Here is a 59,909-nt window from a genome sequence, read left to right on the forward strand (position 1 = left end):
CCTTGAACTATAGAGTAGCAGAAGACAACACTGTCAACTAAGCACAATAAAGAGTCAGTTGGAGTAGAGCCCCACCATCATCCCATCGTATAGTCAAGACTACTAAAAAGACATAAGCTCTGGATGATCCACCACACAGTCTGCTCCAGCCCCAGTTTTCAGCCCTGGACTCCTGGACATTTAAGATTCAGCTTTATCTGGTTTGCATAGGCAGCAACCTGCCCAGTCAACCTTTCTGACCTGCTCCCTGTTCCCTCAATATCCCAACCCCTTTAAATTCTGCAATAAATATTAATCTTTCTATATAACTCTAGCTTCCTATCTGTTTGTGTTGTCAGCTAATCCTCTTAGCTATGGGTCATCGGATAGGAGAGTGGTTATTAAAATATGTAACCAATAAGCACTGCAAGGCAACCAAGTGTAGCACAATTGTAGAGCTCAGCATTTCAAAAAAAGGGGTAAATATAACCCCTGGAAGGTTCGTGGTATAAATGATCCTTATCATTTGTAATGATCATTGTTGTGTTTTTTCATTTAGGTGTAAGCCATGGATCAGAGACGGCAGTGATTTCTTTTAGTAGTTAGACATTTATTTAAAAATACCAAGGGCGTCCAATTTAAACCCACGGTGGTTCTACTGTTCTAGGATCCAAGTGTACAAGTTAGCAAAGTGGTAGAAGGCTTCCAGTTCTTAGGCACAACAGTCACGCTTCACTGGCCACAGACTTTCAGGACCTCTGTGCTGCCTGGAGGGGAAAAACGTTATTTTAATTCGAATTAACTTAAAAACAGAGTCCAAAGTTCTCTCTCCACCCTATCCACTTTTTTCAGCTCACCTGTCTAGCTGACTCCAGTAGAGATGCTGACTCAGCCTGGCCCATCTGTTGCACCATCCTGTAGAGAGCACCTTCTTTGTTTTGCAGCAGGGTAAAGGGGTGGTCGAATTCCTGGATGGTCCCACTCTCCAGAACCTTAAAAATAGACAAATGTCCTCTTCACCAATAACGGTAAACTTACAGTCCTTTAAAAGCTAGCATGTGAAAAATATATAAAGACTGACATGCTACACAGCAATAATAATGAACTCAAATTAGTTTGAAAATGGTGCTACATCTCAAAAACTACTTTGGAAAATATATCTATAAATTGGGACGATCCTGATTGTAATCTTTACCAATATCAGTTATTTCATGGGCCCAGAACTTTAAATCCATTCACTGTGACTGATTCGTCTGTTATCCAGACATGTAACAGTCCTCTGCAGTCCTTTTTTAAACTGACAACCTGCTAAGGATGAGCCAAACAGGAACCTGGCCAGTGCATGATCGCTTTCACGATCATTAGGCATGGGTACTGATTGACAAAATGCATTTCCCACCCCTATGAAAACTGATTAACACACTGTCAGACTGAAAATGGACAGCTAAAGTTAAAATTTAAAGATCCTCAAGGTGTTCCTGAGAGATAATATGATTATAAAACATGGTTGATTGAAATTAAATTAAACTGCACTGAGACAGAAGAGATGACTCACAAATATGCGGTCACTGTCTATAATGGTGTTGAGGCGATGCGCAATAGTGATCACTGTGCATTCTTTGAACTTGTCTCGTATGGTTTTCTGGATCAGCTCGTCTGTCCTGTAATCACAGCAACAACCAAAACACAGTAGAAACATATGGGAGAGGTGTGCTGAGAAAACTAGTGGATGTGTAATGACATTTCTGTGTATGCTTTATATGTGCTGGCAATGTGTTTGGAGGACCTCGGGTCCACGTTAGCTGTGGCTTCATCGATGATGAGGATGCGGTTCTTCCTCAGGATGGCTCTGGCTAGACACACCAGCTGCCTCTGACCCACACTGAAGTTGGAGCCCGACTCAGCCAAGACAGCCTCCAACTTTCCAGGGAGCTCCTCCACCACAGACTTCAGCTGTACCTGCAGTGAACATGGAGAGGAGAAATCTGTAGCTGGTCTGTGGGCAGTAACGACAAATCTGGGTGTGCTAATTAAATACTAGCCTCTTCCAGAGCTTTCCACAGGTCTTCATCAGTGTGCTGGTTGAAAGGGTCCAAGTTCTTCCTCACACTGTCAGTAAAGAGAACTGGGTCCTGGGGAGCAGAGGGGAGAGAAGTCAGGGAGAAAAATCAGTAGACTCTGCTACGTCATTAATTCTATGTACCGGATATGGATTTGGAAACGACACGCAGTATCGTATGACTTTGAAAATCTGTGTTTTGAGTTTAATTTACTGAAAATAAATGATATAGCAGTTTCAATTAATAGAAGAATAACAGAAATGGATAGCATTATTGTAACAGTGAGATTGTAACTACGTATTTCTTCAGGCAGTTGAAGTGTCATCTGATGTTGTACCTGAGGAATGATGGACATCTTCTGGCGCAGGTCATGGAGGCCGATCTCAGAGGTCACAACACCATCGATGTAGATCTTCCCCTGGGGCTCTGCCAGGCGGAAAATAGCCGAGACCAGAGAGCTTTTCCACGCTCCTGTTCTACCCACAATACCAACCTGACCCACAGGACACAGAACATCAACAGCTGATCATCACTCAGACCCCAACCAGCTGTTCTCCACAAACCGATGTGTCACCTTCTCTTTGGCATGAAACGTGGCACTAATCTCTTTGAGGACCGGCGGTCCGTCTGTGTCGTAGAAGAAGTTCACTCGATCAAAGGTTATCATTCCTTGGCTCAGCCAATCAGAGGGAGGATGCTGCTGAGTTTCCCAGGGCCCTTCATTTTTTAGCTCAGTGTACTCCACCACCCTCTCCACTGATGTCATCTGAAAAAATCACGAGCTACCTTCAGCAGGTCATAACAGCATGTCATGTGAATATCTGTTAACAGAAGAAAAAAGCCTTAAATTTAAATGTCACTCTGTTTTTACCATGTTCTCCACCTCGGCACTTTGTCTCACTGTCCACTGGAAGTTTCCCATCAGTGTCACAGCATAGGTAAGAACCAGGCCTACCTCTCCAGCCACCAGCCCTAATAAATTTAAGAAGGAAAAAAAACAGACCACGTGAGTTTGTTCTTCTAAACCTATTTAACAAAGTGTTGAATTGGCCAGTGTGCTGCCAGTTTAGCTTTTGTAGCTTTAGCTTGGACTCTGGTATTGCAGTCAGTAACACATTGCCATCTTTACATAATTTTTAGTCAAATCGTTTTGTAACTGCAAAAGTACAAGATCATTGTACAAAGAAAGTGACACTAGTAAGAGACATGAAAGCAAAAGACATATATTCACTGAGATGGTTCTACCTTCATAATATTGGGAGTGATCCTGAATGTTACTTGAGCTTTATAGCAAGACGAGTAAAGAAAAACCCTTTTACCCAGTGGATCATTTTTCTCTGTTTTATTTAAACCACAAAAGAGAAACTAAAACTGCATGCAGATAACAGATCTCAAATTACATGCATCATTTGCAAGGTCTCCAATCATCAGGAGTCTAAGGAGCTTGGAAAGAAAAGCGTCTGGACTTCTTTAAATTTCCTTGAAGATGTTTCACCTCTCATCCAAGAAGCTTCTTCAGTTCTAAGAGTAATTGGTGGAGAGTCCCAGATTTTAAGCCCTATCTGAGTGTTCCCCCAAGAGGGACATGGACCCCCTATTGATCTTCTACCTAATCACACGAGCCAAGGTGTGAAAACAGGTGTGGGTCACAATCAACCAAGGTTTTGTGTGAACCCACTGTTAAGCCTAGCCCGACCCTAATCAGGAGCTTTAATTAACTAATTAATTAAAAAAAAAAAAAAAAGCAAAGCCAGTAACGTAACACCGTAAATAAGACAGGACTGAGACCTTGGTAAAAATCATGCGATGCCACACAATTGCTCTGAATCAAGATAGGAACAGAATTAATCAGTATTTGAGATTATTGAAGGAGAGTTAAATGAATGGACTGTTGCAGATGATTTTTGCAGATGATGTGGTTCTGTTGGCTTCATCGGGTGGGGGCCTCCAGCTCGCACTGGAACGGTTCGCAGCTGAGTGTGAAGCAGTGGGAATGAGGATCAGCACCTCCAAATCTGAGGCCATGGTTCTCAGCCGGAAAAGGGTGGAGTGTCCACTCCGGGTCGGGGATGAGTTCCTGCCCCAAGTGGAGGAGTTCAAGTATCTCGGGGTCTTGTTCGCAAGTGATGGGAGAAGGGAGCCAGAGATCGACAGACGGATTGGGGCTGCAGCTGCAGTAATGCAGACGCTGCACCGGTCCGTCGTGGTGAAGAGGGAGCTGAGTGTAAAAGCGAAGCTCTCAATTTACCGGTCGATCTACGTCCCTACCCTCACCTATGGCCACGAGCTGTGGGTAGTGACCGAAAGAACGAGATCGCGGATACAAGCAGCAGAAATGAGCTTCCTCCGAAGGGTGGCTGGCCTCTCCCTCAGAGTAGAGCAGCTGCTGCTCCACATCGAAAGGAGCCAGCTGAGGTGGTTCGGGCATCTGACAAGGATGCCCCCTGGGCGCCTCCTGGGTGAGGTGTTCCAGGCATGTCCCACCGGGAGGAGGCCCCGGGGCAGACCCAGGACACGCTGGAGAGATTATATCTCTCGGCTGGCCTGGGAACGCCTTGGTATTCCCCCGGATAAGCTGGAGGAGGTGGCTGGGGAGAGGGAGGTCTGGGCCTCTTTGCTTAGGCTGCTGCCCCCGCGACCCGGCCCCGGACAAAGCGGATGAAGATGGATGGATGGATGGACGTTGTTAATTCTTTACCATCTCTGAGTAATATCAAGCCAAATGCTGTGAGGGTAATAAATATGGAGCAAATGCTGTCGAGGCGTAGTGCAAACCAGCGGGAGGTCATCAGGAACAAAAACCAGGCCTCTGAAACAAAAGAGCAGAAAAAAACCTGAGACTGAATTACTCAAATTTGAACTTGAGTCAACAATACTCCATCAGCATTTTACAGCTCAGGGGTGCAAAACTGCAAAGGCAGACTTATTTTTTGTATCTGGATTACTACAGGGCAAGTAATAGACTTGGTTTGTCGTTCAATTTCTTATTTGTCTTCTTTTTGCTTCGTTAAGCAGATACATCATACATTGAAACCCTGACTGCAGTGGCCTGGGTTCAAGTCTTCACCATTTTGCTGCATGTCTTTCAAAAATGCACCATAGTAAAGTTGTCTCACAGAATTTTTGGACTTAACACTGAAAATTAATCAGTCACTTTACAAATTCCAGTCAGCCTGGAAAGTGTAAATGTTTATTCTCAAAGAGTAAACCTGAGTGAAGGTCCTGATGGGCATCAAAGTCTTTCTTTAACTTCTCTTCTGATCTGGAAGCTCTGATTGTAGAAAGACCATTAAGGGAAGAGGACAGGTGTGAGAGAACTGGACTCCGAGCTGTAGAAAGGGCAAAATGAAAAGACAAGAACTACTTTTGCTGGCCCTTTCAGATTATTTTTTCCCCCAAAACAAATTATATAAATAATAAATCAACATACTTGTTGACTCAAGGCGTTTGATATCACGTGAGGTACGAAGGTACAAGCTCCTCAAATACAGAAAGATTAACAGGAGAGGCACAACAGGGATGAGGATGAGAGGAATAACTGAGGCTGCCACCGCGATAACGCCAACATTCTGTAAAAATAACTTAAAAAAAACATCATATAATGAAAAATAATGAAAACACTGAAAGATCTTGTTAAGTCAAAATAAAGAAAACATGGACCAAGGTAATGAGTGCTACACCTTCTAATCATTTAAGTAATAGTGGCAACTGTCAGTTCATGAAATTTCTTCCCTCCTAGATATTCCACATTCAGCTTTAAGTGGAGCCATTTAGCAACCACAGCATGAAGTTGCAGAGTTACAGAGTGGGGTCACTCTGCTGAGGCACATAGCGCGTTTAAAAAACTACCAGTGCTCAAAAAGCATACAAAAACTCTATGCTGGAAGTCCCAAAAACGTGATTATGTTCATCTGGACGTAGTGTTTTCAGTGGGAGAAACCTCCGGCAGAACCAGGCTCAGGGAGGGGCGGGGCCATCTCCCGTGACCGGTTGGGGTGGGAGAAGGAAAACAGGATAAAAGACATGCTGTGGAAGAGAGCCAGAGATACCTCCCCAACCTTATAAACAGCACATTTGTACAATGACTGAAACCAGCCCAATGAATGAACAATGGGCTGTGGGGTCAGTTCCTTGATTGTTAATATGCAAATTGCCATGACCATTGATCAACAATTACTGATCAAAGCCCATTGATCAAGGGCATGGGTAAAATTCACAGAGAGTTGGGGTATGGCTGCAATCACAGCATTGTAAGTTGGTGAAAGATGTACCCTTAGGCCCCCTCCTCGATTCAGAGATGGTCTTTCCCTTTTCACGTAAATGGCCTCCTTGACTCCACGCTCAAACCAGCGTTCCTCCCTATCCAGGATGTGTAATCCTCATAAACTTGGGGAAACCTGCAGTCAGTCCAGACTGAAGAAGTCACTTGGATGAGTGATGAAACGTTTCTCCCACAAAATGCTATGTCAAGATGAACAGAATCAATTTTTTGGGATTTCCTTACATGGATGATTGAGCATGTATGCTTGAAGGTTCATAGCATGGGTTTCTGTGGACAAGCAGCTCCTGTAAATGTAACATGGTGTAGGTGGCACAGTATTTTTGTCTACATATGTATATAATTTATGGTAGTCTTTACTTGATAGAAGTCCACAAAGGTGATAGGTAGCACGGAGTCCATTTGGCTGACATCTTTGGAAAACCTGTTGAGTATTCTTCCTACAATGCAGACACAGTTTTAATTAACAGGACTATGTTGTTAAAGGGCAGAATGTCAACTTGAAAATATTCTGTGTTATAAGTGGATGTGAGGCCTGCAGTTCAGACTTTAGGAGTTCCTGGCTAATGTGTGTGATTGCTTATTGAAAATGGTTTAAAAATGAAATTAAAAATGAAATTAAACCAAATCTGTGAGCAGAATGTGAGAAAATAACAGCTTTAAAGTTATGTCCTAGATGTTTATGCAATCTATACAGAGATCTCAACTAAAGTAAGCAGGCTAACATGTTAATACCAGCCTTAAAAGCTTTCAGTGTCTCCGGTGTTATTGGATAGTTAGCAAGATTTAATTCTGCGGTTTGTCTTTTAAACATTGGGGATTGATACCTACGAATTTTCCAGTGAAACACTGCCCCAATTGGTGACAGTTTTGATTTATTTTTGAATTAGAGTTGTAGAGGCTAAGCCTACGCTTGAAGCCACTGAGGTGGTCGTTAACGGGGGTGACGCGATGTCACTGGTATGCATGAATTAAGTTCACAGTCCAATAAATCCAGCAGTATGTATCTTGTCCTTTTTGGTCTTTATTCTGTATCGCCTTAGCATAACAGCGCAACGATCACAAACTGTTTGCCTTCTCAATGACACACCTGACGCCGATTACGTGCGTCTACCTTAAATACCTTTACATTACATAATCAAAACAGAAAAAGGTGACCTCTAGTGACCACATAAGGTATTAACCCAAGAATGGCTCCTACACCCCGGCCCCTAATTGAAATGGCTATCAGACATGGCAATTCTAATCACAAAGAAAATAAGGAGCCACTAATACAGTCTACTTTAGACCTATACATTCACATAAATAAACATAAGTAACACACTTTTAGATTACAGTCTCATGTAACAAGCAAAGTTTAGTTACAGGTCTTTCCAGAATATTAGTCTTTGTTTTTAAACGTGCAGATCGCACAAGTCCTTTTTTGTCACCAATGGCTTCCAGAACTCTTCCAAGTGGCCAGGAACCACGCGGTGCAGAAGAATCCATTATAATGACTATATCTCCAGGTTTTAGATTCTTCTTCTTTTGGTTCCATTTTTGTCTCTCCTGTAACAAAGGCAGGTATTCGCGTATCCATCGTTTCCAAAAAAAGATCTGAGATGTACTGAGCCTGTTTCCATCTTCTCTTCAGATACATATCCTGAGGGTCAAATAGTCCGGGTGGTAAAGATGGTTTTCCTTTCATCAGGAGGATGTGATTTGGTGTAAGTGGCTCTAGGTCTTTTGGATCATCAGAAAGCTTTGTGATGGGTCTGTCATTTAAAATTGCTTCAATTTCACATAGAACCGTATTTAATCCATCGTCGTCCAACTGTTGTTGCTGAAGAACGGATTTCAGAATTCTTCTGATCATACGAATTATCCGTTCCCAAGTTCCACCATGATGTGATGCTCCAGGCGGATTAAAACTCCTGGCTCCTACAAGAGTCTTACATTTTACACCTTTAAACAATGGACCATGGTTCAGGGGGTTGGGAAGCTCATCTTGTAACCGGAAGGTTGCCGGTTCGATCCGAAGCTCTGTTTGTCTTGGTCGTTGTGTCCTTGGGTAAGACACTTCACCTGGTGATGGCCAGAGGGGCTGATGGCGCGATATGGCAGCCTCGCTTCTGTCAGTCTGCCCCAGGGCAGCTGTGGCTACAACTGTAGCTTGCCTCCACCAGTGTGTGAATGTGAGAGTGAATGAATAGTAGAATTGTAAGCGCTCGGAGGCTCTAGAAAAGCGCTATATAAATGCAATCCATTATTAACAAACACTAGGCAGATAAATATGTGACTGTTTCCTCTTAAAAATAAAACTAAATCCTGTATAGGCCTCACCTATGGGGTTGACATCAAAGAAGCTAACAGGAGTGTGGAGCACAGCACTAAACATGCTGTTGTGAAGAGTCTGAGCTGATCTCACCAGCCCATGAAATATCACCAAACTCCTGGCAAAACCAAAGACCACAGCTGCTGCTGTCAAACCTAAAAGTAAACACAGCAGGACTATATTAAAAAAATAGTTTGGTATTTGATTTACAGCAGGATATTCTACCAAGTAATATAACATAATGGACACTAAACACATGGTAGTCAACAATAGTATGTGAAGATTTCAGTAAGAACTACAGGACTGAAAGGCTTACCTGAATAAATGCTGAGGTAAAAAGAGAGATTAAACTCTTGGTATGAACTAGTAACATTCATTCCACTTTTAAGGCTAACAGCAGTGACTCTGCTGTTTGTGCCGTTTGTAAAATCATCTCTTGCCCTGTCAGGTGAGAAGACAATTAAACAAAGAACATCACTTAAACAGTCTAATAAAATGTTCTGTAATTAAATGAATAGAAAAGTAAGCTACTGGCTCTACAGAACTGGACTAAAGTCCTGATCTACCACTAATTTCTTTATACTTTGCTTGCAAAATGGGACACACGTGTAGTGAGTTATTGAAAACATACATAGAAATGCAGAACAGAAGGAAAAAATAGATTTATTATTTTTTTGCCTTCCCACTGTCCCCAAAGCGCTTGCTGTTTTATCAAATCTCTTTGTAGGGCCTTTACATTACAATATATCTAAAAACGTTTTAGCTCCTTAGAAGCAAATTATAAAGAAATGAGGTGTATCTCAAGACTTGCACAGTGTTACACAGTACTAAAAGTGTGTTGAGTTCTCACCAGTATACCAACCACCAGTCCTGAAGGATATATGCCACCTATTGAAAAGAAACAAACAATAAAAAAAAAAGGTTCAACTTGGTTTTGTTTCTTATGTTCACAATGAATAAAAACATTGCATTAAAAATCTCCATTCACTTGCTAATGGTACCATAAGAGGTCTGTGACTTACCTCAGCTAAAATACTGAGAAATACTATAACCATTAAAACCAGAAGGCTACAGCCTGCCGTGAAGTATGTAAAATAAATGTGACTGCTGACATTTCCTTCAGCTCGTGTCTCCTCTGCAATAGTTTGAATAGCTTCAACCTGCAAAACAAGAAATGATCCAAGCACATCTTTATACTTGAACATAGTTTTACTGTTTGTAATCTCAGAACAAAGCTGACACTTCATGATAGTGCATCTAAAATAATATTAGTGAGAAATATATATATCATGAAAACCTGACCTCAACTCAACAGAACACCTTTAGGATGAATTAGAGCAAGGACCGTGAGCTAGTCCTTCTTGTCTGACCTGATAAATGTGTTTCTGGATGAATGGTCAAATGAGCAAATACTTTTGACAGTATAGTTTTTTCTTATATATTTATTACATGTAACGTGAAATTTGACTGAAAGGAACCGTAGAGTAGGAAAAGGTGAGAATTCTTTCAAAGCTGTTGAAAGGATTGTCAAGAATAGCTGATTTAAGAAATTGGGAGACCTCACATGGAGCGGAAATGGACACATAAAGATGAGCTGAAAGCTGCCATCAAAGCAATCTTAGCTTCAGTAACAACTTTACAGTGCCTGCATGCTGATTACCTACACACCACATTACATGGATGCAGTAATTCAGTGTTAAGTGTATAAGTGCAGTGTATATGTACCATCCATTACCATATCATGTACCATGAATGAACACCACACAGCACCATATCAGCTCAATAAAGCACTTCACTCTCGGACTGCAGGCTTACTTGTTGTTGCTACAATATTTGGAAGGCAGAGCCTTCAGCTTTCAGGCCCCTCTCTGTACAGCCAGCTTCTAGTATGGATTCAGGAGACAGACACCATCACTACTTTTAAGATTAGACTTTTTATAAAGCATTAGTAAGAGCTGGATCAGGTGACCCTCAAGCCTCTTTTAGTTACACTGCAATAGGTCTAGGGTGCCATGATGCGCTAAGTGTTTCTTCTTCACTCATCTTTTTTTACTTTTTAAGAGGTTGAGGATTTGAGATAGTTGATTTGGGGTTAAATTTTCTGTGTTGTTTTAATTTTCATACATTTTCATGATTTTATTACTTCACCCCTTCACTTCACCCGTTGCCTACTGGTGGTGGTCAGAGGGCCCGGTGGCGCCAGTGTCCGGCAGCCTCGCCTCTGTCAGTGCGCTCCATGGCAGCTGTGGCTACAATGTAGCTTGCCATCAGCAGTGTGTGAATCTGTGTATGAATGTGTGTGTGAATGGTGAATGACTGAATGTCGTGTAAAGCACTTTTTGGGTCCTTAGGGACTAAGTAAAGCACTATGCAAATACAGGCCATTTACCATTTATTAACACATTAACTAATTACTTAGAGCAGGGGTGCCCAATCCCAGTCCTCGAGAGCTACCGTCCTGTAGCTTTTAGATGCATCCTTGTTCAAATCAAATGAATCAAATGAATGGCTTGTTATCAGGCCTTTGCCAAACTTGATGGCATGCTGAAGAGGTAATCAAACCGTTTGATTCAGCTGTGTTGGAGTAGGGATGCATCTAAAAGCTGCAGGACAGTAACTCTCGAGGACTGGGATTTGGCACCCCTGACTTAGAGTAAGTGAACTTCTCCAATAGCTACCTGAAGTTAGCATATCTTTTCTAGCCAAATGGCTATCAGATAATATCTACAAATGTCACATATTAGAAGAAGTAATAAATGGACTTGTTTATATACCATGGTACCATATAGAAACTTTAAAGAAAAAGAGAAAGGACAATGCATGGGGGTCTATGAAAATTAATTACATTTTTAAAAAACTGAAGGTAAAACAACACTATTTTGTAAAAATAGCAATGTTCAATCTCTTTAGTAAATATACATACAGGAAGATGCTCAGTGTAGGTGCTTTCTGGTGGAAGGGGGCAGTTGAGGAAACAGTGTGAACTGTGAGAATCATTTGTCCACCGACTTTGTAAAGACAGTTTTTCTGGGTCAGCAAATGGAGACAATTGCTCCTGCTCCTCATCACGTCTCAGCAGGGACACCATATCGAGGTCAGAGGACTGCAGCTCACTGTAGCTTCCCTGGACCATGATTTGACCCTAAAGATGCAACAAAGGAAATCAGTTACTGGACATCTAGGCTGCTGTTCTTTTGGTATATGGATAGTCCAATGGGGGGAAAGGGGGTTGTTCACTGTTTGTAACCCCTGTAGGCTCTACCCTACAGGGGTACCCCAAGACAAACCTTTGCACTTAACCAAGTGAATCTGGAATCTGGGACTCTATAACCCCCTAAAACCCAGTGCATACAATCCTCATCTCCCTTTGAAACACGGGAACAGGTAGAAGTCAAAGGCGTCAAAGGCTTCAATGTAGGAAAGTGTTTACTGAAACTTCTCCAAACAAAGAAATCAAACTCATAAAACCCGAGAAGAATGAGTACTGAGGTCAATCTTAAGGGTGGGTCTGTATGGTCAATGAAACTTTGGAACTCCAAATGTGTGCTCCAAACACAAATACAAAACATCTTAACCACACGGAAAACCATTTTATAAATCTGTACATCCAAACCTAAATAAATGCTGCTTGTTTACGCACAACTTCAAGTTCAGAAATTTGATTATGTTCTTTCAAAAAATCTTCCTGTGCACACAAATATCTAAAAATACACATAACCCTTTGCCTCACTTACAAAACCTTAAGTGCACATGCACGAATCATTCATTACATACAGGTCACATCGCATGTCCACATAGGGTTTTGAGACCCAGGTAGTTTCACACAGATCCACAAATCTAAGCTGTGTTCAAGTCCCAGCAGAAAACTGGGACATCTGTGCTTCCACTGTCCACTGTTCCATTGCCAAGGTTTGTCTGACTTGATGTCAGCTGAGAGCAGAAATGTCCAGGATTAGCAATTAAGCTAACAATAATGTTGCTGTTTTCAGAGAATAGTAAGATTAACATCAAAGTTTTATTTCACATTAAATGGATTAGCATATACCCACTTCAGAGGATGGTCCACAGTCCTGTACAACCATGGTGTTGTGAGTGAAAATTAAAGTGATGTTATGTGTATGCACAGAAAGATTTTTGAAAGAGAAGATGATCAGATTTCTTAAATTGAACTTAAAAAGTTGTGCATAAGTGATCACAATGCATTTAGGTGTGGATGCACAGATTTGTAAAATACTTTTACCTGTGGTCAAAATGCTTCGTATTTGTTTCGATTTTAGAAATGGTTGAAATGTCACCATTTATACATATATACATATATAGGATTATGACTAACACTGACACAAGCGACAGCATTAATAAAACCACAGACAGATGAGTAGCAGTTATGTCCTTACAGTGTAAGACAGCTCTTCTGAGAAACCTTGGATCCTGACATTCGTGGTCCTATATACACATATCACCATCTAAACAACAGGTTCTCAACAAGTGCAAATACATCTAATGGACAAGAGCTCCCCAGTTTACAGCTAAACCAGCCCCAAACATTCTTTTAAAAAGCCAAAGCCCCAGCAGGCAACCCACAGGACCGATAATGTCCAGGTGCATGAAACCACTAAACTGTCATGATTCTGGGTCTTCTGGCCCAATGTTTTGAGTATGTTTATGTTTAAGTTTATTAGGTTCTCTAAGTTCAATTCTATTGTGCATAGGTTGCCGTTACAGTTCACTGTTTATTAGATTCCCCTTGCGTCTTCACCCCTGTTTTTAAGTCTCCCTCACCCCTCATGTGTTTCATATCTGCGTTTCTTATGTTGTCAAGCTTGTGTTGTCACGTCTGTGTCTCGTTATGTTTCCCATTTTATTTTGAAGAGGTCTGGTGTCCCATGTTCTTCGTGTTTAGTTTTGCTCTTCCCCTGTGACATGTTAATTTGTGTCAGCTGTGTCCCTATGTGTTTCCACTTCCCCTGATCACCTCCAGTGGGTGGTCGTCTGCTATGTTCATGTCATGTTTCCAGGTTTTTCTAGGAATCCATGCCAGGTCTAAATGTTCAAGGTTTGTGAGGTCATGTTTTAATCTTAGTTCACCCAGTTTAGGTTATTGTTTACTTTCGTCTTTGCCTTTTGTTTTGTACCATTTTGCCAGCCTTAATAAACAGCTCATTTTTGTTATGCTCAAGTTTTGTCTCTTTGCATGTCTGCACTTCCACGTCCTCACTCCTCACAGTCGGCTGTCCGTCGGCAGCCATACTGTGACATAAACAGCCCAGGTTCATTACTGAATGGGTGAGAACCTTTTTTGTGGTTTTAATGTCGCAGCTGATCAGGTTATTGTCACCATGTCAGGCCAAGTCTGACCGACTAGGCAGGATTCTGCTGTGGGAATGCTTTATTTATTGCAATGGCATGGTTAAGAAGCAGGAGGCAGGCTTCCTTCAAGCAATTTTCTTTTGCAGGAGTACAAACCTCCTTCAGGACCAGGATCTGGTCAACTTCCCTCAGATGTCGCAGCTGATGTGTGACCAGGATACGACACTTGTTCTTCAGCAAGCCACAGATACACCTGATCATAAGCACAGACAGGTGTACACATTTCATAAATAAGAAGTGGAACTTTTCTCCTTTTAAAAATCTCATATAGGTCCATACTGCACGACACAACGCAGCTGTGTAATGCGAGCTCAGTCCTCAAGATCCAGATTCATTGTTTGCGTTTGTTTAAAGTGATTACAATATTGGAACTATGACACATTTATAGCTGACTTGTGTAAAATTTGAGTAAGAGAACATTTAAAAGGTCAAACAGGATGTGTGGCAGAAAATATATTTCTACAGGGGGAAAAAAGCAAAAAGTCTGTGGCTGTGATAGAGCAGAAAAGGATCTGTGTGCATTACCTCAGCAGTATGTACTTAAAGAAATCTTTATGGCTTTTTCTCCTTATCTCTGTGTCAACTGAGAGGCTTTAAAAGGACTGGTAACAGTTAAATAATGCTTATTTGGAACTGCCAATCATGCAGTGCAACTAAAATAAAAATCATGGCTCGATGTGAGCATAATAATCCCACTTCTAAGTTTATCAGTGATAGTATTGTTGGGTCTTTACTTTACAGTATAAAGTGCCATGAAATGACCGGTGTTGAATTGAAAACTCAAATCTAACCTTACAATTAATAATTCCCTTCGTTTCTATAAAACAGAGATATGTAGCATGTAGAATATACTATACTTCATGTGTATGAATACATATGGGTATCTCTTTGGGACACAGATAATTGTGAGCAGTCATTACTTGTCGAAAAGATGTTTTCCAACTTCTGCATCCACAGCACTTAAAGGGTCATCCAGGAGGTAGATGTCTGCATCCTCATACACAGCCCTGTAAAAAAAAAGGGCTTTGATTATGGCATGTGAAGTAGAACAACTATAGCAACAGTAGTGTGCATACCTGGAGGTTTAAAAAAATTGCCCGAACATATAGGTTATTGCTGCCTCTATTTTAGGCTGCCTAATAACTCAGAGAAGGAATTCAAATCTGTTGAGGATTATACTAAAAATGGATTTCTCTCCTGTGCATAACAATGACATAACTGCTGTGACTGTTGTCGTACCTCGCCAGGTTTACACGAGCTTTCTGTCCACCACTGAGTGTGGCTCCTCTGTCTCCAATCAGTGTTAGGTCTCCATCTGGGAACATCTCCAGGTCCTGCACAAAATGTACGTGTAACAAAAATAAATGTGAATGCCAAAAATAGGGGAACATTTTAGTCATTTGATAAATATTGGCAGTTTGGTTTTGTTCTTCAGAATATTAGCAAAATGGGCTATCCTGTACTATAAGCACAGATAGAGATTCCAGGACAAGTATTAATGATCGAAACGCAGACTAGGCATTAAAAACATAAGAGGAAAGGAAAAACCTGAGAATAACTAACAAAGAAACTATGAATACAAAACATAAAATCAGAATGAAAACACAACCCAAGCAAACATAATATTCAACAGAAAATTACAACAAGGTCATACAGAAAATATCAAACTGAAGACTGAGATTCCAAAGCTGAAAAACGCTGGGTACAAAACCCAGAATCATGACTAGAAGAAGCCTGAGTTGTGGACATGCATCTGCTTCTCTGTAAAGTCCGGGTCCATGAAATCCACAGTAGTAGTTCAGGCTTTAGAAGCTTTTCAGTCATAGTTTTTCAAGTAGTATTTCTACATTGTCATGAACACAATATTCCGTTTTGATAGAACACATTAGCTCACCTTCTTCAGAGCACAGGCTCTAAGGACCTGCTCATATTTCTTTGGGTTAAGTTCTCTCCCAAAAAGGATGTTGCTGCGAATGGTTCCAGGGAACACCCACGGTTGCTGGGATGCGTAGGTTAGCTGACCTTTGACCTTCAATGTGCCTGTATCACGAGGAAGCTCTCCCAGGATTGCACTTAGCAGGGATGACTGAGGAAAACATGGATGTCATGCATGTAAGCTGGGTAAATTGCATTTTTTATTTTTTTTTGTCAGTGACAAATACTGCAATGGTTTAACACTTTGTTTCCAAGTTGCTATGGTGCAATGGCCCAGACAAATTCTGGACCTCAACACAACTCAAACACCTTGGCAGAACCATAAAAGAGCTGTGTATAAACATATGCCTCTAAACCTGAATAAACTGAATAATGACTGATAAAGTCATACAGATCAGATTTAGCTGATTTTTAGCTACTTTTGCTAAATGTGAATGTACAAGGTACTGAATCATGGGCCACATATTTCATAGGACTCTATGCAGTAACAGAAAAAAACAAAACAGAAAAAAAAGGAAAAAACCTCCACTCTTTTACAAATGAAATCAAGCACACTGTTAAAAGAAAGAATTAAAGGATGTTTTTTAAATAAAGTCGAGTCAGTTAAACTTTTTTTTTTTCGTGTCCCGTTTGGATCTTTAGCCATCAGAATTGTTGTTTTAAGGCCAAGAAAGATGCCAAGCGGATTTATTTTACCAAGTGGATCATCATGGCCTTGCCATATTGGTCCATATGAATTTATTTTATTTTCGGTTGCTATAAACGGGACAGACATGACTGGGGGATAGGACAGGGAGAAAGAATGAAAGAAAGAGAGGGAGAGAAAGAAAACCAAAGGGGAGAAGAGACGGTGAGAAAGGGGGGAAGAAAGAAAGAAAAACAAACAAAACACCTGGATCACCTGTATGAAGAAAAAAAAAACAGAAGAGAAAGCAAACAAAAAAAGAGCAACATAATAAAAACAGCACCATCACAATAAACTAGCTAGCTGTAGATAACAGTAGATACTAAATATTAAATGATATTGTGCAGCACGCAAGATAGACAGCACACAATGTGCTTTGAGGCAGCAGCCAAGAAAGGTGTAGTCCGCGTCTGTGAACACCCGTGTGTACACCTGTGTGCATACCTGTGTGGATCAGCATGCTTGTATTCCAAAGGTTTCTCCATGTAACGATCTGCTAGGGAGTGTGGGGAGCCATAGCCCCGTCCACCAGGGTATGAAGCAGGTATGGAGGAGATCCAGGCCCCAGATATCCAGAGGCCCCAGAGTACAAGGACCCGAGGAGAACCACCAAAAGGGGGGGAACCGTGCCACCCTCCTGGGAAGAGCTGAGTAGAGCCCCAAACGAGAGGTCATCCAGCAGCTACGGAGCAGAGGCCAGAGGGGGTTGCAGTGGCGTGCCCGCGGGCTCTGCCGGCAGCCAGCTGTGCCAGAGAGGACCGAGCTTCAGGCCCAGAGGCCAGAGGCCTGAGGGCATCCCACCCCCCGGAAGGGGCCCAGCCGGGCCACAGGCGCCAGGCCCCACCAATCGGCCACCAGGAGTGAGCCGGTACATACATGAGTGCCCAGCCCCAGACGACAAGGACCACCAACACACCAAGGTCTGAGGGCATCAGCCACCGGCAGGGAGTGTGGTGAGGGGAGATAGGCCTCTGTACTTTAGAGGGCCTGAGATCTACCCAGAGAGGTTGAGTCTAAGACCCAACCTGACATATAGACACAGACGAACAGGCGCACGCGGACACAAACGTGCATTCCCACCCCATATGCACAACCAAATACTCGGCACTTACCTAACGTGCAGACAGACACAAATAGACACTACACAGACAGTCGCACTCCCCAAACATACTCCATATCCCAGGTCCAGGTACCCCCGCCCTCAGAGGGGCAAGCCGCACCTAGACCCAGGAGATGTAACCCTTCTCTCTGGGGTGGAGGCAAGCGGACCACCTCCTTATCTGCAGTAGCAGGGAGGCCCCGCATCCCAGACCCCAGTCTGACGGCCAGCACCTCCTCCCAGCCCCCCAGCCCCCCAGCCCTGACGGCCAACAGAACCGGGGTGAGTGAAGACCTCAAACCTCCCTACGCCCGCTCATATGTAGTGTTGCTGTGTGCTGTTCTAAAGTGCATTTAAAACTCAAGAGAGCATGGTACTAGCTTCCTCTCAGAGAGCAGCACGGCTCCTCCCAAAAACCCTTAGTGTCTAAATACATTTAAAATTGAGGGTAGGGCATCAGCGCCCGAGGTGGGTTGGAATACACCAACCATCCTCTGGATGCTGTAAAACGTGCCCACCCCCAAGGCCCTATATGTATGTGTTATGTGAGAGTGTGAGTAATGTGGATGTCTAGGTTGCAGAATAAAATTGAGGCACAGGCGGCCAGAAGGGGACAGAGAGGGAGTGCCTCCCCTGCACCCTGGTGACATACCTGCACCCCAAGCCCTGCGTGTGTGGGTGGGTGTGGTAGAGCGGGAATAGGGAGGCAGCTGAGGATGGGGAGGGAAGAAAGGGAGGGGCAAGTGGCCCCTCCCTGGGGCCAGCTCCCCCGCTGACCCCAGTAGGCACCCCCACACTCTGGAACCCACCAGGGCAAGGGGGCCCAGGCCCATCCGGACCGGGGCCCGCAGCAGCAGCACCGCCCAGCCCCACAGAGTCTGGGGCAGCCCTCCTGACTCCACCCCAGAGAAAACTGCACCCACCCCATCATCCAATCATCTCCCAAACTACACAAGACAATAGATACCCAGGTTGAGTTCATTCTCCACCTCTCCTAAATCTCTCCCCCCCCCCCACCTGCAGAGTGAGCTCCTGTAGTGAGGAGACCACCTGCAAAGATATAACAACCTCCCCACCAGTTAAAGAGCCCCCTAGTTGGGCCGATGCACCAGAGGTCCCCTGCACTGGGGCCGAGCCCCCCTGCACCCACCCGCCCACTGCTCCGGCGACACAACAGCCAGGACCCAAGCCCCCAAGGCCCGGCCAGCACCCCAGACCGGGGGGCGGAGCACCCCCAGACCCCCAAGCCTCCACGCCCGTCCCGGACCCTCCCAGGGGCAGCCAGGCTACCAGGCCAGTAACCAACGTCCGCCAGCACAGACCCTCTCCCATCTCCGCTGTACGCAGCCACAAGGAAAACACCATCCAAGAGCCCCAGAGCTCCTAACCAGGTCATGGTCACATCCCCCAGGTTAGGCCCTCCAGGGAAACATCCCTAGGGACTCCCCAGACACCCTAAGGCCGTCCCTACCCCCATATCAACTACAATAGCGAAGGCAGGACCAAACCATGACCCCCCACCCCCACTAGGTGATGAAGCCGATCAAAGGAGCCCAAAGGGATTGATCAAATGTGATGGCAGAGGTTGTATCAAGACTAATGTGATCTATTAGATGGTTTTTATATTGGTTAGAATTAAGATTATTTTTATTTTTCCAGTTAATGAGGACCATTTTCTTGGCAATGCATAGGGCCGTAAAAACAACGTGGGCTGTGTTTATTTCTGCAGTGACCTCATCCAAGTTGCCCAGCAAGCATATTAAAGGGGAGGCTGGAATGTTACATTTCAGACACTTTGATAAGTCTACACATATCTCACGCCAAAATTTCTGAACTGGTGGACAGAACCAAAGAGCGTGGATGTAATTGTCCGTTGTATTTGCTGTGCAGTGTGAGCAGTTGTTGGAAGGCGTATAGCCCATCTTGAACATCCTATGACCAGTATAGTGCACTCTGTGTAATATTTTGTATTGTATTAATTGCAAACTGGGATTTCTGATCCATTGAAAGGTTTTTAAGGATATCTGAGACCAAAGGTTTGGGTCTAAGTTGATTGATAAATCTGGTTCCCATTTTGCAATAGGAAGGGATATTGATTCATCTATTTTAGAAAGTGTTCTGTATATTTTAGACAATGATTTGGGGGGTTTTAGACTAAAAAATTGTACCACAGTTGGTGGTGTTTGTAATTCAGCTTCACTGGGATTAAATTTCTTTTTTACTATGGATTTAATTTGTTGATATTCCAAAATTCGTTTCTTGTTGATCCCATATTGTGTAACTAGTCTGTCAACTAGTCAGTTAAACTTTTGGGATATTGATGTGATAAGTCAAATAGCAGAGGGGGTTGTTAGTCGATACCTGGACCCTACAGAGATTGCACAGGTAGTCCATCTCCCACATGGTAAAACGGTAAATGAAATTCCAGGAGACAAGAAAATGTTCTAGGAGACCTGGACAAGGCTGTTGAAGGCCCTTAACCCATCATCAGGACTGGGATCTGCTCCGTTTTACAAAAGGAAACTGGATGATCACTGCCAAAACCCTATAAAAATGACAATAATGGCGCCAGAGAGCCCAGTGCCCTCTGGTAAGCCCTGTGCTCACCACCCAGCACCATGGAACCCAACTAACCTTTGCCATAGAATACCAGAATTGGTAGGTCCTCCACTTGCGCCCTGTGCTTTTCAAAGATGAAAGCAAGCTTAACCCATGCACATGTGACAGAACTGAAAGGGTCTGGAGAAGTCGTGGAAAAACGTATGTTGTGTAACATCATTCAGCATGACTGGGTTGGTGGTGAGTCACTGGCATATTGATAGAGGGATGCACAAACCTCTACAGGCTAGGCAACGGCACCCTGACTTTCAATAGATATTGTAATAAAGTCCTTGAACTTTATCAGACCATATGCTTGTGGGTCCTGGATTCTTCCTGGTGCACAGCAATGTCCAACCTCATGTGGTGAGAGTATGCAGGCAGTTCTTGAAGGATGAAGGAACTAATACCACTGACTGGCCCCCACACTCACCTGACCTAAATCAATAGAACACCTGTGGGACATTATGTTTCAGTTCATCCAATGTTGCCAGGTTGCACCACCTAACATATTACTCAGTGCACATCAGTAATGATGATTTTTTTCCCCATTGAGATCTGATATGTTATTAAAGTGGTTATTTTTTGAGCAGCGTATAAGAATCCGGTAATAAACCGTTAGGTTAAAGACTCCTATAATCTTAGGGTGGATGCTAAAATAGATTACACAAGTTTACTGACCTTTCCGGCCCCCACTGGTCCGATTACAGTCAGAAGTTGATGTGACTTTGCTGTGATGGAAACATTCTGAAGAGATGGTGCATCCAAACTCTAAACAAAGACAAAAATGGCAGTAAGTACTACATCAAACTATAAAGTTTGCAGGAACAGTCATTGTTCTACAACAATATGTTACACCGCTACGAAATATATTACACTATTTACCTTATCCCAGTAGCAGGTCAGTTTCTCGATCTCAATAGAGTTTCCCCCCTTTTCCGCCAAAGGCAACATAATGTTTTTTCTCTCAATCTCTTCCAGTAGGAGAAAATTCTGGGAAAATGATAAACATGGTTTTACACCAGCTTTGGAAATTGTTTGACTATCTTGGACATGACTACTGGATTGCCAACTTTTCCTACAGTTTATGACAGAAATTAATTACCTTAATCCTGCGAATGCTCACTACAGTCTCTGACAACTTCTCAATGGCCAGAGGAAAGAACAGGGTCAGGGTGACCTTAATTGTACCATACAGGGACATGGTGACAAACACCTGGCTGGCAGTCATGGTGTTCCCCAAAAGAGTGTAGACCGTGAAGGTAACAAAGATTATGAGCTTGCTGCTGGCAAAGAAGGAAGCCATGTTGAGTCCTCGTAGGTAGGAGCTCTTTAATATCCGACTGATTTCTTTCCTACAAACATAAGAGAACATATGTAGATGGATTACATAGTTGAAGCAAAGTTTTAAGTTTAAATTTGGCAGGATGTTGAGCAACATCGGTTTCACTTTGATATGTCTATGACAGTAATTATATATTTAATTTTTAAGTTATGAAGGAAAAAGGAAAGAAAAGTCAGAGTGTAGCTTTTTGTGAATTCCCATGTTCTCCCTGTGCCTGCATAAGTTCTGTCTAAGTACTCTTGGTTATCCAATACAGCAGGATCCAAACCTCCCACTGAGTTTAGGGATCACTCTTGATATGAGTTTCAGCAGGAGGACAACAGTACCAATTAAGAACACCCCAGAAAAAAAAGTAGTAATATAAACTTTTTCACAAATTGAAGAAAAGACAAGCAAACATAAAATGTAAACATGTTGCAAAAGGAGGATTTATGTAAGAGTTGTAGCATTTGCACCTATGTGAAAAACGTGGAAATCCTAAGTGATTTTCAGAAAAGTTAACCTCTGACCTTGGGGTTAAGGTCAGCGGGATTTGAACTTATCTGAGATTTCTAGTAGGTGCATCATTGGTCTGAATTTGAAAATCCTATGTCGCCTCATTCTGGAGTTCATTCACAAACTTGGTATTGTCGTCCTCCCTGTGTTTTGACGACATTACCCCGTGAGCCTGTCAGAGCTGAGGGCTAAATCAGTTGATGATGGAGAGGGGTACCAAAAAAGGATAATATATGCAGTAGTATTCTGCTGGTTCAGAAAATGATTCGTGTCAAAACATTACCAGTTTGTCTGTGATTCTCATCCTTACTTTCTAACTTCAGTCACCAGGGCTGAGAACCATTTCTCCCAGACATACATCTTGATTATCCTTATGCCAGACACCACTTCATTCATGATACGGATTCTGCTGTCAGTAAGGACTGCTGTTTTGCTCCTGCCAAAAAACAACAACAAAAAACTCCACAACATGTCATTGAGGCCGCTAGTTTTCCTAATGATACATTATAAATAACATATTAGTGCATGAGAAAATAGACACAGTCATTGAACATTGTTAAACAGGCGATGTCATGGTCCTGGGTTTGGACTCGGGTTTCAGAGTTTGGAACTTGTTTTAAAATGTTTTTAGATTCATAGGGAACATTTAGTTCTTAGTTCGAATCTTTTTAGTTCAAGTTTCTATTTCTGTTGGTTGGGTTGTTCTTCATCGTTTGATTTTCTTTGATTCATTCTTGTTGGCTCTTGTTCCCTTATTTCCTCTCCTTGTTTTTAGTTTGTCATATTGAGTGTTTCGGTTATTCATTCCCTGTTTTATTTTGGTTGTCATTTGTTTCTTGGGTCTTGTATTTAGTTTTACTTTCTTTTGTAATCATCTGATTAGTTTCAGCTGTGTCTTGTTTCCCTGGTGTTTCCTGTCTGATTTCTACATTAGCTCCGGTCTTGCAAAATATTTGCATGGCTTCAGTATCAGCTTTAACATTCCCTAGTTATCTAGGTGGACATAAAATACACTAAAGTTAAAAATGGGAGTCCTACAGAGGAGTTTATGTGTGGGTTTGTATGCATCAAATGTGTCTAATGCCAAAGCAACAAGGTTTAGGATTTCTATGACTGCAGTAAAATTCCCTCCATCCATCACTTACTCATCTGACCCAAAGAAAAAAATTAACATAGGACAATCCTTAAGGCTACGATGAAGGTCATTACTGATACAGACTGATTATACAGAACCTTAAACACACTTCGATCAGGTAATAGAGCTCATACTCTTTAGAGAGATCATATAAATCTACATTCTTCATGAAATGCAACAACTCAAAAAAAAGTAGTTTTTGTCACAGTGGTGTGATGATCAGCTGTGCACTTAGCATGCTGAGGTTAAAAACTCAAAATGGATACAGCACAAAAGGCTAAAAGCCAAAAAAAAAAAAAAAGTTACACAGAGAGTATTTTGGGAAATTTGTTGAGAGTTGAGATGTCAGTGGAGGACTTTTTTTGACTGTGCCAATCTTTCTATAATTGAAACCGAGTTGGGAAGAACTCTGCAGAAGTTCGGTAAAATAATGTGCCCACAGTAAGAAAACAAGAGAAACAGAAGGTTTTCTGTGTATTAACAAACACTTCCTGCTTTATAATTACAGGAGAGTCTGGGCAATGAGCTACCAGAACATTTTGTGTAATTTCAAACATTTCTTACAATTGAATTTGTGCGAACATGTCTTTCATTTACTACAGCAACATTTCTTTAGAAAAGAAAAATCACAGCGCCACTCGTCCAGCCTGCTTAAGATCAAAGTAAGTTGTATGTGGCCCTCAAGGTAAAATGAGTTTGACCTCCTTGGTTTACGAAGTACCAGAGGAGGGCAGCAATGCACCTTTGTGTCTAAAATCCAAGAAGAAGTCTGGCAGTCTGCCTGTTTAACCACCTTTGTATGTCTCAGTTCGTGTTTTGGAATTTCCTGGATTAGTCTTTTTTGTGTGTGGATATTTTGGAGCTTGTGAACATCGGGCTTCTACTTTAATAAAAAGGTGTGTTTTACATTTGCCCAATTTGCCTATGAGTCCTGCAGTCGGGTCTTGTTTCTTGCTGGACGTTGAGAGGTCTATAGATTGAAAGATCCATGTACTTCTCCAGTTATCCTTTACCTGAAGATGCCGAAGAGTTTTCCAAACCAGGTCTGTATCGGCATCATAACTGCAATTGTTGCCACACCTGCCAGGCACGAGGGGCCGATCTCATACCAAAGGAAAACGATGATCACCATTGCTTGCAGAGGTCCCGCCCACAAGTAGTGCAGTCTGAGTGTAATCTGTAGAGGTCATTATAAATGACATTTTGAAAAGTGTGTGACATTTGGAAGTGGCGGTCACAACTTGGATAAAACTGTCAGTCACCATAAGGAGCCTGTAATGTAAGCAAACATAGATGCCCAAGATTTGGAGAAATGTGCTAATGGTCAACAAATTTTAGGAATACTCAATAAAGTGTTGGGTAACTACATGCCGACAGAACAGCTTTAAGATGCTTGTGATTCTCGTGTGACTGCAATCACCCTCACATGTTAATCAGTCGTGTCAGGCTTTAAGCTATCCCAAAAATGATTCCTTTGTGGCATTAACAAAATAGCCGCAGAGACTTGCTTTTAATGCCTGACTGCAGTTAACCAGGGTGGATGAGCATGTTTCATTTGTGGAAGTACAGATGTTTTATTCAGATGCCTGCCTAATATTTTTGAAAACAACTTCCTGTGAATTAGACAAAAGTAAACTTAATTGTCCTACCCATACAAAAATTGCCTATATACATCCTTATGACATAGCTAGCTATCAGTTGAAGGTTTGCTCTCAGTCAATCTCATTGATTAGAAGTTATTGTGAGGTCTTGTATTAGCTCAAAATCAGTCATCTTGTGATGCCACCGTCTGAACAGGGACTCGCCAGACCTTATGCTCTATAGATGGTGTGCTGTAATCCTGGAAGTGGACAGAAATGTTTCGTCATACAATAAATGTGATCTCTCTGGACAACTTTGTATTGATTTTCTTTATATTGACACTTCCAGACCTCTTCCCTGCCCTATATACACTCAACAAAAATATAAACGCAACACCTTTGTTACTGCTCCCATTCCCCATGGGATGGACGTAGAGACCTAAAATTCATTCCAGATACACAATATAACCATCCCTCCCAAACAGTGGTCACAAATCAGTCCAAATGTGTGGTAGTGGGCACATCTGCTATATTGAGATAATCCATCCCACCTCACAGGTGTGCCACATCAGGATGCTGATCTGACATCATGAGTAGTGCACAGGTGTACCTCAGACTGCCCACAACAAAAGGCCACCCTGGAATGTGCAGTTTTGTCTCACAGCAAAATGCCACAGATGCCACAAGCAATGAGGGAGCGTGCAATTGGCATGCTGACAGCAGGAATGTCAACCAGATCTGTCGCCCGTGCATTGAATGTTCATTTCTCAACCATAAGCCGTCTCCACAGGCGTTTCAGAGAATATGGCAGCACATCCAACCGGCCTCACAACCGCAGACCTCGTGTAACCACACCAGCCCAGGACCTCCACATCCAGCAGGTTCACCTCCAAGATCGTCTGAGACCAGCCACCCAGACAGCTGCTGGAACAATTGGTTTGCACAACCAAACAATTTCTGCACGAACTGTCAGAAACCGTCTCAGGGACGCTTGACTGCATGCCCGTCGTCCTCATCGGGGTCTTGACCTGACTCCAGCTCGTCGCCGTAACAGACTTGTGTGGGCAAATGCTCACATTCGATGGCGTCTGGCACGTTGGAGAGGTGTGCGCTTCACGGATGAATCATGGTTCACATTGTTCAGGGCAGACGGCAGCTGAGAATGTCCCAGTTCTTGCATGGCCAGCATACTCACCGGACATGTCACCCATTGAGCATGTTCGGGATGTGCTTGACCGGCGTATACGACAGCGTGTACCAGTTCCCACGAATATCCAACAACCTCGCACAGCCATTGAAGTGGAGTGGCCCAACATTTCACAGGCCACAATTGACAATCTGATAGACTCCATGCGACGATGTGTTGCACTGCATGAGGCAAATGGTGGTCACACCAGATACTGACCGGTTCTGGGTCCCCAGACCCCCAATAGCGCAAAAAACTGCACATTCCAGGGTGGCCTTTTGTTGTGGACAGTCTGAGGTACACCTGTGCACTACTCATGATGTCAGATCAGCATCCTGATGTGGCACACCTGTGAGGTGGGATGGATTATCTCAATATAGCAGATGTGCCCACTACCACACATTTGGACTGATTTGTGACCACTGTTTGGGAGGGATGGTTATATTGTGTATCTGGAATGAATTTTAGGTCTCTACGTCCATCCCATGGGGAATGGGAGCAGTAACAAAGGTGTTGCGTTTATATTTTTGTTGAGTGTATAACATCAAGCAGAGGGTCAAGAGTTCAGATTTTTCATCTTTATCATTCTCCTGTGGCAAGTTAGTGTAGTAACTTTTAAATAATATCTAAAAAAAACCCTGTATTTACCACAAATACCCATCTACTCAAATACCTAATGAAAAAAGGTTTCAAAGGGTACATCCAGGTTAACCCTCTGTCCTTCTGTTGTCTCGGTTACAATTCTCCAAATGTAGTTTCGAGTTGGTTCTTGACCCTTACAAATTTAGGTCATCTGTTGCCTTACCTCATCAAAATGATTAACATCATTTGAAAGTAGGTTCACTATTTGACCAGTGGTTGTTCGTCCGATGGATTCAGTGCTGAGACCAAGAGCCTGATGAGAACATTTTTACTTAACAGCTTGAAAAATTTACAAAATTATTCTGAGAGTTGTGAGCTCAAAAATTTGCATCTCTTGTGCAAATTTTCTGAATCTTCACTGACCTTCCTGTAGATCATGTGACACATTGCCACTCTAATCCTCATGCCTGTTCTTTGGACATGATAGTAGTAGAGATGTTGGAGGATAGTCAGTCCAAACGTGGAGATGGACATCGCAGCAGCGTAAACATACGCCATGCAAAGACTCCTCTGATCATCTGGGTGATAATTCTCAAAGAAAAGGATTATTTTTCCCAGAAGAAGTGGCTGGATCACTTTGATTGCCTCCTTTACGACAAAGACAATAAATACATAATGGAATATGCAAACAAGCTTCACTCTATCCATTACTAGTACTGGATGTGGTAAATTGGTTCAAATATCTGCTAGTAATACAATAATACAGTAAAACTACAGTATTCCTTTTTATTTTAGCTCATCTGAAATAATATGGCCAGAAAACCGCACAAAATCTCAAATACGACCTGTGCATGAATGATTGTTTTAACACTGGTGCCAATTGTAAATATTCACAACATACCAGAAAAAATTCAAATAGGCCGGCTAATGCATAGGACTTTCCATAGCACTTTATAAGAACCCTGGAGAGCTGCGGCTTCCATAGTTCCTTTGAAGCCTTTTTTACTTCCTCATTCCAACATCTGCAAATCAAATGAATTTATTAGTTGAGCCCAGGATTTATAAACACATTTCCAACAGAGGTGCTTTACTATTTTATGAAAATTATTTGCATTGAAATTTGATGGCAGCAACATATCTCACAAAGTTGGGACAGGGCAAGAGAAGGCTGCAAAGGTAAGTGGCACTAAAAAGAAACAACTGGAGGACTTTGAGGCTAATTAGGTTAATTAGCAGCAGGTCAGTAACACAATTATCAGACCCTCGAAAGCACTTGATATTACAAGCAGTGGCAGGTTGACAGAATGGCAATCCACACTATAAAAAAATAAAACATTAACTTGAAACAAACAGACATGTTTCTTAACCAGCACCACTTCTGGTTTTGTCACATTAGCCTTTTGCTGAAGTACCTCTGCAGCTCCTCTCCCAGGGTTTCAGACCGATCCTCCGGAAGGACACTGTACATGTCACCTTTCTCGAGCCTGTGTTTTTGGCCAAGCTGTAACAGGGGGTTTAACCAACTGAAACAGAAAAAAACAAACCATTTCCATCTGGCAGAGAAAAATACAAATCACTGTGGTTTAGAAAAGACATATCTAAGCTGACTGTGAATGTCTGAACTATTTGTGCTTAATGAGTTATTTGGAGAAACAGTGTTTCTAGTGATGGACTTGGAGGATCTCTTAAAGCTAATGCTGTTCACACATCAAATATCGGCCACAGTCCCGGAAGAACATTTAAAATTACAATGTAAATTCACAGGTATCCAGCTTCTTGAATTAACAAGCAAGTGATGATGATCAGTGTATGAATAACTAATAAGCACAGGAAAGCAACTGGTGCTGAAAGAAAAAGACAGCTCTTTGAGGCTGGCTGTGGGAATGAATCAATCTGCATACGCTGACTTCACACTGCAGTCCAGAGAAACGAATGACTACACCCACTTCTATATAGTCTATATATAAACCTTTAAAAAAGCAGTGTGTACGACTTAGGGCAGCTAGTGGTGAAGTTGCAGATAGCAAACAGCTGCTCTGGCCTCGCCTTCATCTTCCGAGCAAATAGGAATACTTGCTGTGACTGCTAAACATGTTAAATGTCGTCTGTGAAACGAGAGAGGGCCCTGGTTTGTTTCTCTGTAAAGCCTTACAGAGTTCACTGAAGTCACTTAGTGAGCTCATTGCAATAGTCTCATCAGTTTTCTCCAATAAAAAGAAACGGCTGATTAAACTAGATGTGCAATAAAGAACGTGTTTTAACTTCTATTTGCATGAAAGCTTTTCAAAAATACTTGAGAGCCTCAGACTTTGTGAGAGCATCAGTTTGCACATTGGGACTGGACCAAGACGTACATCGGAATGCCCGTAGGGGATATATCACGTGATGTTCTTTAAGTAACTGACACATATTTGTTATGTACAATATGTACAAGCCCCTATGCGAAGGGGAAGCCTGTATTCAGTCACCTATGGAATATGGACAGTTTACATTTGACATTTATAGAACGATTGACTTACACTCTCCCTGTAGATATAACGGGCCTTTTTTAAAAGCCCACTTTAAAAAGATCAAAAGATCCGCAAGCCCTTTAAGTTCTAACCTATTTGATTTCTCAGTTACTTGTTACCCGAGTCTTCTAGTCGTTACTGAGTACACAAAAATAAAAATAAAAATTCCCTCTTCGCTCCTAGATTCCGATTCATCTCTATGATATACTTTATTCCCATTTCAGACGGAACGCTTTAAGTGCTGTCACTCAGTGCGGAATAATTTGCAGAAACTTTCTTCTTTCTTTTGACTGATATACTAACAACATGCTGAGGAATCCAATATCTTCATTAATGCACTTACCACAAAAAGACCCTTGAAAAAAAGCTGGCAGTGGCCAAAGGATTGCGCCTGCTGTCTGCCTTTGTAGTCTCCATATTAGATGGGTGCTCTGAGGCTGCTGTCTGTACCCATCTGTACACCGTGTTCACTCAGGGACGACTTCAATCACTAAATGTATAGTTGGCTTGCATCATGTAAAGCCAAGACTGCTGAAGCTGTTCTGTGTTTCACTAAACTGTCTCCACCTGTTCCCAGGTGTAAATGCACAACAAGAGGCGGAGTGTTTAACTATAAAGTAGAAATGAGCCTAGTGAGCTTTCTGAACCTCCAATGGAAAAAAAAAAATCTATGGAAATAACCGCGTACATGTTTGAAATAAAATAACTGTCATTTAATGTCACGGACAAGTGTTTAAGTCGGCATTTTCAGTGACAATTTCACGTTACAAAACAAATCTGAACGAGTTGCACTTTAACGCACCATTTAAGCAACGCCTATAGTCAGATACAGTTATGAAAGTGCAATATCGAGGGCCCCGGTTTTCACGTGTGTTTCCCCCTACTGATCCCCACGTGCAGTAGCTGGTGTGTGAGGACAGCGCGAGCACCTGGAGTCTGGGCCGTCTTCAAAGTTCAAAAGACAACTTCGTCCAAATGACATCAAACTTCACTGTTTTCACTCCATCTGTCCATTTTATGCCAAAATGTCCATGCAAATAGTGCAGAGAGTCTCACCGGGATGCATAGTGGCATTATACAATAGGACGTCACATCAGGGCTGCTGAGTTTAGCAGACTACAGAGATTCTGTCCCTATACCAAAGCACTATGTTACTTAAGTTTTGCATCTTGATGAGACACCAGCAATGCACAGAGACAGCTGCTCTAACCAAGTAAAGACCCATCTCTCACTTAGACAGCTAAACTGAAGCCATAACCTCTGTTGTGATGACACAGCACTGTCAGATTTCATTTAGTAAAAATGAGAGTCAGGATTTAGTTTCTCTTTAAATCAGAGCCAAGAATTAAATACCTTATAACAATATCCAATTTTAGCTCAAAGACACGGAGACAACTTTGCCAAAAGTGTTACAAATGTATGTGATATGATCCACAAACCTGAACTAAGTGTACACCGTGATTTGTGTGTAACTTTTGAGGGTTAACAAATGAGCGCTCCAGTCCACACACAGACATGCACCTGAACACATTGCGATCATTTGCGCACAACTTTTTAAGTTCATCATTTTCTCTTTGACAAAGGTTCCTGTGAGCGCACGTAACGTCCCTGCTGGTCGCTTACAAAACCTTAAACGTATGCACAAGAATCGTCCAAAAATCTAAGCTACGTTCAAGGCCCAGTGGAAAACGGAGACATCTGGATTTCTATTGTATTTTTTTCTAATAAACAGATGGGTTCATCTCTCCACTAGAAAACACAGATATTATTTTATTCTTTAAATAAGCTGCCGCTACATGCTGGATGTTCATCTGCTGGGAAAAGTCAGTCAATGCTCAGTTCGTTTCTGCTCTGCCCGGTTAGATAAACCCTGGAGACGAAACAGCGGAAGCCAGATGTTCCTTTTTTTTACTGTGACTTGAATGCAGCTTAGTTTTGTGGTTTTGTGTGAGGCTGGCTGGGTCAAAGTTGTGCCAAAACCCCACGTCGGCATGCGACGTGATTTGTGCGTGCCAGGCCATTCGTGCGCATTTATGGTTTGTAAGAGAGCGAGGGGGCGGTTTCACGTCGGTTTAGACATGCGTGTGCACAGGAAGCTTCTTCACAGAGAAAATGATCCGATTTGTGAAGCCGAAATTAAGGCGTTGTGCAGAAACGAGCAGTATTTCTTCAGGTTTGGATGCACGGATTTGATAAATGGTTCTACGTGTGGTCAAGATACATGCAACTGTGAGCCCTCAAAGGTTACACACAAATCACTGTGCACATTTAAAAAGCTTGTTTTGGGCTTGTAGGCATTCAAAACACTTTCTCTCTATGCAAAGATCATCAGGTTTACACTGCAGTGTCAGATAATGTTTTATAAACTGATTCATATCATATCTAACAGCTGCAGAGGTACAGAAGACGAAATATACATTTGTATTTTTTAAAAGCTTCCTTTGTCTGCTGTTGTTTTTAATGGCCTGGTCCTTCTTGGTTTCCAAAGGGATGCTTTGCCTTCTTTACTTTCGTCTCTAAAAGATGCCCCAAAGGTGTTTCACTTGTTTCAAGTCAGGCAACACACCTCTCCAGGTGATAGTTTTTCTTTTGCCTGTATTAGAAACACTCGTGAGTTTTGCCAACATGTTTTGCTTTGTCATCATCTCTTTTCTGGAGGATTCTGGCGACTCGGTCATCTCGTTAGCTTCTGGTATACGTTGAGGCATTCATGCACCATGAATGCCTCAACGTATACTGTCTTTGGTAGGTGGCACCCACCTACCAAAGACACCTCCTTCATGCAGCCTCATAAGATAAACTCCTACCCCCACATCTAATATTCTCCAAATATTCATCAAGTGTCTTTTCATGTTTTATTTATTTTGTTTTTTGGATTCCCATCGCACACAACATGAGTGATCGTGTCACCAACTCTCACAGAAATTTGCAAATCCACTTTTGGCCCTTGTGCTAACTAAGAAACAGTCTTTAGTGTCATTCCTGCACATCTTAGATAGTTCAGCTCAGTTCTTTTCCATGTGGACACACGGTGGACACAACCCATTAACAAATACTGACAACGCTTTGGTGTCCGAGCATTTCACAGGCCAGAAGAAAGTCCCCTGCGTTGCAGTATTCATGCGTTTGTTGCATTGTTTCAGCTGTGGAGCAGTTTTTTAACTTTGAAATACCGCAGTTACTGAAGACACATCTCTGTTGTATTCTGTACTCACTCATGCAAAGCCATCAGCAGAGGGCGCTCAGAGCCCATTTATGAAACATACTTCACTTGCTGTCATTCTATCAACAAATTACTCAGCAATCATTCATATTTTCATTTTCAGAAGTCATGTTACTCTCTCAGAAGAATTAAGAAGCTGATGGGAGGATCCATGGGAGGAAGTGGGTGAATACAGCATGTATTCACTTGTCGATCCATCCCTCAGATGCAGTATAAACCGATAAATGTAAAGGAGCTGCAGCTTCATTGTGGTTATTTGGGATAATTTTATATTTGAATCCAATAAGGTTTTTAATTTGAACAAATATGATGCTAACACTTTCATTCCAGCAGTAAATTAAGTCTGGAAAAGTCAGACTTGCATTGTTACTCCAACCTAAATGGTTAAAAAAAAAAGAAGAGAAATCTATTAACTAGTTTCTCGTTTGAAGCGTTTACCTGAAGCTCTCTGAGCTCTCCACATCACAGACTGCTTCTATTGGCTGTCCATGTGCACGTCAGCAGTCACTGCTGCATCCTGAGCCCCAGCTGTTGCTGTGTCACATCTTTTTTACACCAGGGGCCAAGGCTTTGGTTGACCTAGTTGCTGAAAAGCCCATAAGGCATGGTCAAAAGCAAACTACAGATTACACACAGAGAGAATGAAGTGTTTTGTAGCATGAATTGATATTTATTGGTTTGGAGAGGAGTCTGTTTCTTTCTTTCTTTCATGTGGTTTTAATAAGTTGTACAACCAACAATGCTGACTTTGTGATTTCAACCACGGGACATACTGTGTCAGTCAACTTCAGTATTAAAAGTACACAGAAGCATCACATCAAGTCCACCTTAACCTTTACAACACCAATGTGGACTAAGTGGCACAAATCAGATACTGAATATTTGAAAGTCTTAAAATCCTTTTCCTGTATCCCATGTCACATTTAGGTGAGCTCTTCGTTGGACCTACTTTTCTTGTACAACAGCATCATGAATTCATCTGAATCGGTTTCCATTCAGTAAGAGAACGTTTGTATTTTCCAGATTCCAACAGATAGCAGACAGTGAAGGCAGCCATGCTCACTGTCCACTTGAGTCTTTGACTACATCCTCATTCTGTGGCAGACTGAGCAGTTCCTGGATCCTCTGCATGTCCTTATTGGTTTCCTCCACCTGAGAGCTCACATTCAAGTTGGAAATCAGCTCATCCGTCAACTGCAAACGGGCTGTCCTTTTATTGAAAACACCAGCTCTGATTAACCAAGAAGCATCAGGATAAAATGACACTTTGTATTTATTTGTGATAGATCTTACCATTCTGCAAGCTTGTGCTCATACAGTTCCCTGCGCTCTCTCCTGCGCCTCTCTCGGATCGTCTCTCCAGTCAGGGACTGCAAGGCAATGACCAGAGCACCAACCGGAATCCTGTGTAGAAGTCAGTGTGTATAACTAACTGTGATGCACACCTTTACACTTTTACACAGATCAGTTCATCAGATAGTCTATGTTGTATAACATAAAACATATCAGATGCCAGTTCAATGGAAGCATCGACCCTGTAATAACTTCCTTAAACAGTTTCTACAGCTGCTGCGGCCCAGCTTCTCCAAACCCTCCGCACTTTCCACTCACACCTCTACGACATGAATAAGGAAACCATAATGGTTAAAGATCTGGAGCGTGATGTGCTTTGCAATTAGCTGCCTGCTTTCATGCCGCCCCTTCTGCCCCAGCTACACCTGGCGTAGCCGTGGCTGGAGCCATTTGCCCACATCAAATGCTCCAGGTGGCTGGCCACTGAAGCAGACAGTGAGAGGAAGAGGAGGAGGGAGCAGTGCTAGTGGAGGGCCAACTGGAAGTATGGCTAAGCCATTATGGAGTTGACCACAGGGATGATCCAAACTAGACCCTCCTCTGTTACACCATCAAAGGCAACACACTCAATTTGCAGTTATACAATCTGCATTTAGCTGTGTGCGCTCAGCTGAAAGGACGAGCGAGGCTAAAGTGGGCCAGGCTGTGAAGATGAGACAGAGGATGAAGCACCTCCAAGTCTACATCAGACCACGGTAGAAGGACACAAGAGGCTGGAATAACACCGATGGTATAAAAGGAGAAGGGCAGCTGCTGCCTTGGCCCGTCTCCTTGGTTCAGTACCCAAAACACTGTCCTCTGTGGTACACGAGTCCCTCTGGCACCACGAGCAGATTTGGAAGGGAGTGGGGAGGAGGAGGGGGGAGGTTCAGCTGGGTGACAGAGGGTTGCTGGGAGGGGCGCAGCTGGCTGCCAGAGTGCTCACTGACTTCGAGCACACAGGCATGAATGTAAATACACACACACATACACGAGAAGGCATGCATGCATGTCAAAAAGTAAATACACAGCATCTGATAATAGAAGTCAGCTCAGTACTGAGGACTGAGCATGTTCTATTACATCAGATGGAAAAAAAAGTTTAACATGCACTGTTGGGACTGGAAGTCAAAGAATTCTTGTAGAAGCAGAAGCCAGCCTTACCCCAGCACTGCTCCGATCACCGAGCCCGCTACCAGCCCTCTCAGGCCCAGGTTCAGTCTGAAAAGGCCTACAGTCACAGCTGCTCACATACAGAGTTTCATCATTTCAATGTGCAGGAATTTGTACTGGACATGTTGAAAGAACACTTTTATTGTCAAGCAATAATTAAACATAGATTCTGGGTGTAACTGAACAGACGTGTCACATTTTAATATCATCACATACGGTCCTATTTTAGTGGGCATTTATTATAGAAATAACTGAAAACAATCACAGTTGGAACTACAACCTGCAGGCGCCCTGATCAGATCACGTGACTCACCTCCAGCTGCAACATACTGGCTGACTGCGTCTTTGTCTTGGTACACGGAGAGTCCCGTGCTCACAGAACTACACAGGGAGAGGAAACACACACGATGTTGAGTCAGTGAGGCCAAAACAAACTGACCGAGGTATGCTAGCAATGTTAAAGCACTCGCATCCAATAAACATCTGCACATTGTTTATGTGACATTCAGCATTCTGTGCATTCTCCTGTTATTAATACTCCAGATCCACAAGCTGATTTGACCCCTTGTAAAAGTAACACTACACACACTTTCCTCACATGCTCCACCTGTTTTTTGTTTTTGTTTACCTGAACAAGGTAACTATCACAGCCACTCTCCAGCTCCATCTCCATCCATATCTTATAAACCCCCGGATAGCTGCATTGTGTGCTGAGCGCTGACAGACAGAACAGGCACAGACAGACTTTTACTTTTATTTGCAGCATTATTCTCAATGCTCCACTTCAGACCCCATAAATAATAATTCAATTAAATAAGAAACTATGACATCACAATATTAAAGCTGAACACAGACATCATTCATGGAACATTTGCACCCAAAACCACAGCAGATATGGTTTTAAAGGCACAGATTTCACTTACCACTGCGTCCACACGATTAGTGTATAATTCTGCCTGGCTGACTTGGATATATCTCTCCCTGGCGTGGCGAGCTGCTGGCAAGCCCCCATAGACAAAGCCTGCAAGTGCACCGAGAGCACTGCTGTTTACAACATTGGTGATCTCCTCTGGGTATTTCTGAGTCACACTAAACAGGGACGAGAATTTTCCTTGTAAGTTTAAAGCCAGTAATGAGTGAACTTGTTACATTAGAAGCCATTAGAGCAAAAAGCCATTGAAAACTAAAGGATGCTGCAAGTTTAGTTAAATAATCTTAACTCATCAACTACATGATTCACGATGAATTCGACACCACAGTGTCTACATATACACAAAGACCTTTTCAAAAACACCAAGACACAAACAAGTGAAACAATGTAACAATAAAACTAACTCTCTGTCAAAGAGATCTTTGATGCGCTCCCATCCCGTGCTCGGGAATTCTGGCTTCCCGATGTTTTTCGGGAGGCTGCTGGACGAAGGGATAGCTACAGGAGCAGTACTGGTGAAGGAAGAGGATGATGAGGAGGAGGAAGAGGGCATCTGTGCAGGCTGGGCAGCAGCCACATCAGCTGCGTGAACCCTGGGGAGCAGAAAGCAGAAGAAAGGAGGCCTGGCACGCTGGATGAAGCCCTGCAGTTGGCCGGTGCTCAGCGTGCCCTGAGGGGCTGAATCTGCCAGTCGTCTCTGCAGGGCAACGCTTGTCCTGCGTGGCTCTGGATGCATCACGCTTCAGCTGCTGATGTGCTGCAACAGGGAGAAACACATGGTCACGGGCTGAGACGCCACACTCGCCGCCTCAGCTCAAGCTCCATCCTCAAAACCAAGAGCCTCGAGGCGAATGAAGGCCTGGCAGTGCTGCACAGGCTGTTTGACTAAGCAGCTGTTGAATTCTACAGTCCTATCAACAGAAACTGGGAAAATAGGACTTTTTCCTCCCCCAACTGTAAAATACACTATTGATCTCTCAGAGCACAAAACCTCAGATCTGCTAATCAGGATGTGTCAACTGCTCCGGGGTCAAAGGTAAAAATAAAAGGTCACAGTGACCTTATTCTGCCTGAGATGTTTTTAACCAGAGCACAAACAGTAAATATACAAGGAAATATTCACATTTATTGAACCATCCACAGTAGAAGAAATAAGATTATGAGTCTGAGTCTGTTTGCACCAAGGCGCGAAACAATCAAGCTGTATTTGAGAGGAAACAATACTATTTTACAATTTTGTTTATCTAAACAATTTGAATGAACCTAACCCTGTATTTTCACTCCTGCTGTAAGACTATGGAGTGGCCACTCAATGACACAAACTCTGATGGCAGCAACTCAGTGCATTCAGGCATGTGGATCCTGACCTGCTGAAGTTCGAACTCAGCATCATAATGGGGAGAAAAGGGTGGTGTGAGTGTTTTAGAAACTGCTGATCTACTGGGATTAGAAAGGTAGATTCCTCTGTTGTGTCAATATGGACCAAAGTTGTTTCCAGCACCTTTGTGAGTCAATGTCACAAAGAATTGAGGTAGTTTTAAAGGCAAAGTGGGTCCAACACAGTTCTAGCTGTTGTATCCCCTCAGTAGGGAGAAAAATGGCTTTGGTGATTGATTTGATTGTGTTGTTTTAACCCAACAAGGCAGAATATTTTTAATAGCATTTAGGCTGTGTTCATCTGAAATGGGTGTTTGTTTATGCAGAACCTTATACTGAGGACTATTTGGATTATTTCTGGCGAGATTTTATTAATAACAATTAATATATTTTTTTTTAAAGCCAGTGTGCTGGTGGATAAGTGATGCCACATAACGCTGTCTCTTCATACAGTGCTCCTGTCAGGTCAAACTGTGCATGTGCTGTTGCTCAGGCTAACACAGCAGCAGCACGTTATTTATGACAAACAGCACAGTTTTACGTAACAGCTCCCAAAACGCGACACCGGTTTTCATTACGGTCGGTTTTATGCTCCTCGTTTGTTCAAACACTGGTGTGCAACAACCCCTCGTATGGTTAGCATGCTGTTAGCCTCTGACACATCACAGCAGGTGCAAAACAACTTACTTGAATCCCTCTGAAATGAACCGCTTGTTTTTACAAAGACGTGCCGTTCCGATTAATGTACGAAAATACAGATATTTGTTTTTCATAATGCCCTTCAGAAGAGCGCTTTACTATAGTTCCCACATAGTCCACCGGCGTCCAAACCTTTCACCCCGGCCAAGACTTACAGCTGAAAGACTTGAAAATAGCGCCGCCTATCGCTGGAGGACTAACACAGTTGCTGTTACCGTTGCTGACACAACCGGGTGGTTTAAGTTTATGATGGGTTATTATTATATAGTTATTTAGTTAAGGGGTAAAACTTTAACTAAATACAGCGGGCACACGTGAATATTATATATACATACATACATACATGTACAGCAAGAGACAAAAACAAAGACAAAAGCGTGACAAAGACAGTGTTAAAAAGTTTTAACCAGTTTATTGAGATAAAAACAAACACTATGACCAGACACATCTCAGCTTCTTTTTTTCCTCAAATAACCGAATACTACAACATATTCAACATGATCATGTATCAGTTACATCATCTATAATGTCTTGATTTCAAGGCAGCTTTATCAGAAATGGTAAACAAAGTGGTTACTCTGAATATTATTGCTCACTGCTGGCACTTTGTGTAAAAGAAAGTGTCCTTCTATCTATGTTCTAAAATCGATGGCGGTGAAATGTAGACTGATATAGCTAATGATTTGCATTATCATGAAACTTAGTAAAAGTCTAGAGTTTTTCCAGTTGCCCAGTAGAGGGCAGTGTAACAAAACTTATCTTTAGCAAAGCTTTGCAATCAACTTCACTGGTGGCAAAGAAGAAACTCTACTACCACATGATCCTCAGACGTTCATCTTACCAGTTTTAGCCACTACTTTAATGTCTGGTAGGTGGACTACACATTATTTTCTGTACTAAACTGTACTAAACATAGATTCATTTAATATCAAACTATTTGTTGTTCATTAAATTGTTCCAACATGGTAAACCTGGTATCCTTAACTACCACTTGATAATTACACATCTTTTGTAAATATCTGAACACCTGTCGTCCATTTCCATTACAGCTTTCAATGACTTAAAGACAGGAATGCATTATATTTCCATTATGATCCTTTCCTGGAGAATTAAAGTTTTAGTTTCAATAAAAACAACTGTCAGACCAATCTAGGAGCCCATCAGTAGGAGTAATTGCTCTTTTGCTCTCTACATGGACAAGTTACCTGCATGCAACCAAAGCTTGCTCAAAAACCCAGATCTACAACTGGACAACAAAACACAAACCAGAAAGCTTCTAGTACCAAAATTCTTGCCTCTCGCCTACAGAGTCTAAATATTCACATGTAATCTAGTTATAAAAGTTACTCCCAAACTGATATCCACCAACAATCCCTTGGATTTTCCTTTACATATACCCTTTACATTATGATTTCCACTAACCTTGATAATGTCACTATAATATAATCAAAATAACAATCACAGCTATAACTTTTTGACAAATAAAAATAAACTGATGTATAAAATAATGGATTGCCTCTTTAGTGGCTTAAAACATGCGTTATAGTTACGCACTTGTGCTGGTTAGATGGATAACAGGCGCAAAAACAGTCGTCACATCTGGAAGTACTGAACTCATCAAACCAGAGTGATCAGTAAGGACTTTGGCACATAAGCCCCCTAGTGGCACCTGAAGATTCTTGCATTGCATTCTTGTGAAAGAATCTTTCACAAGAATGCATTGATTGAGGGATCCTTAGTGTAATCTTGCAAATGCTGGCTCTTTTAGAGAGACGTGTCAGTCACGTGATCTGATGGAGGAATATACACCACAGAGAAACAGTGTGCACACTTTCCCCCTCTTTCAAAAGATACTAATAGAATCTTGTGGGCACAGATTAATTACTGGCAGCATCTACAGTCAGCTGCTTGTACAGCTGTGTAATCTAAGCCCACTAACTGGTGGACATGTGGGTCATTGTGTGGTCCACACTGGTCTCAAACACTGTAATAAACACAAATATATGAAGACAGCGTTAAAGCGTCAGACTTCAGATCAGTTAATAAAAACAGAATACTAACAACATGACACAGTGCTGCTTGAAAAGAAACCGTACGCCCTGGTTCAGTTACAGTCAGAATCTTCACAGTCTGGTCCCACACAGTCTGTCTTACAGCTCTGTTTTGCTGGCTCGGTGGACTATCTGGTTGTAGCTGTTCTTTCTTTGGGGTTTGTAGGTGAGAAGCTGGCTGAACATGGTCAGAAGTCTTTCCCAGTAGCAGGAAACATCTTCCATTTGCAGGTGGTTGAGGATGAATTCCTTCCCCCTGTAGAGAGGTTGGGAAGCAGAAAAGTCACGTGATGCTGGGAGAAGGTTATCGCAGCTACTCCTGCTCAATCATGAAGTTCTGATCTCTCACCTTGTAGCCATTTCCTGCGCGATGGCATCGTTCTCTTTAACAAACTGGAGCAGCTCCCTGAGGACACAGAGTGCAGACACATTTATATTTGCAAATTCTTCCTTACTTGGCAAATAGTACTCCTGGGCGTGCATAGAATAGAGATATTTCAAAATAAAACATGAAATAAAATAACAAATAGAGTTTGAGAGCTCACTTTAAAATCCCCATCCAGCCTTCTTGTCAAGCTCTCTGGTTTGCTACAAGCTATTAGTTGTTTCACCAGCTTGTTGGCATTTATCCAAACGCTTTGGCTTGAAATATACAGTCAGCGTATCGCTATATGTTCACGGATGCAATTAAAATGTGTAAATTTGCACATTTACCTATATAACAAATTATTATTGTGTGTCATCAGGTTTAAATTGTCAAAGCTGGTTGTAAATACGTTCCTTTGTTCTATAAAAGGAATATAAAAGGCCTCACATTTTTAAATTGGACAACAGACAGAAGGCTACACACACACTGTATAAAGACTCTTTTTTTCCTCCATCCACGAACACAAGCTGCCATCTTCTTTTCTAAACCAAAGGGACGTCTTAACAAATACATTTAAACAACAAAACTAACGATGCACACACAGACTTCATCCACACGTCTGAGGACTAGAGATGTCACGATACCACTTTTTTATGTCCGATACCGATATCATAAATTTGGATATCTGCCGATATGAATCCGATATAGTGTATTTTTAATCAATAAAACTGTTTTTTTAATATCTTGCTGCATTTTGTATAAGTTCATACTGAAGTTTAAAAAAAAACAAAAAAACACTAAAGCTATACCACAGCCACAGCCGCTCTATCACGTGACGCATACTGCTCGACGTGCTAAGGTTATGAGCTGAGTTACGCCGTGTTGCAAGTTTTGTGAGGTGCTTTCGTGATATTTAATGGATCGGATTACATTTTTTATTTCTCTCCGATATCCGATCCAGTAATTTAGGTCAGTATCAGACCGATACTGATAGTAATATCGGATCAGTCCATCTCTACTGAGGACACAAGCTGACCTACCTGAGATCCGACAGATCCTGCCTGACTGGGATGTAGTGGACCCAGGGCTTGAGCTGAGGGTAAAAGAATTCCTGCCATTCGTCTCCCACGTGAAACACCAAGGAGCCGCACAGGAAGAGATGTTTGAAGCGAAAACTTGCTGCCACACCACGGAAGTTGAACAAATACCTGCAGGAGATTGGAAAGAAGTCATCCGTTAGACTGCATGGCACAACAAAGCTGCTGTAAACTCAGCTATAAGACATGTCTTTATAAATGCTACTTTTGGCTGTTCTCATGCCACGAGGGTGTCGCCACAGCACCTGCAGCTCAATCCTTCTGTTTGCAATAAGCAGCCAATCAGAAGGAAGGTGGTTTAAAGAATTGGAGCTAAAAAGCCTTGTTTCAGACAGGTCTGCCTTTCATTTTATCCTCTAAGGCCCAGGATTTCAGGAGGATCATTCTGATTTGTAGATCACACAGAGCTGGGAAAGAGTATAATGGTTCCTCTTTAAATATGAATGAAATACAGGCAAAGTCAAGAGAATGAGCTCACTTGTATTTGCAGTGATCTACCAGGGGAATTTCCTTGGCAGGGGGTCTCCCAAGAGTATCCTAAAACGCAGCAAATACAAAAAAAGTCATTTAAAGTCAGTCTGATGGATTCCACTGTAAAAGTGACTAATATGTCCTATAACAATGAAATGATCGTATATAAGCAGGATCAATTTAAAAAGAATCTTACTGATTTCAGATTATTGCAAAAGTCTGTGAGCTCAGTGTGGTGTGGTGTCAGTGTGATTGACCTTCTCAGACTTCCAGGCTTGGTTCTTTGTATATTCTGCATCTACCAGCTCTGGAGCTTCTCTGGACAGAAGGATGAGAGGGTCGCGCTCAGGGCTGGTTCTACCAAAGAAAGAGCACAGTCCAGAAGACATGATTTAGGGTCCTACAGCTAGCTACACATATGATGTAAATGTATATGAAAAGAAAAAGAATAAAAAGAATTTCCATAGAGAGTTACACAAAGTGAACATCTTCACAACACTGACCTGGAACCTCTGAAAAATCCTTTAGACTCTTTCTTCTTCCATGGCCACTGTGCTGCAGAGCTAAAACACAACACATTATTAGCAGTAGTACTATTAGAAATGTTGTACGTTAAAATCAACATTTTTTATTTAATATAGAAAAGAGTGAAGATATTCTTTTAATAAGGATATGAAAAGGGACCACCTAAATGAATTCAAAGTATGGAGAACAACAGGAACAGCTCATGATCTGAGCCATACCACATCATTGTCAAACACGGTGGGAACATTGTGATGTCATCAGTATGGCTACCAGTGGAACACCAGTGTTCATTGATGGGACTGCTGACAGAAGCAGCAGGATTCCTCCAAATGCTGGAATATTATTATATTTAAGATTATGGTAGTTTGTCCAATTCACTTTGAGCTTCAAAAAATGCAGGACTGTGTATAAAAGTGACCGCAATTTCTAAATTACATTTCTAATTTCTTCAGTGCACATAATTGGACAATGGTCCAAACTGTATGTTCACTAGTCAGCTCCTCCCCTCACTAAAGTGCAAACCTTACTTTTTAAGGTCATCCCTCATCAGATCCCATCTTCCCAGTCCGGTGGGGTAAATGGGCCACACAGCAGGTCCGCCTTCCCAAAATGTCCATGCTGGGTACATGATGTCGTTGTAGTCTGAGGTCTACTTAAAAAACAAACATCCACATTTCAAGAACACTTACTGCACTTAATAATAGTAATAACACATCCATGTGTACCTCAAAAACACTGCCCACATTCTGACCTTACTGAAAGAGAAGACTGGCAGGGTTGGCTGCACCCAGTGGGGGACTTGAGGGTAGTCTCTCACATTTACAACCATCTCTAAGTCAGGCAGCTTGTCAATCACCTCCAGTATGAAGTGCTCCACCCCACTGCACCTGAAAACAGGGAAGTGGCCCACATCATGTCATCGATACAACTACCTGATGTTCAGACAAGTAACAATGACTTGTATCTGATCAATTTCTAAAAATCACACCAGGTCCTGCTTTACCTAGCAGGGAACATGCAGTTTTGCTCCCTGTACAGCTTGTGTCCAATGATCTGGTAGTGGGTTCCCACTCCTCTCTGAACCGTAGCAGCCATGACATCCTGTGAAATCCCCCCTTTAAAGGTCTGCAAGTCATGCTGTAGGACACTGAGACAGACGGCAAAGTTCATATTATGCTTTAACTTACACAATGGGAATGAAGCAGTAAACATGCATGTGATCAGTATGTCAGATACTATACGTAGATCTGACACTTATTTCATAATAAAGAGGTTTCTAACAGAATGATCTTTTGCCTGGATTCAGTTCATATGCAAGAAAGATAAAGTGCACCAACCTTAGGTGGCAGCTACAGTTGACAGGTTCACATGGAGTGTACCCTTTAACAGTATCCGATATCCTTTCTTTAACTTTCTTCCACTGGTTGCCTGAAACATCACATATAAATGGAGATTTTGCTATTTTGTATCACATTTAATAGAGTCAAAATCATTCAGTAGGTCACAAAAGAGCCCAGCATCTAAAAAGAACTGCAGGCCTCACTTGACTCAGTTAAAGTCAGTGTTCTTGATTCAACGGGAAGAAAGCGAGTGGGCAGAAATGGCTCATTGCTGTAATTGATGGAACCATAAATTCTGCTCTCTACCAAAAGATCCTGAGTGACAATGTCTGGCTGAAGCACACCTATGCAGCAGGACAATGATCCAGTACACACCAGGAAGCAGGAAGTGTTGTTTGCCAGTCTGCCAACAAAGGAAATATTTAGGGAAGAACAGACGTGTTATTTTTAATGTATTGTATCTAACCAGATTCGCAGCTGCCTGTATGCCCTTTTTGTTTTCAGTCCCTTTTACTAATAACAGTTCAGATGTTCATTATTAATTTTAAAAAAATCTACAACACAGATGTGTGTGATATTAAATTTGAAGAAACTTTGAAATATGAGTGGACACCTCGATTGTGCTGTTAAAGTTTGTAGCATATTACAATCTTAGGCTTTATAAGGGCTTTACAAGGGCTTTATAAGGGGCTGAGAGCTTACTTTTGAGCTTCCCTTTGCTTAAGCCAGAGCATTTGCGCAATCCGTTAAGAGTCAACACACGTCGATGGAGTCTAAAGAACAAGGGAAAACCTACACGCGCGGCTGTTTCGCAGTTTGCAAGTCTCTAATTTACATAGAATCAATGTATTTGTGTAGGTTAGGTTTTTTAGAGCAAGCAGACCATACAGGTTAACAGCACTTCAAGTAACTCCTGCACGAAAACACTCTGTCATGTAATGGCTCGACTATAAATTATCGTACTGAATGTGAGTGTGAGAGAAAGAGCAAACTCTTACCCATCATTCATACCAACCTAAAAGTTAGCTGCTGGGCTAGTTAGCTAACACCGGTGAATTGATGGTTGCCTATAGCACCAGAAGTCATCTTAAAGAGCGACGGACAAATAAAAGCTCACTAGTTCTTTTTTTATAACAAATTCAAAAGGCGTAGGTGTTTAAAAATAGATTACCTGAAGCACCGGCCAAACACGCGTGAAAAACTTGCACTACTATTAAAATCCTCCACAACCAAAACCACTCCATTTCCCCTCTATCCTCCAGCTTTGTCTGACGAGGAGAATCTGCGCCGTTGTTATCTGCGGTCCGCTACTTCTGGCTGGGTTACAGTCATTACGGTAATGCTCGCAGTGAAATTCATTTGTTCGTTACCGTAAAGCTTAAAACACTGAGGGATTGTACTGGTGTCAAGCCAGCCTCCAATTCGAGACTTGCAGTCAAGCCAGCCTCCAGTTTGTTTTACGTTCCCTGTGTATTCAAAGTATTACGGGAATGGATGTGGAAACCGGATTTCAAAATAAAAGCCAACTTCGAGTGAATTAACAGATATGTTAAGAACATAATAACATATAATTTAGGCTTTTTTTTTTACAAACTCTAATGTTAGATCTATATGACACAGCCTTGTACCCTAATTGTGCCCTGTCACTATCAAGGCCATCTTATTTTGGATTTCAAAGTAAAAGCCCTGTGAATCTTCATTTTTGAACTACTCTTTCAATGACTTAATAATGCTCTTAAAAGCAAAAGTCGTATTTCCAAATACTATTTTAACTTTATATCAACACTTTCCAACCACAGTCTTTTTACAGTGATACCATATCAATATCAAGTCATTCTGATTATGCCTTCCAAAATAAAAGCCTTTTTAAATTGTCCATAATTGACCTAACTTTCAGTGATTTCAAAATGTTTTAAAATGGAAATTTCCTGTTTCCACAGGGTAATTCCACTCCAGATCAACAGTATACAACCTCACGATGTTACCATATCAATATCAAAACATTCTGATATTGCTTTAAAAAATAAAAGCATTTTCAAACTGCCCATATCTGAGTTGCTCCTGGAACAATTTCAAAATGCTCTAAAATGGCACATTCCTGTTTCCACAGGGTAATTCCACTTTAGATCAACAGTATACAGCCCCACAGTGATACCATATCAATATCAAGTCATTCTGATTTTGCTCTCAAAAATAAAAGCCTTTTCAAATTGTCCATAATTGACCTAACTTTCAGTGATTTCAAAATGCTCTAAAATGGAAAATTCCTGTTTCCACAGGGTAATTCCACCTTAGATCAACAGTATACAGCCCCACAGTGATACCATATCAATATCAAGTCATTCTGATTATGCCTTCCAAAATAAAAGACTTTATAAATTGTCCATAATTGACCTAACTTTCAGTGATTTCAAAATGCTCTAAAATGGAAATTTCGTGTTTCCACAGGATAATTCCACTCCAGATCAACAGTATACAGCCCCACAGTGATACCATATTAATATCAAGTCATTCTGATTATGCCTTCCAAAATAAAAGACTTTTCAAATTGCCAAGATACGACCTACTCTTTTAAAGATTTCAAAATGCTCTAAAAGTGAAAATTGCTGTTTCCACAGGATAATTTCACTTTAGGTCAACAGTATACAACCTCACGATGTTACCATATCAATATCAAGTAATTCTGATTATGCCTTCCAAAATAATGGCCTGTTGAAAATGCCCATAATTTACCTAACTTTCAGTGATTTCAGAATGCTCTAAAAAGGAAGATTTCAGTTTCCACAGGGTAATTCCACTTTAGATCAACAGTATACAACCTCACGATGTTACCACATCAATATCAAGTCATTCTGATTTTGCTTTCAAAAATAAAAGCATTTTCAAAATGCCCATATCTGACTTGATCCTGGAACAATTTCAAAATGCTCTAAAATGGAAAATTCCTGTTTCCACAGGGTAATTCCACCTTAGATCAACAGTATACAGCCCCACAGTGATACCATATCAATATCAAGTCATTCTGATTATGCCTTCCAAAATAAAAGACTTTTTAAATTGTCCATAATTGACCTAACTTTCAGTGATTTCAAAATGCTCTAAAATGGAAATTTCCTGTTTCCACAGGGTAATTCCACTTTAGATCAACAGTATACAGCCCCACAGTGATACCATATTAATATCAAGTCATTCTGATTATGCCTTCCAAAGTAAAAGCCTTTTCAAATTGTCCACAATTGACCTAACTTTCAGTGATTTCAAAATGCTCTAAAATGGAAATTTCGTGTTTCCACAGGATAATTCCACTCCAGATCAACAGTATACAGCCCCACAGTGATACCATATTAATATCAAGTCATTCTGATTATGCCTTCCAAAATAAAAGACTTTTCAAATTGCCAAGATACGACCTACTCTTTTAAAGATTTCAAAATGCTCTAAAAGTGAAAATTGCTGTTTCCACAGGATAATTTCACTTTAGGTCAACAGTATACAACCTCACGATGTTACCATATCAATTTCAAGTAATTCTGATTATGCCTTCCAAAATAATGGCCTGTTGAAAATGCCCATAATTTACCTAACTTTCAGTGATTTCAGAATGCTCTAAAAAGGAAGATTTCAGTTTCCACAGGGTAATTCCACTTTAGATCAACAGTATACAACCTCACGATGTTACCATGTCAATTTCAAGTCAGTCTGATTTTTCTTTTCAAAAGAAAAGCTTTTTCAATTTGCCCATATATGACTTACTCTTGGAGCGAATTCAAAATGCTCTAAGATGGAAAATTGCTGTTTCCACAGCATAATTCCACTTTAGATCAATAGTATCCAACCCCACAGTGATACCATATCAATATCAAATCAGTCTGATGTTGCCTTCCAAAATAAAAGACTTTTCAAATTGCCGATATACGACCTACTCTTTTAAAGAATTCAGAACGCTCTAAAATGAAACTTGCTCTTTCCACAGGATGAATCCATGTTAGATCAAAAGTGTACATCCACACCATGGTACTACTTCAATTTCAAGTCATTCTGATTTTGCCTTCCAAAATAATGGCCTGTTGAAAATGCCAATAACTTACCTAACTTTCAGTGATTTCGGAATGCTCTAAAAAGGAAATTTTCTGTTTCCACAGAATACTTTCACTTTAAATCAACAGTATACAACCCCACAGAGATACGATGTTAAGATCAAGTCACTCTGATTTTGCCTTCCAAAATAAAAGTATTTTCAAATTGCCCGTAGACGACCTACTCGTTTAACGATTTCAAAATGCTCTTAAATTGAAAGATGCTGTTTCCACAGGATAATTCCACTTTAGATCAACAGTATCCAACCCGACAGTAAAACCATGTAAATTTCATGTTGGTCTGATTTCACCTTTCAAATTAATGGCCCGTCGAATTTGTCCATATGTGATATACTCTTTCAATTATTTCAGAATGTTTTAAAAATGAAAATTGCTGTTTCAACACATATTGGGTTTTCATTTTGAAAAGCAAAATCAGACTCAATTGATTATGACAGAATTGAATCATAAAGATGATGTAAAAGGAAGCTGAAATTGCCACTAGGTTGTAATTGATAGTATGTTTATATTTTAAGTCTGTGGAAAGATGTCATTCTAAATAAAGAAGTTACAAAACAGCTTGCAAACCAACCATGACATCTTTCCACAGACTTAAAATATAAACGTACTATCAATTACAACCTAGTGGCAATTTCAGCTTCCTTTTACATCATCTTTATGATTCAATTCTGTCATAATCAATTGAGTCTGATTTTGCTTTTCAAAATGAAAACCCAATATGTGTTGAAACAGCAATTTTCATTTTTAAAACATTCTGAAATAATTGAAAGAGTATATCACATATGGACAAATTCGACGGGCCATTAATTTGAAAGGTGAAATCAGACCAACATGAAATTTACATGGTTTTACTGTCGGGTTGGATACTGTTGATCTAAAGTGGAATTATCCTGTGGAAACAGCATCTTTCAATTTAAGAGCATTTTGAAATCGTTAAACGAGTAGGTCGTCTACGGGCAATTTGAAAATACTTTTATTTTGGAAGGCAAAATCAGAGTGACTTGATATTGATATGGTAACATCGTGAGGTTGTATACTGTTGATCTAAGGTGGAATTACCCTGTGGAAACAGGAAATTTCCATTTTAGAGCATTTTGAAATCACTGAAAGTTAGGTCAATTATGGACAATTTAAAAAGTCTTTTATTTTGGAAGGCATAATCAGAATGACTTGATATTGATATGGTATCACTGTGGGGCTGTATACTGTTGATCTAAGGTGGAATTACCCTGTGGAAACAGGAATTTTCCATTTTAGAGCATTTTGAAATTGTTCCAGGATCAAGTCAGATATGGGCAGTTTGAAAATGCTTTTATTTTTGAAAGCAAAATCAGAATGACTTGATATTGATATGGTAACATCGTGAGGTTGTATACTGTTGAACTAAAGTGAAATTATCCTGTGGAAACAGCAAAATTCTGTTTAAGAACATTTTGAAATCGTCAAAAAAGTAGGCCATATATGCTCAATTTGAAAGGGCATTTATTTTGGAAGGCATAATCAGAATGACTTGATATTGATATGGTATCACTGTGGGGCTGTATACTGTTGATCTAAGGTGGAATTACCCTGTGGAAACAGGAAATTTCCATTTTAGAGCATTTTGAAATCACTGAAAGTTAGGTCAATTGTGGACAATTTGAAAAGGCTTTTACTTTGGAAGGCAAAATCAGAATGACTTGATATTGATATGGTATCACTGTGGGGCTGTATACTGTTGATCTAAAGTGGAATTACCCTGTGGAAACAGGAAATTTCCATTTTAGAGCATTTTGAAATCACTGAAAGTTAGGTCAATTATGGACAATTTAAAAAGGCTTTTATTTTGGAAGGCATAATCAGAATGACTTGATATTGATATGGTATCACTGTGGGGCTGTATACTGTTGATCTAAGGTGGAATTACCCTGTGGAAACAGAAATGTTCCATTTTAGAGCATTTTGAAATCACTGAAAGTTAGGTCAATTATGGACAATTTGAAAAGGCTTTTATTTTTGAGAGCAAAATCAGAATGACTTGATATTGATATGGTATCACTGTGGGGCTGTATACTGTTGATCTAAAGTGGAATTACCCTGTGGAAACAGGAATGTGCCATTTTAGAGCATTTTGAAATTGTTCCAGGAGCAACTCAGATATGGGCAGTTTGAAAATGCTTTTATTTTTTAAAGCAATATCAGAATGTTTTGATATTGATATGGTAACATCGTGAGGTTGTATACTGTTGATCTGGAGTGGAATTACCCTGTGGAAACAGGAAATTTCCATTTTAAAACATTTTGAAATCACTGAAAGTTAGGTCAATTATGGACAATTTAAAAAGGCTTTTATTTTGGAAGGCATAATCAGAATGACTTGATATTGATATGGTATCACTGTGGGGCTGTATACTGTTGAGCTAAGGTGGAATTACCCTGTGGAAACAAGAATTTTTCATTTTAGAGCATTTTGAATCGTTAGAAGATTAAGTCAATTATGGACAATTTCAAAGGGCCATTACTATGAAAGGCAAAATCAGACTGACTTGATATTGATATGGTATCACTGTAAAAAGACTGTGGTTGGAAAGTGTTGATATAAAGTTCAAATAGTATTTGGAAATACGACTTTTGCTTTTAAGAGCATTATTAAGTCATTGAAAGAGTAGTTCAAAAATGAAGATTCACAGGGCTTTTACTTTGAAATCCAAAATAAGATGGCCTTGATAGTGACAGGGCACAATTAGGGTACAAGGCTGTGTCATATAGATCTAACATTAGAGTTTGTAAAAAAAAAGCCTAAATTATATGTTATTATGTTCTTAACATATCTGTTAATTCACTCGAAGTTGGCTTTTATTTTGAAATCCGGTTTCCACATCCATTCCCGTAATACTTTGAATACACAGGGAACGTAAAACAAACTGGAGGCTGGCTTGACTGCAAGTCTCGAATTGGAGGCTGGCTTGACACAAGTGGGATTCTTGGTCTCAAATCTTCAGTTTAATAGATAGATAGATAGATAGATAGATAGATAGATAGATAGATAGATAGATAGATAGATAGATAGATAGATAGATAGATAGATAGATAGATAGATAGATAGATAGATAGATAGATAGATAGATATTAGAAAGTTATTTACAACATAAGGCATGATTTTCAAACGTACAAACACTGCCACATAGGTAATGACGTTACTGATTTAGTGGTTGATAAAATCACGAGTTTATTTCAAGGGCATGAACAGCATCCTCATGAATTATTATCCGTCAAATGTGCTCAATATAATGAGTTTCTCCATCACAGAGAGAAAAGGAGGAGGAAAGAGACCCTCCTGAGATTTGGGCAGTAAGTGACAGAGAGAGGAAGAGACAGAAGACAGGTGGAGAGGGAGAGCTATCAAAAGAGGGCAATAAAAAGAAGCAGGGTGTCCAGTGAAATATTAGACAGAGTATTTCAGATTTGCTGGAGATATAATAGAGATCAAATCTGTGGATGAATTGCAGATCTCATTCATAGCCAATTTCTTCAAGTTTGGTCTTGAGAGGATCTTGGATTTTTATTTTTTATTTTTTTGCAAACACATCCACACCTGAACAAAAATGCAACACATGTGGCTCTCTCTTCTATCTGGCCTCTGCCTTAACCTGGTTTTCCTTTGCAGTGCCGAGGAAGGTCTAGAGTTCCCCAATTTTGACGGGAAAGACAGGGTGATGGACATCAATGAGCGCAACTACAAAAAGGCTCTGAAGAGATATGACCTGCTGTGCCTGTTCTACCACGAACCTCTGCCGGCCAACAAGGGTCTTCAGAAGAGGTTCCAGATGACAGAGCTGGTGCTGGAGGTGAGAAACTGGTTGAGGTTAGGTATGTGTCACAGACTGCAGGGCAAGTGGCTCGGTGATGATATTCATTGTGTGTTATAAAATGGAGTTAACTGTGAAAGGAAAGTGAGAAATGTGGAAGTATAATGATGTAATCTACTTTTTTATAGAGTTTTTTTTTTTTTTCACATTTTGATAAGCATTAAACAGAAAGGCTAACTCATGTGGTTCAGGCGTTAATGCTCCATAAAGAATTCTTTCTGATGATGAATTATAACATAAAGTGCCTTCTCTGCTTGAAAAATTAGATTTAGGAGAAGCAGTTATTAGGATTGCTGATTCGTTTTGTGTTTATTGACCAGTTGATCAACAGTTGCTTTGTGGTAAAAAATCACATTTCCAGAAGCCTTAGCAGTACTTAGCATTCTAACATACTAAACATATTGCCTATGAGGATGATGGTATTCGTATTTAGGCCAAAGACCAATATAGAGCCTCACACATTAGCTCTGTAGCTTTAGACCACATTGGATAGGCAAAAAAATATATCCCAAGGTGAATGTTAATCCCTGTTAACCCTATTCCTGACTCTAAGGGGGTCACTAGCGATCTGCTGGATGTTACTATCATGAAGCTTCATAAACAATGAACTGGTTTTGAAAACTCTTTGCAAAATTCATTGCTCCTGAGTTTTTCAGGTTTGCAAATACCTGGAAGCTATGGGAAATGTATCACCACTGATCAAAGAAGACATGAGGAAATGAGAGATGGATCTGTTGTGGCATACCGGATGCTGAGCTATAGCTCAAATCCCTGCAGATTACATTCTGCCATGCAAAGTAATCACTTATACTTTCCGTTCTAGGAGAAATCAGACAGCGACTGCCCCATGTTTCCTCTGTCTTCTTGAAGTATAGACTCTCTCCTTAGACTGGATCTATGTTTTACCTGTGCACACTCTTAACTGGCAAGCAGTCCTTTTAATCCCATTTTGTGCTCTCCGCTGTGGTTTACATATATCCAGGGATTGTTTCTAGGTCATTTTGTTAATTATAGCTTGTTCCCAATTCTCTTTACTACCTTCCTTTGAACTAGAAATCAGAAGATTTGCTCTCACACTCCTTTCCTTCTCATCTTGGAGGCATTTTTTATTTGTTAGTATTCACCTTTGGCAACATTTTCAGTTTCACATTTCTGTCATGTTTCGTGCACTCTTGGAAAGCAGAAATACACAAAGTAAACCCCCCTCCTCAGTGGTTTTCTAAATCTGTTATCCTTCCTCAACAACTGCAAGCTGAAAGGCAAGCAGTCCTGACTCACAGCTTCCTCCTAACAAGAAAACTCCACAGGGGGCTCTCAGTACACAGACATCTTGGTAATGAAAAGATGTATTGACGAAGACGGCTGCAGCTGTGGATGTCGGCTCAAGTACACAGCATAGAAGTCAGAGCTAAATCAAAGCAATGAGGGTGTTCACACCAGTGTTTCTTATCTCAAGGTTTACTTACCAGGTGGTTTTAGTCCACACATGTCCACACTGTACAGTTTTATTTAAAAGTCAAATAAAAAGTCACCAACTATTATTTAATTTACCAGCTATGCTCTTGAGTCTTGCTCCCAGTTGCCAACACTGGTGTTTTACTGCACCTATTTCAGTGTCGAAGCCCCTAAACTGGCCAAAAGCCTCCCACCAAGAGCCGAGAGGAAGTACTCTCTGGCTACAACAATATCCTGAAGGTCACTATGAAACTTGACCCAGATTTGTTCTTAATATTGACCTAAACCATAATCTTTTCCTAACCTAAATAACAAGGTTTAAATCTCAATCTGCTGCTGTTAGTATGGCTGAGGGTGTCACATGTGTTTGTTTGTATATGCATAACTCCTTACCAATCACGATGGTGACCTCTGTGATTTTAGAAAAGAGACAACATTTAGAACACGATGAAGAGATTTCAGAACATGAGGTATTTTGCCATTACTGGATAGGACAGTGCAGAAAGTAGACAGGAAGCTGGAGAGAAAGTGAGGGGGATGACATACAGGAAACCGTCTGGGACAGACGAGTAGGCCGGGGTTTGACGAGCTGCTCAACCAGGTGAGCTATAACAGCACTCTCAAGTCAGAATGTGGCAGGTGAGTTTGAAGATGAGGATGAGACAATCAGCTTCAAAACAATGGTCCATCCTGTATGACTGCCAACTTGTTGCAACAAGGCCCAACACAAAGAGTGAACATTAAATCTCATTTTTAACGTTTCATCCTAGATGCCATTCAGAAAATCATCCTGATTAGGTGATGTTCCTGATCTAGGTTTTTTTTTAAGTGTGTTTTATAGAGTATTTTAATAGAGTCACAATACTGAATGAGTTGTTGTTCTTGAACACAGCTTACAGCTCAAGTCCTGGAGAACAAAGACATCGGTTTTGGAATGGTGGACTCCCAGAAGGATGTCAAAGTGGCCAAGAAACTGGGTATGTACTGCATCTGTGTTGCTCTTGGCTTATCCACTCCTATGGGTTTCTTATACCATTTTACTAGTAATGTATTGTTTTGAAAGTGTTGGATCTGTTGTCTAAATAGGACTGGAGGAGGTGGGCAGCTTGTACGTGTTCAAGGACGACCGTGTGATTGAGTTTGACGGGGAGCTCTCAGCAGACACTCTGGTGGAGTTCCTGTTGGATGTGAGTAGTAAAATCTGATGCTTTTCAGACGGCAGTTACATTACCCACAAAAACAATCAGTCTTAGCCTCGTTAATTAGTTGAATCCCTAACATATCACAACTGCAACATCAATAAGCTCTTCAACAACACACACATTTTAGTAACCGTCATCCGTACCTCATATAAAAAAATGCACTGTAAACTAAGTTATCAGAAAAGTTAAGGCAGCGACACAACTGCTACAGGTCCCTTTTGATTAGAGTTAAATCTCATATACTTTTGATGATCTAACTGATTTTTCATTCACATTTCCCACAGGCTAAGATAAATTACCATAATATTAAAAGTAATGAGTTAATATAAAACTCCCTTTTACTCAACATTGTTGGAGTTCTTTTTGTAAACATAAGAAGGTTCTGCCTTACTTTTGTTGTGCAAAAGTTTAGTGGAGACAGATTAAAGTTTGCAGAACTCACTAAGAAGCCTGTGCCATCTACTCAGGCTAAGCAATAGCTTAACAAGCCCCTTCACTCATGGCATCACAGCTTCTATCTATCTAATATGGATCAAATATCTATTACGCACAATTAGGTCGACGCACTAATAATTTTGCCAAATAATAGCATCTTAGTCAAATCTATAAGCTCTGGAATCCTAGAGCTTTTTCTTCTAATATCATAGCATCCACTCAGTAAGCTGTATTATTAAAAGACAAGTGCGAGCTAGAGCTGACTAATAGATTTCCTTTGGTTTTTGCTTTTACTGCTCTTCCTGCAGGTTTTTTTTTACTCTCTTTATTACTGCATGTGCAATATTCTCTACATTAATTCAGTCCTATTGACTATCAGCACATGCACACATTCACATTTAAACAATGCAACTGACGACAGAGAAATGTTACCTTTAAGAGGTGATTACTACCTCAAAATAGTGCAATTTGTTAAAAAACAAGAACTCCAATTTAAAAATATGAAAACTATTTTTAATTAATTTGAGCATTTCGGTTTACACGGCATATTGCACAAGATATGTATTTTAAAAGAACAGTGAATAGGGCCTTAATTGGGCCCCTGCTTCCTGATACATTTACTTCATTTTTATCTAAACTACACACTTTAAAGTTTTTAGGACTGCATCATGCACAAGTTCAGCATTATTGCTTTGCATTGATTATTGACTGACATGTATATACCTTCCAAGGTAGGTTTAGCGCAACAGTTACTTTTAGGTAACAGTACCCTGTATTTCAACTCTGTTAGGTGGATTATATTACCATGGCATGAGCCAAGCTAGCTGTTTGCTATCTTCAGTGCTAATGCTAAGCTAATCAAAGCGGCATGTAATTATGAGTCCACATTAAACAAAAGTGCATGAGACTGGAACTGATCCAACTATACCAAACTGATTAAGTTACCTAAGTAATGACTAACATGTTTTCCTTCTGTGTTATACTGCTCCTTAGGTGTTGGAGGACCCAGTAGAGATGATCAATAATGCCATGGAGGTGCGAGCCTTTGAGAGGATGGAGGAAGACATCCGCCTCATTGGTTATTTCAAAGGAGAAGATTCATGTTAGTTTAGCATCAAACTCATATGTCAATATAATAATAACAACAATAATAATAATGGATTGTATTTATATAGCACTTTTCGAGACCCTGGAAGCGCTTTACAATTCTACTATTCATTCACTCTCTCTTTCAGTGTACCATAAAGTTGTTTTATTGTGCTTCAGACATGTTAATGGACTATAGAGGTTGATGGAGATATATTTCGTATAGCCTTACTGGCTGCTAAATGAAAACCTGATTCTAGACTTTGCTAGTCTCACTCAGTCTCATGACAGCCTTTAAATAGCTTCTGGCTCCTCGTCTAATAGGTCAAACTGCAATTATAGTTCTTCTCACAAAAAAAGGAGAAAAAGTGAGGCAGGGAAGATACTATCTGGCCAATACGACGGTGGCACAAATTTTCATTATGAAGCCTATTTCTGTCCAGATATAGGTCGGTCCCTGGCGGTGACCTTGTTGGGAAGAGAACTAGGATCGTGTTACAAGTTTATAAAACTGTATTAAGGGAAAGTTGGTTACTGGGATGAAGATACCAGAATCTGATGAGAAATTGAATGAAGAAGCCTTTCACTTCTTGCCTTTCTCATCACACCATCACTATAGAATGTCACTGCTGAACTTCAGCTTTTGTTCTTGTCAATCTCTCTCAAATTTATTTCCAGCTCTCATTTTTGTTTTTGTTTTTTAGATTTCAAGGCTTTCCAGGAAGCCTCAGAGCGGTTTCAGCCTTACATCAAGTTTTTTGCTACATTTGATAAATCTGTAAGTCTTAACAGAAAATATACTACACTGTACTTTGTTTTACAGTAACATGCACCATAATTACTTAAAACACACTAACCATAATAAATTAGAATATTGACTTAATTAAATGCAACTTAATTTCTGTGTGTAAATAACAAGTAGCTTGTTAGCTTACTTTTGCAAAAAGCTAGCATGGCTATATTCAAATGCATCAAAGTCTAGCTGCTAGCAGCTCTGAAATTCACTATTTAGCGCGCTACATAGCATGTCACCTGTTGTTTAAAGTATGTAAATTAATGTTAGTGTTTGTTTTTTGTTAAATCTGATCTCTTAGGCTAGCTGTTTCCAATCTTTATCTTCACATCGCTCCTCAAATATACGTTTCCGAAAAAGACTGGAGATAGCTAATTTAGTTGAAACTCTTGATTAATGAGCTTCACTTCAAACATTAAAAAAAAACATGAAAACCACCCCTAAAACATTGAAGTGACATCTTGGCATTTAACTTTTTTTTTAAGGTAGCCAAACATCTTTCCCTAAAGATGAATGAAGTTAATTTCTATGAGCCATTCATGGAGGAGCCGGCCATCGTGCCTGGAAGACCTCTATCCGAGATAGACATTGTTGAATATGTAACCCAGCACAGAAGGTTAATGTTATTTATTTTTTTCAAGTTTTATTAAAAAAACTTAAAATTTCAAGCATTTCTTTGTGTGAGATTTAATACAAATGTGCTTCTTACAGAGCTACTTTGAGGAAGCTCCGGGCTGAGAATATGTTTGAGACATGGGTGATTGTTTGGTCTTATTAGAGCAGATGAAAGCAGAAATTACATAGTATACAAGCACTTTCTTTAAATGTATTGAAGCCAACGTTGAATTCAAGCTACTAATTACTCTAAATCTTTAAATTCTTCCCATCTGTAGGAAGATGATATGGATGGAATACATATTGTTGCCTTTGCTGAGGAAGAAGATCCAGGTGTGCAGCTGTAATTCAGAGCTTTTTATTGTTTAACATTACACTTATTTTTCTTGATTAGAAACTGGAGTTGAGTTCAGATAACTTTGTTGTCTCTTCCTTAGATGGCTATGAGTTCCTAGAAATCCTGAAAGATGTGGCCAGAGACAATACCAACAACCCAGAGCTGAGTATTGTCTGGATCGACCCTGATGACTTCCCTCTGGTTCAGTCTTCTTGTTTAACCAAATAGTTTTTAAAATGATCCCTTATAAACAATTTCTACACAGGAAAATTCTACCATTGTTTAAATGCAGAAAATGTCTGAAGTTAGCTTGGTTTATCTTGTCCTGACAGTTGACCACTTATTGGGAAAAAACCTTTAAGTTGGACCTGTTTAGACCTCAGATTGGTGTGGTCAATGTGACAGATGTAAGTAAAATATCAAACTCTAAGAAAACACCAAAATAAAGACTTTAAAGACATTAAATGTTGTGGTTCTCTGTTTTCCAGGCAGATAGTGTCTGGCTGGACATGTCCAATGATGAGGACCTGCCCACTGCAGAGGAGCTGGAGGACTGGATAGAGGATGTCCTGTCAGGGAGGGTGAACACGGAGGACGACGATGAGTCCGCTGATGAGCCTGAAAACCCTGACAGCTACATCACGGAAGACAGCGATGAAATTCATGACCTAGATGAAGGAGATAATGACGATAACTACAACTGACCCTCAAAGCTTTATATCCGTGCAGATCAGACCTGAACTAGCTTGGAACATCAGAATATGAGATTGTAGACGAATTCAGATGTCTCTCTTTTTTCCTAATGACTTTAAAAATGCTAAATTAAACAAATTCTAAAACATAGATGGTGTAGATGTTAGATGTTTTTGACTATGGTTGTAAAACCAAAGTAACAAATTAAGAGATGCTAAGACATCCCATGAAGCTGACAGGAATTATTCAGTACATTTTTGTGTGTTTCTGACTCATGACACGTAGTGATTTGACCCGCATTTTTAAAATACAACAACAACAAAAAATTATTTTTAGCAACTTTAAGGTTTACGTGACCAAGATAGCAATGGCAACTTCTGAGTGTATGCATGTCTGTGAAAATAAATGTCAACCATTAAAGCTCAAACTGTTTCTTGTGACTCAATGTGTTAATATTATTTTATAAATATAAGATTTGCCTCAAACATGCAAACACATGCATATCCTTCAAAGTTGTGTCCTCTACCAGAGGCCTGGGAGCTTGAGGGTCCTGGTTTGGTCCAGCTGGTTAGCCATCATTAGTTTGTCTGTACAGTATCTGGAAGTCTCACAGGACGCAGTCATTCTTAACCACCCTAGGGGGCGTCTCCCATTTTTACAGATGTTTCTGTATACTATGCTAACCACTTGGTTGCCTGTTAGCATCTTCCACCCTTCTGTATCCTGTCTGAGCTGGATCTTCACACAGTGTGCACCTGGGTCTTGGTGTAGTAAACCCCAGCCTCTATCGATCTTGTGCTTAGAACTTGTTCCTGTGCTGACATGATTATTGCCTCTGTGCTGTTTTTCAGTCCCACTTTGTCCAGACATTGGTACACTTTTTGATATCAGCCATTTCTTCTCTCTGCTGGTGGTTTATGTCCTGCAAGGGCCCATCCTTCCATGATGCTTCTTCTCCTTGCTTCTCTTCTTTTTTGGCTTTCTGTTGCCTGATGTATTCACTAAGCCCATGACCAGCTGTGACCATCTTCCTGATGTACTCATGGATCTTTGTGTGGTTCTGACACTTCTTCCTTCTGCTTTGCCTACAGTCTTAGAATGTTGGACTTGGGATGAAACCCTTCATGCGTGTCCTGTCCTGATGTCAGTGGCTTCTATTTCCTCCTTTGGGCTAGTTATTATCCCAGCAGGGCATAAGTGTTAATTGCCTGGATCTTGTTCTTCCCATTCAGCTGACTTCACTTACTCTCTGAAGGCATATGCATACATATATATATATATATATATATATACACACACACACACATATATATATACACACATATATATATATATATGCATACATATATATACACACATACATATATACACACATATATATATACACACACATATATATACACACACATATATATACACACACATATATATACACACACACATATATATATATATATATATACACACACACACATACATACATATACACATACACACACATGACATATAGTGATATACACTGTGCATCAAAAAAAAAAAAAGTGAACCCTGTGAGTATCTTCATTCCCTTCTCACCCTCATTAAGGAAGTCCTTACTTATTCCCGGGACAGAT

General features: G+C 40.8%; 4 protein-coding genes across 6 annotated transcripts; 1 reads left to right on the forward strand and 3 right to left on the reverse strand.

Moving 5' to 3' along the window:
• Positions 1-643: 643 nt before the first annotated feature.
• On the reverse strand, positions 644-29,570 carry LOC113016997 (multidrug resistance-associated protein 4-like). Its single transcript, XM_026160252.1, has 31 exons — positions 29,493-29,570; positions 28,052-28,162; positions 27,541-27,661; positions 27,063-27,287; positions 26,863-26,952; positions 24,305-24,468; positions 22,467-22,592; positions 21,422-21,671; positions 21,202-21,309; positions 20,998-21,087; positions 15,894-16,085; positions 15,239-15,333; positions 14,920-15,006; positions 14,096-14,192; positions 11,556-11,774; positions 9,655-9,792; positions 9,483-9,520; positions 8,949-9,073; positions 8,641-8,787; positions 6,679-6,758; positions 5,470-5,620; positions 5,249-5,368; positions 4,738-4,848; positions 2,911-3,011; positions 2,614-2,805; positions 2,377-2,532; positions 2,022-2,111; positions 1,766-1,938; positions 1,535-1,640; positions 837-971; positions 644-746 (listed from the first exon to the last, which is right to left on the reverse strand). Exons 1-31 carry the CDS (start codon positions 29,564-29,566, stop codon positions 729-731), a joined length of 3,930 nt encoding a protein of 1,309 aa, XP_026016037.1. The 5' UTR covers positions 29,567-29,570; the 3' UTR covers positions 644-728.
• Positions 29,571-33,019: 3,449 nt separating this feature from the next.
• timmdc1 (translocase of inner mitochondrial membrane domain containing 1) lies at positions 33,020-38,095 on the reverse strand. 2 transcript variants are annotated; one of them, XM_026160038.1, is made up of 8 exons: positions 38,040-38,095; positions 36,213-36,565; positions 35,801-35,966; positions 35,506-35,594; positions 35,191-35,258; positions 34,869-34,947; positions 33,666-33,776; positions 33,020-33,582 (listed from the first exon to the last, which is right to left on the reverse strand). In XM_026160038.1, exons 2-8 carry the CDS (start codon positions 36,542-36,544, stop codon positions 33,432-33,434), a joined length of 996 nt encoding a protein of 331 aa, XP_026015823.1. In that variant the 5' UTR covers positions 36,545-36,565; positions 38,040-38,095; the 3' UTR covers positions 33,020-33,431. The 2 variants fall into 2 exon arrangements, with proteins under 2 accessions (XP_026015823.1, XP_026015822.1); XM_026160037.1 differs by lacking the exon at positions 38,040-38,095 and adding an exon at positions 37,873-38,033.
• Positions 38,096-38,309: 214 nt separating this feature from the next.
• Positions 38,310-45,047, reverse strand: poglut1 (protein O-glucosyltransferase 1). 2 transcript variants are annotated; one of them, XM_026159558.1, is made up of 11 exons: positions 44,907-45,047; positions 43,733-43,823; positions 43,399-43,542; positions 43,147-43,282; positions 42,923-43,044; positions 42,374-42,433; positions 42,128-42,227; positions 41,878-41,936; positions 41,343-41,510; positions 40,285-40,341; positions 38,310-40,191 (listed from the first exon to the last, which is right to left on the reverse strand). In XM_026159558.1, the coding sequence occupies exons 1-11, from the start codon at positions 44,977-44,979 to the stop codon at positions 40,035-40,037; spliced, it is 1,167 nt and encodes a 388-aa protein (XP_026015343.1). In that variant the 5' UTR covers positions 44,980-45,047; the 3' UTR covers positions 38,310-40,034. The 2 variants fall into 2 exon arrangements, with proteins under 2 accessions (XP_026015343.1, XP_026015344.1); XM_026159559.1 differs by lacking the exon at positions 44,907-45,047 and adding an exon at positions 44,734-44,897.
• A 6,131-nt stretch (positions 45,048-51,178) lies between these two features.
• LOC113016617 (calsequestrin-2-like) lies at positions 51,179-58,723 on the forward strand. Its single transcript, XM_026159557.1, has 11 exons — positions 51,179-51,659; positions 54,028-54,112; positions 54,222-54,322; positions 55,766-55,874; positions 56,563-56,636; positions 57,137-57,267; positions 57,363-57,408; positions 57,545-57,599; positions 57,704-57,804; positions 57,936-58,010; positions 58,092-58,723. Exons 1-11 carry the CDS (start codon positions 51,417-51,419, stop codon positions 58,305-58,307), a joined length of 1,236 nt encoding a protein of 411 aa, XP_026015342.1. The 5' UTR covers positions 51,179-51,416; the 3' UTR covers positions 58,308-58,723.
• Positions 58,724-59,909: the final 1,186 nt, after the last annotated feature.

This window comes from Astatotilapia calliptera, chromosome 23 (genome assembly GCF_900246225.1).
Source record: "Astatotilapia calliptera chromosome 23, fAstCal1.2, whole genome shotgun sequence".
In the NCBI taxonomy this organism is placed as follows: domain Eukaryota; kingdom Metazoa; phylum Chordata; class Actinopteri; order Cichliformes; family Cichlidae; genus Astatotilapia; species Astatotilapia calliptera.

Coding starts and splice junctions, on each gene's coding strand:
- LOC113016997 (XM_026160252.1), bottom strand. CDS start 29,566: ATGGAGACTACAAAGGCAGACAGCAGGCGCAATCCTTTGGCCACTGCC. Junction 27,288..27,540: donor GCCTATTTGAATTTTTTCTG/GTATGTTGTGAA, acceptor TTTGTCGTAAAG/GAGGCAATCAAAGTGATCCA. Junction 26,953..27,062: donor GTCACATGATCTACAGGAAG/GTCAGTGAAGAT, acceptor TGTTCTCATCAG/GCTCTTGGTCTCAGCACTGA.
- timmdc1 (XM_026160038.1), bottom strand. CDS start 36,544: ATGCATCCAGAGCCACGCAGGACAAGCGTTGCCCTGCAGAGACGACTG. Junction 34,948..35,190: donor CCAGTATGTTGCAGCTGGAG/GTGAGTCACGTG, acceptor GTATGTGAGCAG/CTGTGACTGTAGGCCTTTTC. Junction 33,777..34,868: donor GTGATCGGAGCAGTGCTGGG/GTAAGGCTGGCT, acceptor ACTTCTACACAG/GATTCCGGTTGGTGCTCTGG.
- poglut1 (XM_026159558.1), bottom strand. CDS start 44,979: ATGGAGTGGTTTTGGTTGTGGAGGATTTTAATAGTAGTGCAAGTTTTT. Junction 43,543..43,732: donor AACTGTAGCTGCCACCTAAG/GTTGGTGCACTT, acceptor CGTCTGTCTCAG/TGTCCTACAGCATGACTTGC. Junction 43,283..43,398: donor AACTGCATGTTCCCTGCTAG/GTAAAGCAGGAC, acceptor CCCTGTTTTCAG/GTGCAGTGGGGTGGAGCACT.
- LOC113016617 (XM_026159557.1), top strand. CDS start 51,417: ATGCAACACATGTGGCTCTCTCTTCTATCTGGCCTCTGCCTTAACCTG. Junction 55,875..56,562: donor TTTCAAAGGAGAAGATTCAT/GTTAGTTTAGCA, acceptor TTTGTTTTTTAG/ATTTCAAGGCTTTCCAGGAA. Junction 57,805..57,935: donor ACCCTGATGACTTCCCTCTG/GTTCAGTCTTCT, acceptor TTGTCCTGACAG/TTGACCACTTATTGGGAAAA.